Source organism: Haliotis rufescens, unplaced genomic scaffold, assembly GCF_023055435.1.
Source record: "Haliotis rufescens isolate VD_foot unplaced genomic scaffold, xgHalRufe1.0.p SCAF_23, whole genome shotgun sequence".
NCBI lineage: Eukaryota > Metazoa > Mollusca > Gastropoda > Lepetellida > Haliotidae > Haliotis > Haliotis rufescens.
Window position 1 is genome coordinate 11,368,186 of NW_025963924.1, and position 72,089 is coordinate 11,440,274.

General features: G+C 40.5%; 2 protein-coding genes across 3 annotated transcripts; one reads left to right on the forward strand and one right to left on the reverse strand.

Annotated features, from left to right (window-relative positions):
- The first annotated feature begins 2,006 nt into the window (after positions 1 to 2,006).
- On the forward strand, positions 2,007 to 12,639 carry LOC125383487. Its single transcript, XM_048401786.1, has 6 exons — positions 2,007 to 2,248; positions 5,490 to 5,888; positions 7,148 to 7,245; positions 8,343 to 8,533; positions 10,612 to 10,729; positions 11,668 to 12,639. The coding sequence occupies exons 1-6, from the start codon at positions 2,134 to 2,136 to the stop codon at positions 11,809 to 11,811; spliced, it is 1,065 nt and encodes a 354-aa protein (XP_048257743.1). The 5' UTR covers positions 2,007 to 2,133; the 3' UTR covers positions 11,812 to 12,639.
- Positions 12,640 to 19,379: 6,740 nt separating this feature from the next.
- Positions 19,380 to 53,888, reverse strand: LOC124133073 (serine protease 30-like). 2 transcript variants are annotated; one of them, XM_046497299.2, is made up of 8 exons: positions 53,708 to 53,888; positions 34,095 to 34,247; positions 29,249 to 29,398; positions 27,220 to 27,397; positions 25,633 to 25,732; positions 23,751 to 24,024; positions 22,324 to 22,457; positions 19,380 to 20,423 (listed from the first exon to the last, which is right to left on the reverse strand). In XM_046497299.2, the coding sequence occupies exons 1-8, from the start codon at positions 53,784 to 53,786 to the stop codon at positions 20,253 to 20,255; spliced, it is 1,239 nt and encodes a 412-aa protein (XP_046353255.1). In that variant the 5' UTR covers positions 53,787 to 53,888; the 3' UTR covers positions 19,380 to 20,252. The 2 variants fall into 2 exon arrangements, with proteins under 2 accessions (XP_046353255.1, XP_046353256.1); XM_046497300.2 differs by lacking the exon at positions 53,708 to 53,888 and adding an exon at positions 49,425 to 49,607.
- Positions 53,889 to 72,089: the final 18,201 nt, after the last annotated feature.

The following is a 72,089-nucleotide window of genomic DNA, read 5'->3' on the forward strand; positions in this document are numbered from 1 at the left end:
TGACGTGTGGGAGAAAGAACGGCTCCTTGTTGAAATCAGGAGTCTGTTCCGTTTCGCGGTGGCAGTGTGATGGTTTGGGGTGGGATATGTGTCCGACAGAGGACACACCTGCAGCTGCTTACATCGACATCGTGTCCCGTCTCGTCGTGTTACCGTTCTTGCAGCGCAACCGCGGGATCTTGTTTCAACGGGACACTGTGCTGTGTGGGATATGTAGTGGCGACACATGATGGTCAATAGTGTGTTTTTCAGAGTTTAAAACACGTCATTTGATTATAATGAACATTATGACCTGTATTGCCTTAAAAGGTTTATGTAAGGTCTGGGTTGAAAATAATACTAGAATTTGTTGTCGGTGAATTAGCTTAGGACGTACAACTTAAAATAACCAAGAGAAGCATCTATTAGTAGCCTGTCTGTATTCGGTGTATCTCATCAGTGACATTTCACCACCCATGATAATTGCGACTTAAAAAGTAGTTCCGCGTTTGAAAAATCTTAAAAAATAAAAAGCACTAAAATAATTTGAGGTCACTTAATTTTTTTATCATATATATGATAATATACAATCTTAACTTAAAAAAGATATTCTTGAAAGCAACGAGATCGCTGTTGGAAGCTAAGGAATACACGCTGGTCAAGTAACCAAAATGGCGCTTTGCGAAACGACCAGTCTCGATTGACGTGTTAAATGAGAAATTTACAGTTTATAACGAAACATTTTCAAGAGAATAACAAACGGTAAGAAGCGATATTAACTCCAAATATAACCATCAGTTTGCCCTGTCAGTGTGAAACTAACGTAAAAAGGAAGTCAACAGTTTGTGTACATTATGATATGGTCGCATGTTCAATTGTCACTTATCTAAACAATGATTACCATGTTGCTAATCTACCGTGCTAACTATCTGAATTTAGAGATTACAGCGCAGTTTTGAAAGACATGAGTATGGAGAAATGACTAAGATTACATAACAGTTTTCTCGGAGAACTTGTTATCATAGAGTAATATTTACTTGCCTCTCCGGACGTGTAGTCTAAACGATTAGCAAATAACGCTTATCAAGTAAGACTTGGGAATGAAGACAGTCGGATATCAACACTGACTGATATAGACTTAGGACGGAAGATGCATGTAGTCTTAACGCTTAACACTTAGCGCGTATTAACATAAAACCTGGGAATTAATGCAGGCGTATATATATCAACTTCGACTGAGATATACTTTTAGTTCACAAATTATTAAGTAATATTCACAAAATAGGTTATTTAGCACTATCATCTAAAGCCAAAATTATTAAAATAAATAGAATAAAATGATGAGGTATTTTGGAACGATGATATAATTATACTTTCGTAATACCAGAATTCAATGAACATGTGCTTTTTTATTATTTTGAAAAACTGGTCGGTATATTTTTTTATGATCTTCAGTTTATTTTAAAAAAAAAAAATTAAAAATAAATGAGCATCTTTCTATTTTGGAAAAAAATAACTCAACTCCAAAACACTAAAGAAAGATGCTGATATCAAACTTCAATTTAAAGATGCATGTGCTTTTAAACTCGATGAATTGTTATTAAGCTGAGTTGGTGTTGGGAGCTTAAACGGCAGAAAAAAGCGGATATTAGAAGACGGAAAAATATATTCTTCGATATGAAGCATACTGCGAGGACATTTCTGGAAATTCGTTCATTTTTATCAAAGAGATTACATATACATTCAGCTGTGCGAGTTGTTGGCTATAAAAGGACATTAAAAAAAAAAATCTGCACGGGACGGTAACGATAAACACACACAATTATACAGATGACCATATCAGGTGAAAACAACAAGCGCAGTACATTACGAACAATGGCAAGACCATTTTATCATTTCTAATTGGCTGTAATCAACAGGGGCTTTATCTTAACAGCTGATAACAAGTATATAGGCATGATATATTAGTTACAGTCACCAGACTCGGTGGTGGACGTTTGCTGACACGGGGTGTTTTGTTCATAAAGGCTAGCTAGTCAGTGTCATAGGACAGTGTGGTGTGCTGACCAACGCATCTGGCACATAAACAACTGCTTGGAGACATTCTTGATCGAGCTTTGGGTTTTGATTTTGGAAAATATTGTCTTGTGCAATATGTGGAAGTTGTTTGTTATTCTCAGTGTAGTGGTGTTCCTAGGGGTGATGATGGAGACTGATGCAAAGAACACAAAAAGAAGGATGCTCCAGAAACCGGAATCTGGTGATGCAGGTATGTACAAATGAAACTGAACAAGCATATTTAGGATTGGTCATGACGGGGAGGTACACGTGCTGTTTGTTTTAATGTAGAGCTAGATAACTCTGGTCTGTCATGTTTTACACACATTATATCATTGTTGGGAAACGTTAAATCTCTGTTCTTACCTCGAAGACTCTAAATTGATCCGACAGTGGGTTATTTCCATTCAACCACGACAAAATGAGAAAATAATGTGTTATAACGGAATTGATGAGTAAATTGCATCGATTGAGGCATATGAATTTAGGGATCAATGATGATCGGTTTTATTCAGCATAGTTTCGCTTCATATTCTCAAACCATGATGGGGGCGGTCGGGTAGCCTAGTTGTTAAAGCGTTCGCTCGTCACGCCGAAGACCCGGGTTCGATTCCCCACATGGGTACAATGTGTGAAGCCCATTTCTGGTGTCCCCCGCCGCGATATTGCTGGAATATTGCTAAAAGCGGCGTAAAAACATACTCACTCACTCAAACCATTATGACATCTTTTTACCACAATACTTATCTTTGGTTTATATGGGGCAATACAATTCCCCAGCGCGGATAACCTGTAAGCATTTTTCAAATGATACACCCCAGAGAATAATACGCTCCCCTTGCAAAATTTTGTTCAAAAGTACGCTTAACTGTTACAAGAAAACTTTGATGCGAGGCATCAACACGGCGGCAAACTCTTTGTTCAAATTAAATTTACAATAAAATAATTTCCCCAAATGTTTAATCAAACAGGCATTTTAAATACAATATGAACAATATGTTTTTTTATTATTTCACTGTTTTACATCTTACGCCATGTTTTGACTACTAAGCGATTACTTCCCTCATATATATGTACCGAATTTGATTAACAATGGCTTTCAGCGGTAAATGATCGCAGTGTAGCCTATTCAGGCTGCAACCAGTTCAAGCCGCATTTCGCTTGTGATGAACCGGCGCGTAGGCACTGTCTCCCTCTTTACCGTGTAAAATATGTGCAGGCGTTTTGAACAATAGAATCAGGAACAGGCTTGAGAAGAACAAAATATTGTCTCAGGAACAAAATGGTTGAAACAGAAACTGTATCGACTATTTGTATACTTTATAAAATGATAGGAAATCTGCTGGACTATCAACCTATTTGTGTTTTATAGACAGAAAGAAAGTATTTGACATTGTAGACCGCAATTGTCTATGGTATAAACTTGTCTGTTGGAGTACAAGGTAAGATGTTGAAAGCTGTTCAAGTCCTATATCAAGATGTGAGATGTGCAGTACGCGTGAATGACTATATCACAGATTATTTTAATGTTTCCAAGGGTGTTAAGCAAGGTTGCAAATTGTCACCAACTCTATTTTCTATATATAAATGATCTAGCCACAGAGATAACGAACCTCAGATGGGGTGTACCATTGGATAACGAAATGTTATTCATTTTGTTATACGCTGAGGATATTGCGTTGTTAGCTCCAAATGACACATATCTCCAAAATATGTTAGATATTGCAAGTACTTGGTGTTTAAAATGGCGTATTAGCATTAATGATGACAAAACCCAAATTGTCCATTTTCGAAAGAAATCTGTTGTAAGATTTTGTTATCAGTTTTCGTGTGGCAATACTCACATTTCTTATGACAGCGCTTACCGTTATCTAGGATTGTGTTTAAACGAATACATGTACTTAGACATGCACAAGACCGTGATCTATGCTGGTGGAATGTCGTATGATGTTTTTACGAAGTTGTATAAATCGCTGGTTGAACCAGTTTTGTTTTATGGTGCCAGTATATGGGGCTTACATAGTGTTAAAGAAGTTGCGGTTGTGCAAAATAAGGCTGCCAGGATGCTTTTGGTTTAAATATACATGCTCCTGTTCTTGCAAGTAGAGGGGGTATGGGCTGGTGCTCAGTTTGGGTTACTCAGAATGTTTCAGATATCTTTTCAGCCTTAAATCTATGCAGCAAGAGCGCCTGCCTAATATTATTCACCGATGGTCAGGATGTTTTACCACATCTTGGTATAGTAAAATAATGAACCTTTTGAACGAGTATAATTGTTTTCACTTACTGGAAATCACTTTGGAATGATACGGGTAATGTGAATGGAAATAAGTTACGTACCTGCAGGAAATATAAGTGTACACCTTCTGTTGATTTCTATGTTAAAAATATTTTGTATAGAGACCACCGCCGTATTTTAGCCAAGTTAAGATGTGGAATTTTACCTTTGTTTGTGGAGAAAGGCAGATATTCCAAGCCTCTTATATCGCTATCGGAGAGGTTATATAAATATTGGAATTGTGATTTGGTGGAAGACGAATCATTATGACATATTTTACTACAATGCAGTTTTTATGAAGATTTACGGCATGATTTATATTGTGCAGCTGAAGAAAACAACCGAAATTTAATGTGATATGCGAAGAAGAGAAATTTATTTACTCAATGAATTCAAACGTTTTACATTATTTCTTGCCGCACCGATTTTTAAAATGTTTAAGAGACGACAGTCGTCACCATGATTATAAAATTACCTCTCTCTCTACCTATCCTTTCTTTTTCTTCGTTGTTGAATCGAGGAGTTTGTTATTGTTTCCCGTGAGACTTCTGATTCGTAGCTAAATTTCCCACCTCTCACATTATATATATATAATTATTATGAATATACTTTGTTTATATTGTGTATAGTGTCTCATAAGCCAATGTCTGGCTGGACGCACTCCATGCACCTTTTATCTTATGTGCATCGATTTTATATTGTACATGTTGTGCGTGTGACACTTTTATAAACATTTTACTACTACTACTACTACTACTACTACTACTACTACTACTACTACTACTACTACTACTACTACTACTTTGGCATAAGTTTCTTCAGGCAAAAATGTCAATCATTGTGACGCAGTAGATATGACGTAACAGTTCGTGATTGAGCAAAGCCAAACAGAAAATTGTATTCCTGCGATCTCTTTGAAATCAATTCTTTTACTCCGATACGACAACTCTCTGCGCAACATCTGGCGACACCTCTATAAAAGGATGGCCTATCTGAATAAATATGCGTGGGTATTTCAGTCAATTAGTTGTCATTTCTGTACCACCTTGATTCGACAATTTTAATCCCAACAAAAGATCAAATATGCCCTCGATATGCTAGTACACCATGATATGGCGCTCAGAAACGAGAGGGTGTGTAAAATATAATTAAATATGTGCATTTGTAATTTTAGCAGCACTTCAGTCACTAAAGAAGAACATCTCCAGTCTGTGGACAGAAATGCACAAGAAACTGGAATCACGTGTAATGGTCCACGTGCACGGAATGGGGGATGACCATGCAGAAACGCATGCAGGTCAGGATGGGACGCACGTGCATATACATCTGCATATGGACGACCATCATGGTGGTCATGACGACCATTACGAGGACGACTGTGACGAGGAGTATCACCATGGTAGCCACGAAAGTCATGAAGAAAGCGACGAAAGTCATGCTCATAACGACAGCCACGAAGGTCATGATCACCATGGTAGCCACGAAGGTCATGAAGGTCATGGTCATCATGGTAGCCACGAAGGTCACGGTCATCGTGACCATCACAGGGGATGTCGGGGAAGAAAACGAAACGGTAAGTTTTTATCATTTTGAATGGTTCATCTATAGCCATACTACTAAACGTCATCAGGTCTCGACAATGTAATACGTTAGAGTGTACCTTTTGACATCCTAACAATATGTTATGGTTTGGGGGTCGCCTCCGTGTTCTAGTGGCAGAGCATCCACTCGGAGAGCGGAAGGTCTTGGGTTCGATTCCAGGCCGCGTCATAGGACTTTAAAAGATGGTACTTGTTGTTACCCTGTCTGGTGCTCGGCTAAAAGGGTCTAAAACAAGGACTGGTCGGCTCGGAGTCACTATACTGTGTCTGAGTGGGGTATTCATGTTAAACTGCAGCATGGTATCTCAGTGAGCTAGCACTGTTAATCGGCATCAGTCCGGACTAGTACAAGCAGCCACACACACATGTAATCATGCATGTCGCTATATAAGTGCAATAATCTTGGACGCGACGTTAAACCCCATTTCACCTCACCTAAGCTTTGGGTTCATGGTATATTAGTTTTAAATCAATGATGCTTAAAACGTTCGTAAAATCCACAATAACTCACACGCTGGCCGACGATCGGACATAGGAAAAGAGACCTCTGAGGTGACGCGAAGCCGTCAGTCAACCGGGACATTCGTTACCACTCGCCTCGTTCCGTTACCTGCCGGAATATCACGAGTTGGTGTGAATGTAAACCGGGATTATATTTGACCCGTTGACATCAGAGTGACGTGATGTAAACATCCGAACTTGCAGCCGACAGCCATTAACAATTTTTTGAGACGAAAATGCCGCATAAAAAAACTATTCTGGAAGTGGTAATTGATAATGAATAGCAATATATCACTACATTGCATGGTGTAAGTATGTGACAAAAGCAGCCGTTTGCATAAAAAAGAGATCACACAAGTACAGGTACCCACAGTCATTTTGTCGGAACTATGTTTTCAAAACATTGTTGTTTTATACCACTTGAAATATATTTTGATCATATTTAGGATAAAAAAACCCTTCTAAATAAGTAACCATCATTTTATAAAACAGATGAAAATTGAACACAGTTTACATGCAACTAAAGTGCATTCTCACTTGTTCAGGCGGAGGCCTGTTTTCTGTTTGGGGACAAGTTGCCATTTCGCAGCCGAGTCTTCCTTGCCGTTCTTTTCGGGGCAAGATGGCCGATTGAACAACTAACCGTTGACAGTTATGACTGATATCTTCATTAACATATTTATCTGTAGGAAGTCCCGCACGTGTGTCTTATGACGCCTTTGTATTTCAGCCTATATATATGGTCGATGTAACATGGCTATGGGCAATGAACCTTCTAAATCCGGGCCACGCAACAATATTACTGGCGCAGTCTACTTAAGGCAAAAGGTAAGTTAACTTTATTATTCGGAGTAATACAGACACTTCATGGTCGTAGACAATTGTTACGTCAGAAGTAATACTATTGCTCTATTATGGCAGCCTGTGAAATAAAGTGAGCTATTTTTACTATTTTGTAAGTAAGCGCATAAGTGAATATTGTGAAACGCCGCATCATCAATATTCGAGGCATTCGTGGCGATTTCTTTTCCACGTGTGATAAATTTTGACTTAGTCGTGTTTACCGGTTCATAACGTTTATGAAAATGCATTTTCAATGGGCGTAGTTGTAGGTAAATGGTTTGACATTAAGGGTGTAAAAACATTTATTAATTTGCACTCTTGGTGGGACTTGTAAAGGCCTGTACTAAAATCAGCATCGGTCCCTGTCGGATCGTTACTGTGGGAGTGAGTGAGTTGGACGTATTGCCGCTTTAGACAGTATACCAATTATATCACGTCGTGTCAGCTGAATGTGGGACGAAATCCCAAAGTGACGCAGGCCTCAGACGTTTACTGCATTGATGAAGACGGTAGCTGTATGAAGGATACGAGTTATGTATCACATAGCAGTAGATTGTAAAAGCGGCGTAGTACGTAACTAAGTTTCGCATCTACAGTATCCCGACCTTGTCGCGTGCTTGTCGGACGAACCAGTTGGTTACAGTTTGTTTTTGTTGTTTAACGCACTTAACAATATTCTAGCTCTATGACAGTATCTGTAAATAATCCTGCTTGACCAGACAATCCAGTGATTGACATCATAAGCATCGATCCACGCATGACATGCATCAACCAAGTCAGCGAGCCTGACCACCCGATCCCCTTAGTCGCCTCTTACACCATAGTCGCGTTTTACGGTAAGCATGATTGCTGAAGACCTATTCTAACCCGAATCTTCATTGGTAAGCTGGTTACAGTGCGTGATCTGTCTGTCTATAATTATGTCGTCAGCGTGGATCGTTGTCATGCTGTCAACCACTGGTTTGGCTGTCACAAATAGAAAAGCTAAAAAGTCGTATAACTGAAAAACTTTTCAATGCGGCGTTTAACTTCATCAAATCGATAAGACTCTGCTGCCAACCACTGTTTGTTTTCTCCTGCAGGTTCGCGGGCCACTGGAGATACTGCTTGAACTGCGGGGATTCTACATACCAAGCGGCCATTCTGACCATTCTGTTCATATGCATGGATTCCACGTGCATGAATTTGGCGACTTTAGCGCCGGCTGTACGTCATCCGGCGGCCACTACAACCCCGACGGTGGCGATCACGGGGGTCACGATTCAGAAAAAAGGTAGGTGGCCGTTCTGCAGAATCTGCAGATGAGGGTGACCCTAGGTTTGGAACTTTGGGCATATACAATAACGAACACACCATTTTCAAGAATGTTCATGCAGTAATGTGCCTTAGTTAGCTTTGTGTTAGGGCAATGTTTTGTGAAAGCGATCTTGTTTAAATTCGAATTCATTATTTACCTCCTGTGGTCACAGAACCACCGAACTATTAATAATTTTGTTATTCGGATCTGCCCATTCAGTATTTCACAAATATGGAATGAATATAAAACGTTATGTATCGAAAACGAGAAATACTCAAATATATACTGAACCGCAAAAGAAACGTGACCCCAAGTAACATTGCAGGAAAAGTTGTCATTTAAATATCTGGGTAATTTTTGTCAAAGTTTCTAAAATTTAACATAACCTTGTCCGGAAAAATTAAATTCGATGATTAAAAAAACAAAGCAGATTACAATAAAACCGATCGCCCAAACGCATCTCGGCATCGGCCATGGTTACCCGATTCACGTGAGTTCCGTGCATATTGAAATGCACATGCGTTCCCCATTTCTTGCCCACTAAAAATCCACCCAGACCGGATAACATTCATTCGTTATTGAATTGCTATCACATGCCAAGATTGACAAGACACCAAGCCCTTGGGCGATTGCAAGCTGGACAAACCGCCCGGCAAGTAGCCAATGCATTTCAAGTCCACGTAAGGACCATATACAGGTTCCAGCAACGGTACCAGACCACCAACATTACAGATGACCGACCACGTAGTGGGAGACCAAGGGTCACCACCCGACGTCAGGATCGTCAGATTGTGCGAAAGCATCTTCAAGATCGCTTTGTTACGCCTGCGGAAACTGGTCGACAGACCATGTGGACACACCAGTCGACGATTGACGAGCAGACACCTCCACCGTCACAGGGCGCAACGAGGACCAATTCCGACACCACGTCATCGCCGGGACCGTCTTCAGTGGGCAACACAGCACCAGCATTGGCGCCACCAGCCGTGGAGAAGAGTCCTCTTCTCAGACGATAGCCGTTACTGTATCTCAACAGCAGATGGCAGAGGGAGAGTCTGGCGACGCCGTGGGAAACGTTATTCGGATGCTTGTGTTGTTGAGAGAGACTCGTGGGGTGGTCCGAGCATCATGGTGTGGGGTGGAATGGGCCTTGCACAGGGGGTCGGCCCTGTGGTCTTCCAGAACATCGGTCCAGGGAGAGGCAATGGCGTTACAGCAGCTCGGTACATTGATCAAGTCTTTAGACCACACGCCAACCTCATTTGGCACGTCGCCGCAACCACGAGTTTCAGCATGATAACGCCCGTGTCCACACTGCGAGAGCAACAAGAGACTTCCTCCAGCAGAATGGCATCAGAACCATGCAGTGCCTGCCCCTAGTCCCGATTTAAATGTCATTGAGCACCTGCGGGACGAGATTCAAAGACGGCTGAATGACGCCCGACCAAGGCCGACAACTGCAGCTGAACTGCGTCAGGCGTTCCTCAGAGTGTGGGCTCAAGTGCCTATGTCCTTCATAAACCGCCTCTTCCATTCCATGAATCGACGTTGAACGGCAGTCATCAATGCACATGGCAGATATACGAGATACTGACTTGTGATGCCATTTTCTCAGAGACTAGTGTTGTGTTTCACTTTAAGAACATTTGACACTTTAATTTCAACCTTTTGCCAAGTTTCATCTTTTTAATATGTCTCAAAATTTGTTTACAGTGTTTGGACAAATAAGGTTTCTCATATCTCTATCCATGGTGACGTTTCTTTTGCGGTTCAGTATATTCTTGGGAAAAGTTTAGCACCGTCCCTTCTTTGTTTTCAACATTTGCGACCAACCATGAAATAAAGGACCTTGATGGTGAAAAATCACATTTTGACTTCTTATTATATTTTAAAGCTACAGTGTCTTAGGACCACAAAAACAGTTTTTTTTACGACAGGTTTGCCTGTTTGTCAGGCTCGATTATTTGACATCCGTGATTAACGAGATTATTGGAAATTGGCGTTACCCAACGGGAACACACTCACTCATTCACTTCTATTGGATGCTTTTACAGACATGCCGGTGATTGGGGAAACATTTCTTGTGATGACGCAGGGGAGGTACACATGAACATGACAGATAAGTACTGCGACCTCTACGGACCCCACTCCATCATCGGCAGAGGCCTTGTGGTAGGTATAGCTCTCTGGTTAGAATATCATTGAATAATAATCAATAGGTGTAATTCCTAGGTAGAAATATCGCCAGTACCCTATCCTCAGTGTAAAAAATCTAAAGTGAAGATCGGGTGATGGACTGCATCATCGTTTCCCGAAAGCGTGGGTCGTTGCTCATGCTATCATCCATTGGTTTACCTGTCCCAGATTTGAGCTTGATCACTTTTATCTGCATAATATTGATGTAGAGGGAGTAATTCATTATTGCCTCACCCACGCCTTAAATTATGATTCGTGATGTTGTGCATGTTTAACATTATCTCACCTTTCATGCATAGAGTGAGTGAGTATGGTTGTACGCCGCTTTTAGCAATATTCCAGCAATATCACGGCGGGGGACACCAGAAATGGGCTTCACACATTGTACCCATATCGGGAATCAAACCCGGGTCTTCGGCGTGACGAGGGAACGCTTTAACCACTAGGCTACCCGACCGCCCCTTCATGTATAGAAACACACCATACGTGCCCCATGTTTATATTTTTGCTCGGAGGCGCGAGTGGCCCAGTCGCCTAAGGTTCTACAATTCGCTCTGCATAGTGACGTCCCTTAGGCCTGCCAGAATCTAATGATCCTGGTTTGATTTCCGCCTTGGTAATGGTTCTTGTTTTGTTACCAAAGTGGTAACGTTCCATTTGAAGCTGAAACGTCGTGATATAACTTATTTTAATTATATACAGTATATACAGTAAACTACGGTTATAACGAACTTAAAGGGGCTGCTTATTTTAGTTCGTTATAACCGTAGTTCGTTATAAGCATATATACAGCATAACTACAGCAAATAATCGGGACCAAAAATGTGAGTTCGTTATATCCGTCAGTTCGTTATAAGTGTGTTCGATATAACCGTAGCTGTAATTAAATTTCAACTGATTCACCTGTCTCTCAGATCCATGAGACCGCAGACCACCTTGGGCGAGCACCAATGGGCACCAAAAAGAAGGGCGGACAGACTGGATATGGAAACGCATGCTGTACAATCGCGAGGACTGGCACGCTGGACTGGGAAATGCTGCTTAAACATAAGCACTAGGAGTAGAAGACCAAGGTCCACGTTTGACAGGCCTTGGACCTAGAATAACATCCCTGAAGACATATTTGCAGCGTCAGTAGTCGTGTGTCGATGCTAATGGTAGATGTGCCAGACGGTCATTTTCGTTTAATAACTTGTAACCCTAATTCTGTTCTATACCATCTATTGAATAAATAGCTTGCTTTCCAAACATTTCCAAACTTTGCAAATAAGCCTTTTCAAAACTAAAATACCATATTTCAAAACCTTGGAATGACGATATTACCAAGTATTGAATTGTTTGGAAAGTTATTGAATTGTCTAAAGGGTTGTGGAAAGGCTTGAAGAGGCGAGCTATTTCTTGGACAACGAGCGTAAAGGTTTTCAGACCTGTAAGCTATTTCTGGACAGTTTTTCCACCTTCCCTCTAAGCTTGGAAATGTTGCTTTTCTTCCAGGGGCTTGTGAATGTATGCCTGTTTACCTTATATATACTAGTAAGTAGCATGACCAACTGCGATGACCTCTGTCAAATTCCCTTCTTCCCGAGGCAAGGGAGTTAACTGACAATAAAAGTCCAGTTGCAACGTGGAAATTGTTCAGTTAACGCCCTTGCCTCGGGAAGATGTCAAATTCCTTGGCTGGTGTAACATTACATTTATTACCAGAAGTACACTCGTGAATAGTTACAATGAACACACGAGGTGTTAGATCTATGGAAGAGCTCTCGATTCTTGTTTCCAGTGTATTTCGTGAAGGTTACGGCCTAGGTCAGCGACATTCTTTATTTCGCTTTCTATATAGTGTGCGCTTGTATGAAATCTATGAAATAAAATTGTTTTGAAGAGCCTAAGATATTTTTACCTATCAGACAACTCTCAAGACCTACAAATGTATGTGGCAGGAGGAGGAGTCACCCCACAGATGACTTACCGTGTCGGCTAACAGAGGGTATCAACCTCTTTGGTCATGTGCACAAGCTTTTGTTTGTTGTTTAACACCGCACTCAACAATATTCAAGCTATATGATGGTGGTTTCTAAATAATCGAGTCTGGACCAGACAATCCAGTGATTGATATCATGAGCATCGATCCACGCAATTGGGATACGATGACATGCCTCTTGTGACAAGCATGTTGCTTTTTACGACAAACATGGGTTGCTGAAGACCTATTCTACCCCGGTTTTTCACGGGTCATGTGCACAAGGTGTCCGTCCACGGATGTGAAAGACATATTGGATGATTTGTGGCTTAATGCTGCATTGAGACAATATTTACAACTGTTGGTATCAACCATGAGAAGGAATATGGTGCTCTCAAACCAAGGGTAATAATAGGGACCAATCTGGGATTCGAACTCGTGGTGTTTTAGGTACCTATAGTTAGTCGCATTCTGTTTTTGTAAAGTGGTTTCCATTCAAACAGTTGACATTGGACGTAAACAAGAACAGGACTATATATTTCTGTGGTACCCCGTACCCACATATATATTACAGGTATTGAAATGCCCTGGGATAGAATAGCTCCCCAACAACCTATGCTGGTCGTATGAGGCGACTAAATGGATCGGAAGGTCAGGTGACTTGGTTGATTGTGCGTCATTGTACCTTGACGTCATGGATCGCTGCTCATAATATCAATCACTAGTTTATCTGATTCAGACTCGATTATTTATAGACCTGCGTCACATAGCTGGAATGTTGCCTAGAGTGGCATGAAACAAAATTTAAAAAAATAAATATTAAAGAAACTCTAGAAAAAGCCTTCAAAAGCATTACGTATCTCTCAGAAACATAACATGCATCCTATATATATGACATATAAGTGAAGATTAAATCTCTCTATTCTCATGTATTCTCGCATCAGGTCGAACTATGCCAAGAACATTGTGAATAATTGATCGAGTGAAGATTCAGGGTTAGAACTTGTCTTCAGCAACCCATGCTTGTTGCAAGGGGTGACACGTAGGGTTGAGGTGTAATTGGGTTTAGCGTCGCGTCCAAGATTAGTGCGCTTAAATAGCGACGTGAATGCACGTGTTTGTGTGTGTATTTGTTGTTGCTTGTACTTGTCCGGACTGATGCCGATTTATAGTGCTAGCTCACTACCATGCCGCAGTTTTACATGAATACCCCGCTCAGACACAAAAATAAATTGAGTGGAAAATTGACTTTTACAGTCAGTTAACTCCCTTGCCCCGGGAATATGCCTTAAGAGAATGGTATTCACTAATATTCCAGCAATATCACGGCGGGGGACACCAGACACTTGAGTCTCAGGTTCAACGTCAGTAAAGGCCAGGCTCTTTCAAGGGAGCGTGTCCTTTGTTGATCCACTTCACTTAACGTTTATTTTAATTGATAAAAAAATGTTTTCCTATCGAAACAATAAATCTAATTATCTTCAAATGGTAAGACACATACATTGTATACAATTACTGCAATTATTTTGGAACTACATATTATTTTAAATAAACAATGCCTGGACAGCCATTGATCGAAACCCAACAAATCATTTGCATTACCTCGCACCATCTAACCTTTAACCCCAACTTAAGAAATGATAATATTCAACGTTATTTACCAGCTTAATAAAATGAAATTGAATTGCTCAAATAAAAAATACATAAAACTTGTGTTGCCATTAAACGATATAGTAAAGGATATGGGACTTTGATCGTGGTATCACTGGCGTGTCTGATCCAGACTAGATTCCTTCCGGGCCACCTTGTGCCGAGAATATTGCTGACTGCAGCGTTAAACAACATTCACTCATTGTGATTCGTTCATGGTCCAGTTCACAAAAAAGGTCACATGACATTTTTGGATTGAAACTTGGAGAATATATTAGAACGAGTAACCAAGCTGTTGTACACTATCTGACTTTATCTACAATTGGTTGACGTTAAAACTCACAACTGGAAACCTCGAAGAATACCAATATCATATCGATTTAGTAAAGATAACGTGTCCTGTCGATGACGTGTAACAATATCCTGCTTACTCCCACTACACGCGTCTAGGGTCTGTTACAGGAGCAACATCTCCAGTTAATGGAATTGACTGGTTTTTGACACTTCCGTTTATTGTGTTCACAAGACCAACATTTGTCTCGAACTCTTTGATAGTGTTCGGCAGCAAATGGGTTGATCTGAACTGGTCTCTTCGATTTTGTGGAATATGTTTACAAAGATAAACCTTACTGACGTGTTGCGACCGTGGGTTCGAATCCCAGATTCGCCCTGTAACCATTGTAACTCTCCGTGGATTGTCACTGTTAGCCTTTTGTCCGAGTTTCGCTACGATTATGATCCTCGGATCCTCCTTGCTTTCATCAGAATGGTCATCATGCAATGCAGTGATTGACGTCATGAGCGTCTACGCAATTGGGATAAGATGACATGCATCAACCAAGTCATCGAGCCTGAGCACCCGATCTCGTTAGTCGCCTCTTCACGCCTGGCAATACGTTGACTCAAGAAGAAGGTGAAATATATTCAGGTAGAATACTGTAAAGACCATTCTCGCGTTCTCGCATTCTCTCGCGATCTCCATCTTTGGAAATAAGCTAAATATGACAAAATGCGAGAATGCAAGAGTACGGAAAGGCACGGTTTGGCCCAAATCCTGCATTCGCGAACTGGTTATAAGGGGTAACGATCGACGTCACTTCGCGCTTTCCTTCCACATGTAGCTGACATGCCGGGATTAACAGGAGAGCTGTTCTGGCGTTAAACACAACTCACTCACTCACTAACTGCAGCACTAAACTACAACCATGTGATTAAAAGAGAATCTGTCCAACAGCAGCGTTAACACTACTCACTCATCACACAGTAACAGATTTCTTATATGAAATGGGATGAAAGTGAAAGACATATTCTGTTCAACATAACTTTAAGCAATATGTCTCCAACATTGTCTTTTTGATTAATACCCGCGCAACAAATTCTTCCTCAAACGCGATATATCAAATATGTTATGAACATCAATCATAATTACTTGAAAACCCAATTCCTTGTGGACGGTAATATGCTGTCTTCATTCGGATCTCTTACACGTGACGTCACGTCGTTTTATTATTGGCCTAGTTACATACACACCTCTCGCCTCCTGTCACTGATGAGATGGAGTGTGGTTCTCATTTGTCGCGGATTTTGACAAATATAGCTTTATCCGACAATCTTTACCTGATGAAGGTTGTGTAACTGATAATTATAAGTGACTTATGGTGCCCATGCATTGTCACATCAGCGTGGGTGGTAATAGCAACATACCTATTAGAATAAACATACCTCAGATATTGTTGTGCTACATCGATAGTCGTTGCATAACTGGTTAATTTGCTCGTCAAATTTTGTTAGGCGGTTATATAATTGGTTGGAAATATGGTTTTGTATCTTTGACGGAAACGACGTTTGTGTTGCGGGTATGTCAAGGTGTATTTGTCTGTGGTCAAATTAGCCGTGACAATCTTTCCAGTGAGTGAGTGAGTTGGGTTTAACGCCGCTTTTAACAGAAATACTGCTGGAATATTGCGGCGTAAAACAACAAACACTCATTGAAGATGACATATGTCAGAAATCTGACAATGGTTTCTGTGGTTTCATGGAATCGATTCCATCGTTTCAAAGGAAATTACGTATTTGACCTTTCAGAAAGTTCGTACGTCGGATGGCGGAAATAACATCGTATCCCAATCGATGCTAACGATGTCAAGCACTGGATTGTCTGGTCTGGCCCTTAGTCGGGCTAAAAGCCTTTGATCGAGGATTATGTGGACTTATTTACAAACCGCTTTCACATAGTGTGAATAGTTGAGTGTGCTTCGTTAAACAACAAACCAAACACAAACAAACATATATAAAAATAAAATCCAATCCTTCTGTGTCATTTCTGACGTTACCGGTACACAGGGGCGGTTGGGTAGCCAAGTGGATAAAGCGTTCGCTAGTCACGCCGAAGACCCGGATTCAAATCCCCACATGGGTACAATGTGTGAAGCCCATTTCTGGTGTCAAACGCCGTAATATGCTGGAATAGTGCTAAAAGCGGCGTAACACCATACTCGCTCATTCCCTCCCGGCTCACGTGGATCTTAAGAACAGACATAATTATTTATCCGCGTTATACCTTGATGCCTGTCTCTATTACAGGCTGGGCCAGGTGAGTCTTGTTTGGGAAATATTAAACGTCAACGCCAGAGAATAGTCGGCTTCGATTATCTGCCGAAACGGATTCCACTGGGAGTGAAAATAGTAGTGAAAGTTATTTGAATGGATCACTGTAAGTCAGTGATGACACCAAGTGGTCGCGAAAGGGGTACCGGTAGCACCCTCCACTCACACCATTTGCATTAAAAAGTAAGTGTTTGTTTGTTGCCTAAAGCCACACAGCGGTACCCCTGCCATAAGTGAGTGAGTGAGTGAGTATGGTTTTACGCCGCTTTTAGCAAAAATCCAGCAATATCACGGCGGGGGACACAAGAAATGGGCTTCACACATTGTACCCATGCCGGGAATCGAACCCGGGTCTTCGGCGTGACGAGCGAACGCTTTAACCACTAGGCTACCCGACCGCCCCTCCCTGCCATAAGACCGCAGTCTGTGAACCATGCCTACCAAAACCGGATGGATCTTGCACTCGTCCTGCATCCTACCCACAATCGGTGAATAACAGATTGGAACTTCTGGAGCCGTCTTGCAACTAAGTTGTTTTGCAAGCAGCGAAAGACTGATTCAACCTTTTATAGCCATGTGTATTGATTCACGGAAATCAAGAAAAGTGTGTTTTGTTGCATTGGGTGAACAATGTTAATACTTTGCATATCGGAAACAAATATATTCATATGTTCCCGTTTTAAGTGAACAATTGACTTGCCTTTACATGTGTTTGTGACGGGTGCAACCGATGAAATACTATTTTCGACATCGCACATTTCGTCTTGTCGGGAATGAACTGAACTGTTTGAACTGCACGTACAGAAAGTGCCGGGCAAAAGAAGGTAATTAAGTTTGTAATCATTTACTGTTTTAGTCAAATCCATTTTTCAAGTGTATACTTTCTTTGGCCCTGTTTATATATCAATCCTCTTTTCTCAATCGTCTTCGTCTCCTGAATCGAAAGTAAGGATTTTCTGTAAATCATTTATATAACTTTCACCATTATTTTGTATTTTAGCCCAATGGAATCTGTTTCGGCGAAAAATTGAGACTTGTTTTTCTCTGGCGTTGACGTTTAAAATTAGTATATAACATTCAACGAACAAAAAACATTATTTTGGGAACAACATTGATATGGTAGGAATGCTTGGATTTGAGGCCACACAAATCAATTTCTTGTGCCACCGGTGAGGCAGGATACGATTACTTTTTCGTGAACACCTGGTGTCATCACTATTTTATAATGAGTAATAAACACATGCTTTTAATTATGAAAATGCTTATGGTTATGAAAAGGGTTTTGTCGCTGTTATATTTTACACTTGAATATTTTTTTAAAATCTATTAGTATAAAGAAAAACAAAACAAACTTGCAATGAGCATCGTTTTAATATATCTGGCGATATGATATTCTGTTTGTATTTTGGAAAAATTAAAGTAAGGTACAGACAATTACATGCTTTCATTTTCATTTCATTTCTTATCAATATGCACCGGAAGTCTAGCCACGAACATGTACGTAACGTTCGTCCAATAAATAATTGCTAAATACCATAAGGTTTCACCCGTCTTTGACTATTGGTAGAATACTGGAATGTTCACAAATACCACATCGTATTCTGGCTCTTGACGTCAATAAATTAGCTGCTTCTTTAAAACTATATACACCATTGCAGAAAATACATACCACGATTGTCACGAATCTGTAACGACGGGTATGTTTGTAAGTAATGTTCCATAAGGAATACATATCTCACGCTGATCAGCCACTTTCAAACTCAGGGAGAGAGTGAGGTTTTTTTTTACGCCGCATGAAACAGTATTCCAGTTATATCACGGCGTGTCAGCTTAAGGTATGAGGAAACCCGAAGTGATGCAGGTCATGACGTTTACCACTTCGGTGAAACCCACGAGCACAGGTATGATGCTGACAAACCTAGAACTATAATCAGGGCGAACCGGGATTCGAACCCACGATCATAGGTTCCTGGCGTGCCTAAGGGAGGCAACTGTACACAGCGGTCCCCGTGCACAATTCACATTTACAATTTTTCATAGCAAAATTCCGAAAATGACAGACAAGATAACCTTGGTTTATATTTGTGTATAAACAATCTTGAACATAATAATATAATCTAAATATGTATAATTTCCTTGGTCATCAAATACTACATTATCCCCTTGTAAGCATGACGCGATTTTCTAGTGAGCCCAGTTGATTTTTGAACAGGAACCAAAAATATATACAAAATTATCATTTGTATAACCGTCTATATCCCCTGAAAAAAACATACTTCAGGAAGTGGAGAAAAACATACTTCAAGTAGAGGGTAAGTTTATATTTATCGAATTTACTTTTTTAATACATATTGTATATTTTATACTGCTCCATTTGATGACGAATGTCCTAATCAGAATAAACCGACGTTTCGTGAATAATGTTTATTTGAAAGCGAATCATCGGTTATTGTGAGGAATACATGGTGAGCTGGCAAAAGGCATATACCTCATACCTTAGATATCGTAGCATAAAGAAAACCAAATAAAGCTATCTATGAGATCTTATACAAATCATTTCAAAGATTTTAACGTCTTTAAAATTGTCGTAGAAACAGTTGTATCCTTCGCATATATACTGAACAAAACGTTAGGGATCCTAAATCTTTTTGAGGATATGTTCATGAAATTGTATGATCAGTCTTCACTACTGAAATCCCCCAAAATAATTCATGATCCCTAACAGTTTTTGTTCTGTATATATCACAAAGATAACGAACATATTACATGAATATATCGCCCATGCATTATCAGCTTTGAAGCATTGTCAGGTACAGTTCCAACTCAGTCATATCCGATCATCGTACATGGGTATGCATTTCTATGTTTTTTAATATCATACGATAACAAAACCAGTTAACACAAAGTATAGTTTTATACTTATAGACGTGTTGAACTTTAGCAAACATGTATTATGCTCATGTCACTTAAAAATAATTAAAAATTGAAAAATATAACGGCATTGCCAAATTAAACTCTCCCATCTGGCACTGAACTCAAGTATTCTGTCAAGTGATTTCCACGACAGTCCTACGTTTATATAATTTATATATATTTCGTTTGTAAAAATATTTTAACTCTGTGATGTTATTTTGCTGTAATGTGACTTTGTGTCCCATAGATGCCAACGAATCATTTGTAGAATATCCCAAACTCAAGCCGTTCTGAATTCTTCACGGAGACTTTCTTCAGTATCTATGGTGTGGTCTCCATGAACGCTGACACCCATGGCATTGGTGTCTTTCACCCACTGTTTTCTTCCATGACATTCTGGATCCAGTCGTGGTAGGCGTTGATACGCGTGAAGACGCTGGGGTAACCGCTGACGTCACAGTTCTGCGTCCCCCAGGAGACGACCCCGGTCAGGTAGAACTTGCCATGGTACCGACAGGACAGAGGACCGCCAGAATCACCCTGTAAAACGGACATAATTCTAAACTGATATCGCCCTCGCATAAATCGATATGAATTGAGCATATGTTTTATTCCCTTTCAAAAGACCTTTGAGACTAAAAGAAACGGATTATCCTTCGGCATAATCGTGCTGCCAACATTCACAGCGTTTGTTGATGTTTGCGATCATTCTCAATGGCTTAACGAAAAGAGTAGCATAAGCTGTTAAGACATTTTATCCTTTAATCATTAAAGTGATATCATGTTTGCTTCATCACTTTGATTTCTATAAATATATTTTTCTTTTCATAGGATTCATACACTCCGGCGAAGTGGTTTAACAAGGACACAAAGGGCAGAGAAACAATTCTCTATTTTGGAAAGTAAAGGCGTTTGAAACGAACGGTTGCAACACAAATGACATGAATGGATGGAGAAGCGGTTAAGGTGAGAAGCAGTAGTCTTGTAAGTGTCACAGAGAAACGCTGCAGCTCATTTCCAGATCCAGCGACATGGTCTAAACGGCCCCAAAAGATCATCTATCAGGAACAGTTTCATGTTGAAATACTGAAAACTGCTACCAACGAGTACGCGACACGATCAATAAACGGCTCTCTTTCATTGAGAGCCGCTTTAAGGTCATCATTCATTTACTAAGCCTACGGGGCAGTTTTAACGCTTCCTTCAAAATACAGTTAGAAATATTTCTAAGATCTCAGGGTATTTTTTCATCCCATTGAATAATTGAGTTATATACTTCAATCACATGTTCTTCATGACAACAACCGAGATATTTACCAAGAGAGAGAGAGAGAGAGAGAGAGAGAGAGAGAGAGAGAGAGAGAGTGAGAGAGAGAGAGATAGGGAAGGAGAGGGAATGTTGATTGCTGAGACCCCTAAGCGGCAAGTATTTGGGAATACGTGGTTGGGTGCAGATCATACCCTTAACACTGGCGAGAGAGAGAGAGAGAGAGACAGAGAGAGAGAGAGAGAGAGAGAGAGAGAGAGAGAGAGAGAGAGAGAGAGAGAGAGAGAGAGAGAGAGATATACAGGGGATCGAAGAGGGGTATAGATGAAAGATAGGGAAAGGGGCGACACGGCAAGGACACAATACTTTTCTAAAACAGTCATAATTTAACACATTCGTTCTCTTGTTCCCAAAGCGTTTATGAATACTAAACATGATAATACAATTGCTAATATCAAAATGTAATACTTATATTCTTATATATATTACGACAGTACCAGAAACCCGATTTATCGAAGAAACATTTATTTACTTATGACATCATATGATAAATAGAGATTACTACACAGTGTAAGATACCATTTATCTTTTAGCGAGTTGATTCAAAAAGGTACATGCATCTAACGAACGAAAGCGAGCTGGATACTTTTTTGAAACAACGAGTTATAAGATGAATGGTGTCTGACAGGCACGAGTGCAGTAATCTGTTTCTTACACATCCTAAAATCGCACCTTCTTAGCATCGAATCGATACATATTTTGTATGTTCTCGTGATCACTGTGGCTCATTAATACATAACACAACGGTCATTTGTGACGGCATCCGGTATTGCTTACTACCCATACCTTTTGTGACCCTCCACAATAAACGTTTCCGCCGTATCTGTGGATTATCAAGGCGATGATGATAATGCAAACTTAACAAGACCAAAGAACATTTATCAACACACTAAAACATTTTCGACACAGACGTAGGTGAATTCGACCGGAGCACCAGCAACTTGTCAATGAATGACGATCAGAAAAGTAGTCCCTCATAATTTGACCTTAGGTCATCACCATAGAGTAGCCAATCACGGACCTGGAATTCGATCTCACACAAAGGTGTCACACCGGTTTATCTCAAATGGGTATGTAAGAAGCTTGTTCCTGTGTAATGTGTATGCGTCGTACCTGACATGGACCGTGCACACCGTCTCCAAAGCAGATCATATCATCATCCAGCTGTGTGTGCCACATCTCGCCACAATCTCGATGTCCAACGAGATCTGCATGGACCTGTCTCATCACCATGTCTCTGGATTCATCTGGGCATGGACAAAAATTACGTGTCAACACTTCTGAAGGTTCTGCAAGATCGATGAAACACATACATCTTAATTCACATGTACATGTTGAAATGTAATCTAACTTTCAGCACTGAAGCCTTTTCTAGAAAGCGATGCTAGCGCCAAGGTTGTCATTTACTTTAACATATAGGTAAGGCTGTGACGGGGTTCCAGTCGTCTGAAGCACCGCAATTCGTTGTGCAGAGTTGCGACCCTTGGACACGCCAGATCATGGGTTCGTGTGTTCGCCCCGATTGTGTTTCTAGGTTTGTCAGCACCATACCCGTGCTCGTGGGTTTCACCAAATTATACGTCTACGAAGTGCTGCACTTCGGGCTTTCCTCCCACACCAAGCTGACACGACGAGATGTAACTAGAATACTGTTCAAACCGCGATAAACCCAACTCACTCACTCACTTAAGGTACGGGAGTGCATTGTCGAACTGACTTTCTGGCTGCAAAATAGCTATCGGTTAACGGGAACATACAAGTAACTATGTGATACTATTCCTAGTTGAGTGTCAACATATAGTGTATATTAGTTGAAATGTGGGTTCAATATATGTAGGAATAACTGACAACCAATTGTATATTTGTGAAAGAATAATTGATACTTGAGACGTGGCATTCTTATTTTGTGACGTGTTGGTCTTGTTGGTATCGTCCTTCAAGACCCAATTACTCACTTTGAAGACGCACCTGGTGACAATAACTATGGCATATTCCGGGAAAACAATGAATGTTTTGTAAGAACCTAGAGTATCCTGACTACTTAAAATTCAGTTTAAGCTCGCGAGGCCACGAATAGTATTCATTTGGTAGACCAGCTGGTACTAACGTTATATGAAGTGCTTTAAGGCACAAAAGTTATTTCGTGCATAAGGAAGGCAATCAATGTTGAGTGAGATAGGGTGAACGCCCCGCTTTGAACAGTATTCCAGTTATATCGTGTCAGCATGAAGTGTGAAGAAAGCCCAAAGTGATGCAGCTCTCAGCAGTTTACCATTTTGTTGAAACCCATGAGTGCGTGTATGGTACTGACAAACCTAGAAACATAATCGGGGCGAACTGGGATTCGAACCATCGTTTGTAGGTTTCTGGCGTGTCAAAGAAACGCATCATTGCGGCGCTTTAGTCGACTAGACCATCCGTGTCCCCTACAGTATCTGTAGAAAGCTCGTTAGAACAGATAGCATCATGACACAAAATCAACCATACAGAACAAGCAATGCCGATATACAAAAGACAAATAAAATCCTCCTGTGCCGTACCATTTGTATATCCCCACCCGGTGACCCAACAATCGCCTCTCCTCTCAATTCTCCCCATAGTCAGGTACGGGTCTGCACCGGAACCAGCACTCGGACCGGAACCGGAATGGTTCTCATCCGGGTCCCCAACATCCGGTTGCGCGAGACATATGGGCATGGTATCGGTAATGTCGCTGAGCTTTACCAAGGCGATGTCGTGCTTGTAGCGGACGTACTGGGTGGTGCTGTTGTCGTCGGTGGAGTTACTGCTGGGGTTAAACTGATATTGTGGGTACTGGAAAAAGACATGTGTTACGTTTTTAGTTGACGCTATATCACAAGACATGTTCCAGAACAAGGGATCGTGCCATCGGTATGACAGGACATGCTTACACCTGGTATCATTACTGATTTTCAGTCATCCAGTTATATAATTTGCATCGTTATTTTGTCTTTTACTTCCAGTGGAATCTGTTTCGGCGGATATCGAGTCTGGTTAGTATCTGTCCTTGATGTTTCATATTTAGCTAACATCGATCTATTATGTCCGATAATCAAGAAGAATATTATGTTATTTAAAGGCATTTAGAAGTTACGGCTATCAAATGGCAAATTCATGATCTGTATGTCCGAGAAACCCAATGATATATATAAGCATGACGTTATCAACAATACTGGTAAGAACAAAATCGATAAGAACAAAATCGACATAACCAGAACACTTTACTAGAACAGACTGTTCCTCATCAAATTGTTACCAGATGCTTAAAATATTGACACACATTGTGTGTATACACGATATCAACATGCTACATGCAACTCTCTTGGTACATGTTTGATTTCCTTCAAAGTGATCACAACCAGATTTCGGGTCCGATTATTCGCTGTACATGGTTGAGTCCTTGGCGTACTATAAAACTACAATAGTAGGTTCGAATCGTCCTAATAACGTTTCTTGGTTTGTCAGCATCGTGTTCGTGGGTTTCATAACAGTTGTAAACGTCTGAGACCTGCATGACTTGAGGATTTCCTCCCACACACGGTGATGTAACTGATCGTGAAACATTGTTCAACGCGGCGTTAAACCCACATCTTAATACATTACATTATGTGCAGAGTAATCAGATTATGGTAACGCAGCTGAACGCTCTTACAGAACTATCACTCACTTCAGTGTTAACTGTATAATATAGGATGACGTATACAAAGAACGTTTCCTTAAACACTTCATTCAATTTGTTAATTCTAACACTATCAGTTAGAAGAAGAGCGACCTGTATTATTTTACCATTGCATTTTTAGACTCGGGAGGGGCTATTGGAGGTGGATTCGTGTAGAGAGTCTTCGTAACATGTAATGCGTTATTGTGATAAGTATGAGGAGAAATGTATTGCCAAAAAAAGACAAAATAGTCAGTCAAAGGTGCACATGTTTAGAACGGAAACCGGATTCCTTCGTGAAAAGGAAACGCACGAGTGAGTGAATATTAGCAATATTCCAGCAACATAAATTGCATCGGAAACCAGAAAAGGGCTTCACTATATATAACCTATGTTGGCAATCGAAACCGGGTCTTCGGCATGACGAGCGAACGCTTTAAGCTCTAAGCTACCCCACCGCACAGATGATGCATTTCCCATGCAATTACACAGTGCTAGTTGCAAAGTATGTCTCTGTCTTATATCCACTGTGAAAACATGAAAAACCCGTTTTGACATCAATGGATGTTCAGTATGGAGATTACTCAGTGTTGCCATTCTTGTAACACTGATTATATAGTCGTGGGATGAAACAACACCGAGCACTGTGACAGTTATCCCCTAGCCTGCTGAGTGTATGTTAAATCATCCGACTGACGGAAAATCAATACGATGCGAAATCCGAACTTAACACCGTTGCTTACCACAAAAATGTTGGCAATAGGAAGATCTGCCTCGCCTTCATCTATGCGTAACAGATGATATTCTCCAATTCTAACACGCCACATGTTTGGGGACAAAAATCTGAAACCATAAAATATATAGTTAATTGCGCGGTGTTTTCGGTTGAACTTAACTGCCAGGCAAAATAAATTATATATTTGAAAATTGGACTTGTGAGAAAAAATTACACACGTTATCGACACGTTACTTGGCTCAAAACACCGACTACAAACACAACTATGATATTCCTACCAGTTACATGACCATCGAATACCCATTTGATGCCTGAAAATGATTTCATTTTTAAACCTGCGATTAAACTGTGGGTTCTAAATTATATTAATGTGAGAATACTGATTTTTGGTATCCAACCGAACTAAGTTTCACCATCTTCCCGAGACAAGAGAGTTAACTGACTATAAAAGTCCAGTTTCCACCCTTGCCGAACTAGGCTGGTATTATGGAGTTACATTTTGTCTGGACAAACGAGTCTGTGTATAGTCCAATCAAAATCGCGCAACGGAATCGAAATCCGGATCGTAAACTGTCCTGCAGATTTCGTTCGATTGCAGGATTTGTGAAGCATGTGCACCGCCAACTCGTTGCCAACAGATATTTTCCAAATCTTTTCAATTTTTTAATCAAGGTGCTCACGTGATTTGATGCACTTCGCGATGTAAGACCCGTTTGATCACAATATAGATACTGATTATCGATCAGATCGTCTTGACTGGGCGCCGCCATTTTGTTTGAAGCAAATGCAAGTGATACGAGAGGTGCCATCTAATTGGTCCTTAGGAGAGGCTTTGAGGGGACATAACTCGAAATAGGCCACTGGTGACGCTACGATCGAGCCCAGGAATTCAAGCCTAGTTCGGCAAGGGTGGAAACTGGACTTGTATACTCAGTTAACTCTCTTGCCTCGGGAAGATGTAGTTTCCCCAACGCATGAATTATCCAGAGTTAACTAAAAAAGAAATGTTTGGGTCGGGACATTAACCTCTTACCCCCTCCTCTCACCTCTCCCCACACCCCACCTCACTGTGTTGCAAAACGAACGTATTTCTTAAACGTCTTTCTTATAAGTAGCAGAATCTCTGCACTTGTACGTAATCAAAACTAACAAGTCGTTAATTTTATAGTGCCAAATCAGTAAATTCTCTTTGGTGTCAGTGATATCACTTGATTATCTGGTTTGTCTACAGGACGCCGTTGCACGGCGATCTTTTCATATAGTTTTCACCTCTATTTTGCCTTTTACGCCCTGAGGAATCTGTTTCGGAGTATAATCCAGACTGGTTATTCTCAGGTGTTTTATCTCTAGGTTTATTGACAGCCATGGGCATCCTTCTCGCGATCACCTTGTGTCGTTATTGTCGTTGTTTTGAGCTTTTGGCTGGTTGTTTGTTTATTGTTTAACGCCGCACTCAGCAATATTCCAGCTATGTTTTAGCTTTTGGACATCCATACATTTAACATGACAAAATATCGTAAACTTTCTTCCACCGGGTGCACAAAATACATTCACATGTTTACTTAGAGAAATAAGTATATTCATTGTCACTCACTGTCTGAAGCAGTGAGCAGCCGTGACAACCCATTGTTGACCAATCAGAGCACCGCCACACACGTGACCTCCCAGTGCAGACCTCAAGGCCACCAGCCAAGGCCACGCTCCCGGCTCGGCGACACTTCCGCCAACGATTCTCTTCCGGCGATGCATCGGGTTTGTCCGACCGCATTCCGCTGTAAACATCAAATGTTTGTAAATGACCTTCAATATTTTGTGTAATATTTTGCGAAAATTTAAATTCGAGCAAAATAATTGTAAAAAAAAATCATGGCGATGCAACTTCGGAGCTTTAATCATATTGTCAGTAACCTGTCAATGCGGACAAACGGACTATGGTCTTGTAACAGCGTCCATTATTACTGTGTATGGAGCGCTTCCGTTCTGGTTGGGATTGAATTGGTTTGTTCCAATTCCGTTTCTACTGTTTCAGCAACAGCAACACCATGCCATGCACTAACGTAACCAACTCTGAAATACATTCCACAGGTTCGTCTTCTCGTTGGCCAATGTTTCGGCATGCGGTTCGACATCAGTCATTGTATGCATCCTTGTGACCGGGCGCCAGTACCGTTATTTGTCGCTTGTTCACTTATTCTCTCAGTCATCCCACACATAATCTCTCTGTATATCACACATAATCTCTCTGTATATCACACATAATCTATCTGTATATCACACATAATCTCTCTGTATATCACACTTAATCTCTTTGCAAACTACACGTATTCTTTCTGAATGTCACACGTATTCACTCTGTATACATGTATCACACAAATTCTCTCTGTATATCACACTTTTTCACTCTGTATCTAACAATTATTCACTCTGTATCTCAATTATTTTCTCTGTAAATTGCACTTTTTCTCTTTGTTGATCACACTTTTTCCCTCTGCATCTCACACTTATACAATCTGTATATCACACATATTCCCTTTGTATATCACAATTATTTTCTCTTCATTACACACTAATTCACTCTGTATAACACACTTATTTATTCTCTCTGCATCTCACACTAATTCTTACCGTATCTCACAATTATTCTGTCTGTACATCACACTTATTCTCTCTGTAATGTGCACTTGTTCTCTCTGTATACCCCTTCTTTCTGTATATCACACTTATTCATTCTGTATAACGCGATTATTTATTCTCCCTGCATCTCACACTAATTCTCTCCGTATGTCACAATTATTCTCTCTGTAATGTGCACTTGTTCTCTCTGTATACCCCTTCTTTCTGTATATCACACTTATTCATTCTGTATAACGCGATTATTTATTCTCTCTGCATCTCACACTAATTCTCTCCGTATCTCACAATTATTCTCTCTGTAATTTGCACTTGTTCTCTCTGTACATCACACCCCTTCTTCCTGTATATCACACTTATTCTCTTAATTTCAAACTAATTCACTCTGTATAGCACGATTATTTATTCTCCCTGCATCTCACACTAATTCTCTCCGTATGTCACAATTATTCTCTCTGTAATGTGTACTTGTTCTCTCTGTATACCCCTTCTTTCTGTATATCACACTTATTCATTCTGTATAACGCGATTATTTATTCTCTCTGCATCTCACACTAATTCTCTCCGTATCTCACAATTATTCTGTCTGTACATCACACTTATTCTCTCTGTACATCACACCCCTTCTTCCTGTATATCACACTTATTCTCTTCATATCACACTAATTCACTCTGTATAGCACGATTATTTATTCTCCCTGCATCTCACACTAATTCTCTCCGTATGTAACAATTATTCTCTCTGTAATGTGTACTTGTTCTCTCTGTATACCCCTTCTTTCTGTATATCACACTTATTCATTCTGTATAACGCGATTATTTATTCTCTCTGCATCTCACACTAATTCTCTCCGTATCTCACAATTATTCTCTCTTCATGTCACACTTATATCACAATTATTCTCTCTGTTCACTTTACTTATTCTGTGTAATTCACTCTTATTCTTCCAGTACACCACACGTATTCTCTCAGTAAATCACCCTGCTCTTACCATTCTGCCCAGTGTTCAGCACAAATCCTCCAGTAGACTCCCCAGTGTCTAGCGACATCATTTTCGCTGTCGTTGTCGTTGTTGTAGGAACTGTTGTTGTCATTACCGTCGTTGATGTTGGCGTAGTAGTGTCATTGCTTGAATCGGCATCTGAAGAAACATCACAAATGTGATCACTTTCGTGACGATGATCAAAGTTATAGCGCGGATTACACAAGGATTAGTTCTAATCCACCAAAATGAAACGTGAGCAGGCAAAGGTAAAAACTAAATAACTATGGTATTTCTTGTCTTAAGGAAGATAAGGGGTATTTGTCACCCTGTCTTAACGTTCAATGTTGACTGTTCTGTTATGTCATGTTTTATAAAAGTGGCTTTCAGTCCGTGTTAATCTTCAGTATTCAGTACTGGTATTGGCCGCTTTCACTACAGAACAACTAAAATAATCCTTAATTTGGGAGACTATATCTGTTTCAAGTTTCAAGTTTAGCTGGCAGAATTTTAGATGATCCTTCTTCCTTTTCGTCGTGCGGACGTCGTTTACTTGTTCCCAGATCTAAAATGGCTCTCATTCCTGATAGGATTTCTTTGAGGAAACCGTTTTCTGTTGTACATCATCAGTTTTTAAAATTTCCATTTTTAACGTGTGCTGCTTAACTTAATTGTCTTTATAACGAGTTTTTGTCCTTATTTACAATCTATTTTACATTACTGGAGTAAAAAGAATTCCCTAACGGGTAGTAAACAATTTTTAATAGGAATGAGAGTTAACGGTTAATACTATACGTGAATGTCACTATATATTAGAGGTCAGCGAGCACCATATCCAGCTTCATTAAAACATAGTCTACCCTTGTTATAACGCCAGGAAGATTTGGGCGTTATAACAAGGGATACCATTCCAGCTAGGATCTTGGCGTGATTCCAATAATTGACAATGTTCGCAGGGGTTACACGATCCCAGCGTTTATTCACGTAGAGGATGACATCACTCAGCAGGGGCGGTCGAGTATTCCTAGTGGTTAAAGCGCTCGCCCATCACGCCGAAGATCCAGGTTCGATTCCCCACATGGGTACAATGTGTGAAGCCCATTTCACGTGTCCCCCGCCGTGATATTGCGGGAATATTGCTAAAAGCTGCGTAAAACCATACCCGCTCACTATCACTCAGCAGAACAACGGGAGCTTGTTGATTGGCAATACACTCATCCTTTGTTTGAAGGACTGGATCACAGAGAGAGAAATTATTTATTTAAGTTTCACTTTCTGTACAGTAGCACGTGATCCCGCACGATCATACTTAGACCTGTTCTCTCACAAACCCACGCACACACGCACAATTACGTATACAGTTTAAACTTATTTTACTCAAATTATCTTGACAAGGATTGGTAAACAGACCTAACTGGCTTATGTAAATACCGCTCCCTGTTACATAATTATATTTATGTTAACATCAAAACTTAAAGGTCAAGAAACATTACATCTTATATAATAAGAAGCCACTTATGTTGCCAAGACTACAGTGAGTGAGTGAGGTTCCAGCAATATCGCGGCGGTGGACACCAGAAAAGGGCTTCGCACATTGTACCCATGTCGGGAATTGAACCCGAGTCTTCGGCGTGACGAGCGAACGCTTTAACAACTGGGCTACCCGATCGCCCCGCCAGCACTATGCGTGTAAGCTTAACATACATTTATACTTAAAGTGCAAAATTGCACTATTTTCTATAAAATCATGGACAGACATAAGTATAATTTTTATACATATGTCCATACATAGTTAAAGCAGTATTTCAAAGTTTATAGATATTGCCTTGCGTATTTAAGAGGTGCATGAACGTTTCGACTGATGAAGAGTTCACTTTGTTAAAAGATGGGATCATGTCATTCGACTTCATTTCAGTGAACAGTCTACAACGTAAGTCAGTGGACATAACGCATTCTTTGAGGAAATGTAGTCTATAAAATTCTGTTCACAGCAGCGTTAAACCCAACTTACTCACACACGCACTATGTCCACTAGAATGTAATACCAGGTCTGAATGGCACCGGGTGCACGTGTGGCCCAGTCTCCTAAGGAGTTACAACAGCTGTGCAGATTCCTTTAGGCGTGCAAGAAACCTATGATGGTTGGTTTGAATCCCATATTCGCCCCGATTATGTTTCTGCGTTTGACAGCACCAAACCTACATGTGCTCGTGGATTTCACCAAAGCGGTTAACGTCTGGGACATCCATCACTTCTGGCGCAATGCGTTGGGCAGAGTTGCATCTCTTCGGTACGCCAGTAATTTATAATTGTGGGTTCGATTCCCGATTCACCCTGACGCTGGTTCTGGGTTTGTCAGCACCAAAGCTGCATGTGGTCTTGGTTTTCACTAAAGTAGGACTTACTATCTCCTACGTAGGACTTAGTGTGGCCTAGAATTACTATCTCCTACGTAGGACTTACTATCTTCTACGTAGGACTTAGTATCTCCTACGTAGGACTAACTATCTTCTACGTAGGACTTAGTATCTCACACGATGTCCCATGATACGGAAGCGTAGTAGGGCATCGGTGAAATTTATTTTGTCTACGTATCTCCTACGTAGGACTTAGTATCTCCTACGTAGGACTTACTATCTTCTACGTAGGAGATAGGAAGTCCTACGTAGGAGATACTAAGTCCTACGTAGGAGATACGTAGACAAAAAAATAATTTCACCGATGCCCTACTACGCTTCCGTATCATGGGACATCGTGTGAGTTATCGTCAGTAACTGTCTTAACGAATGACGCCTACTCAACCTCATGACACACATGATGTCATACCGGGTGCCACCCATCATAGATTTAATCCATTTACATGGACAAGTAAATCAGTCATTGTCCTGATCAATTGTACACAGTATGTTAAATTTGTATGTGGAAATATAGCAACTAACCCGATCTCCTTCTTTGTCAGAATGATCAAATCATCAGGTTACTTAACGTTCACTCGCACTGGAAACACTAATTAGGGACAAAGGTGAGATAACCCCATTAAAGCAATCGGAATTTTCGCCCAAGGTAACAATCTTGTAATCCAATTTGAAATGAATCATTTTCAATTATAGTCATATTTTTGACAGCTATTATCATTATCAGTTACATTGAGCTGGAAAAGGATTCAATTGGACAAACGTTTTATCATTAAGCCGATGACGTCATCGTTAGGCGCCGATGCTGCGTTGGGCCAAGGGGCCGGAGTGATGATGATGAAGGGTCGGTGCTATGTCTAACTACTGGACTGGATCTGTATGCTGGTGTGTCTTAACAATGACGGATTCTGCATGCAGCGTTAAGACATGGAAACGGTGGTCACTGAGTCATGTTCGTAAGTGGATGCGTCACCAGGAAGAGTGTGTGAGTATGGTTTTACGCCGCTTTTAGCAATATTCCAGCAATATCACGACACCAGAAATGGGCTTCACACATTGTACCCATGTCGGAAATCGAACCCGGGTCTTCGGCGTGACGAGCGAACGCTTTAACTACTAGGCTACCCGACCACCCCGTCACCAGGAAGAAGACCAACTCTGTGATAAGGCTACTTTGGTATGCTTGCTCGAATAGCTACAATGTTTGGCTGTTGGTGGGTCTGCTGATTTGAAGAGAGTGTGACTGAAAAGTGAGATAAGCGTGGATTTTCAAAATTTTATTATTTAACGTATCTGATAATAGGGTATGGACATTATCTTGCAGTTCTTCTTCAAATGTAGAGACATTTTTTTCAAAGGGAAAGGGTTTTGTCACTCGTTCCTTCATAGTATTTTGTTTGTTTGTTGTTTAATGCCGCAATATTCCAGCTATATGACGGCGGTCTCTAAATAATCAAGTCTGGACCAGACAATCCAGTGATTGACATCATGAGCATCGATCCACGCAGTTGGGATACGATGACATTGATCAACCAAGTCAACGAGCCTGACCACCCGATCCGCTTGGTCGCTTCTTAAGACAAGCGTAGTCGCATTCTATGGCAAGTATGGGTTCCTGGAGACGTATTCTACCGCGGATCTTTACGGGTATCCTTTATAGTGTTAATGTGTTTGGTATAACTCCGCCTTGAAAAGTATATCACGTGTCAGCTTAATGTGGGAGGAAAGTCCGACGTAACGCTGGTTTATACCACTGAAACACAAAACCATGGGTAGGATGCTAATATAACCAGGAATCAGAACCTGGTGGAGTCTGGTCTTCGAAGAACACAAGCATCCTGTAATGCCTAAGGGACGCAACTCTGCACACGGAACAAATGCGCTTAATACGACATCACAGAAATGGGCCAAGTCAAACTTGTCAATCTTTACATGTACATCTATTTTATTGTTTGTGTTTCGGTCTATCCATCGCACAGGGTCACAAACAGTCTAAATTAACCGGGGCAAATTTCCGACTGGGAATAGTTTGACCGTAGCCCTGGCAAAATGTATTTAGATACTCGTATAAAACGATCTGGTCATGTATACACTGAACTTGACTGAAGTTGTATCTTTATGCAAACATATAAAGTCCGAAGGAATGCAAACATTAGTCACTTATAGTGTATAACCATGGAGTTCTTGACAAATGTTGTCATCAAACAATATATCAGGTGATTAACCACGGGTCCGGGTAGTCCTGTGGGTATCCGGGTCCTTCTCGGTACCCACCCGACCCCAGTACCCGAATGACCCGTCCCAGCCCTAGTTGTGACGTAACAAGCAATTAACAAAATTTGAATTACGTCATTGTATTATTTCAATCGATTTCAATGAGTTTTTATTTTTTATTAATAGTTTCTATCTTGAGACGCGTAATGATAAAACATTTACCGTACCTTGTAAGGGCGGAACGCAGCATTTATAGTCCAAGTTCGGACAGAGCGGCACCCCCCATCGGTGTTGGTAGTACCGCGTACAGTTCGCTTCGCACGATCCTCTGAAATGCCGACACAGCTCCAAGGAGGCAAGGAATTCGTAGTCTAGCAAAGCTGTAGGGAACAAAATAATGACTGTATAGGTACAACAATAAAGGTAAGGTATACTGAACACGTTTAGAAACGCAACATTCACATTGAAGTTTTTATTTAATATTTTGAAGTGTTTTCTTGTTTTGAAATGTTACCGTGTTTGGTTGCAGTGACGAATGTGATGTGTGACGTCAAGGCATGTCTTTACATGTACAATGTTTTTGGAACCGCCCCCGGGACCGCGAAAGATCGTTGGTTCGATCCATGGGTGCGTCATACCAAAATGCGTATTACTAAAAAGATGGTACTTGTTGTTACCATGCCTGACGCTCGGCGTTTAGGGCATAAAACAAGGCCTGGTCGGCTCGGGGTCAGGGTGATGTGTCTGAGTAGGGTATCAATGTTAAACTGCGGCGTGGTATATATAGTTCTTCGTCTGAAAAAAAAGGCATCAGACCAACACACACACACACAAGTGCATGCACGTCGCGATACAAGATACACCTCACATTATTTTGGAAACGAAACATCTACAAATAATAACAAGTCGCCATAAACAGCACTATTCCATTATAGACTAATATTTTTTTCCAGAAATAAAGTTATCTTATTTAAAAGTATATATCTACAAAATAAAATGAAAAATATAAATGGAGCCCAGAACAATGTTTAATTTCAGGCTCTAGGCTTGCTTAATAATTCTAGTCTTGGGTTCATTTATATTTTAAATTTATTCTCCATAGTGCTACAACATTTAAGAGATATAACTGAAACACTTTATCATGGTAGACATGTGGAGGACATTTCCAAATTTGACGCATCAGTGACAATAATGATGACCTATTCGCTGTACCTGTACCATATGTTTGCAGGTAAACAATTGACTTGCCTTTGCGTGTGTTTTTTTGTGACGAGTGCCACAGGTGGGGCAGGATACGATCACCTTCACGCGAACACCTGGGATCATCACTATTTGAAAGTGATTTATAACACATGTTCATGATATACCCGGAATCCTACAATGGCAATGTTGGAAATGTTTTTTATCGCTTTATGTATCCCAATCACAATGATGAAACTTCACCATTTCGTTTTCCCGAAAAAGCAAATAACATCTGAAAAAACTATGTATACATCGTAATTTGGAAATATACGAGGAATAATATCTAAGAGAATCCCTGGCATTTCAGCTATAAAAATTAAATGACCATGACCACAGTTACTGAACGCGCGGATAGCAAACTCGCTCAAACTTTGCCAATTGTACACGTCATCATGCCGTCCACGGTGGAACATCCTGGCATGTGCCATGGTTCATTGATCGGGGGAGGGGGGGGGGGGGGGGGGGGGGGGGGGGGAGGGGAGGGGGGCTCGATTCCCAACATGGGTACAATGTGCGAAGCCCCCGCCGTGATATTGCTGGAATATTGCTTAAAGCGGCGTTAAACCATACTCACTCACTCATTGATCGGGTAAACGAAGGAAAATGCCTCCAAAAGTGTTCATGACAGGAAATGAAAAATTGGGCGAATAGGCATGATTGCAGCTGGCCAATCACAGAATGCAGTCGCTAGATACTTTGGTAACTCCCAAAGTGTGATATCCCGACTGATGTAACGATATAGGCAAACGGGTAGGGTTTCGATTAGGGTGGTAGAGTAAGGCCTAGCAAGACAACTCCCTCCAGGCAGGGTCGATATGTACGCATCACTGCGTTGAGGAACAGATACATTTCTGCACCAGAACTGAGGGACAACTGCTGCCACAGGGATCCGACTTTCTACGTCAACGACAAGAAACAGGTTGACGACTTCTGGTCTGAAATCAAGACGTCCTTCCAGGGGAATGCGTCTGGTTGTGACACACAAGCGCCACAGACAACAGTAGGCACTTCAGGGAGGTCAACAACAATATTGGAGATACACCATGTTTTCTGATGAACGCTTTACAGATGGTAGACAACGTGTTTGGAGACGTTTGAGAGAAGTACTATCAGGCAGTGGTCCAGGAGCGCGATAGGTACAGTGGTGGCATCATCGTGGTCTGGGACGACATCACGTACGACAACAGGACGGATGTGATGATGGTGCAAGGGAACATGACCGGTCAACGTTCTGTGGATCAAATGTTACCACGTCCAGTGGTCACCCCATTTGCCCAGTGCGATGTCAGAACTTTGAGTTCCAAGAAGACAACTCACGTCGTCACATAGCCCGTGTTGCAGTCGGCTGTGTGCAACCGACCTCAGTGTCACCAGAATTTGTAACAGCTCGGGCAACCCTTACAAGAAGAATGTCGAAGATACCACGGGAGACAATCCAGCGGTTGATACCCAGCATGTCCAAAAGATGTCGCGCCTGTTTCGATGCTCACGGAGCCATTCGTCACGAATCTCACGGAGCATGGATCAGATATTGACGTTACAAGGAAGATTGAATTCCACAACTTCATTTCTTTACATATCTTATCTGAGTAACTTTGGAGGTTCCCTTTATATTGTTAGTAGGAAAGTGACAGCCTTTAAACCCTGTTTGTCTGTATTATTGAAGATAAACACGTTTGTCCTGCGTAACTCAACAACGCAGAAGCCATCAGAAGCAATCCAACAAATTTACGTTGGTGATAATGTTTCCCTGACTGAAAGTCTATTACATTTAGCGTTACATGCACTATAGAAATACATCCGAAACCGCTCATCCAGATTGATACTTGGAATCTAAATGAGAATCCGTCTATCGATTGTTATACATTTAGATTATCACATAAAATACTAATCCTTTAGAACCTTTTTATTTTGCTACCGTGTTTTTAAATGGAGGATTGTCATATCCGTTTTTACTCCTTTGGGTTAAATCCTGAGCGTAGTGCGAGACAGCAGCCTTTTAATTAACAATTGATGATAAAGTGTCATTCAGTTCCTAAGCGTGACTACATTTCAAATCAATCCTTTACTTAAATAGACATTAAACATAACTGAAATAATACACAGTGGTTGTAAATACACTTTGCACATCGCGGAGTACTGGTCGCTGATTAATATGCCTTACCTTACTTTTAAACGAACACTTGGTATTATCACTAATTGTCAGTGATTCAAAAACTCATGCTCTTGATGTAGTCGGAAACGTTTAATGGACTCTACTTTTAGCAGATATTTATCATTATCATGGAAAGGGTTTTGCCGCTTTTATTTTGTACCATCTGATTAAAACTGTCCATACCCAATGAATAGCCGGTGCTACGAGCGAACGCATGGTAAATTAACCCACAGCCGCTGTCCCCATTTTCCCCATCTAACAGACAGACAGACAGATAATTTATTTGTTTCTCACCTCGTTACATTAATAATACATTGGAAATAAACTCTTTAAAAATATCTTAGTAAAAACAGCATATAAAGTAACGAGCCACTCCCTAAGTTATGAGAGACTGACATAGGTAAAAAAATGTATATTTTTCACATATATTACACCCGATAAAAAAGACTGCACAAAAAGAGACTAGTCTATAGTACTACTCGGTGTAGAGCATCCGATCTGGTTGTTAAAATATTCTTGCAGGTCTTGGCAGTTGTAAAAATCAATTCTGGGCTGGACAGCATAAAACCTAATTTCCGGAAATCACTAACATGTAGCCTGTAATCATGAAATCGTTTATTACACAATACAATCCTCTCCTTAAAAAATAAAACAATTAATTTTCCCAATGCTGATTAAAGCTGACTGGAGCTGGTTAGACTTGCTTTTATATAAATCTAGATTGTTTTTGTTTTCATAAAATTCCAAGTCATGTTTGCTGGCTGGATCACCATTTTGAATATAACCTGAACAACGAACTTAAATCCGATCGCAACACCAAAAAACTTTTTCATAATTTTTTTACATATCTAATAGATTTCTGACTACACTTAACATAAGAAGCCATGTTGAAATTCCACCTTTATTTATCAACCAAGTATGTCAGAATATAAAGCGTTGAAAAAATAAATGTTATCCCTGCCTTTGTCATATATTCATTAAGACTCATTACGATATTGATAAACGTCAGTGTCGTTGTATACCCCCTGATGGTGTGTGTGTGACGTTCCCGACAGGGCGTTACAAACAGCACCAATCTGTCCACGACAGAATAATTTTCCTTCGAGTAGAACCATCGGACCCCTGGTGATAGAGAAACCATTCCTTCCAATGACTGGATGAAGAATGTTCCCTTTATAGCCGCACCAAGCGCTCATCCTGACGAGAATACTCCCTAGAGGGCTATTTTAAGTAATACACAACAGAGACACACTTCACTTCCGCAGGAAATCCGTTCTGATAGCAGGGGCATTGGAAATGTATTCATAAAGAGATAGAGTTGACTGAGGTCAAACCAATCTAGATTCTGAAGTATTTGGCTGGGGCGGTACAGCGGTCACGTAGACACAGTCCATCATCACTGACATGAACCAACTGACCCACAGCTGATGTTTACGTGCTGACGTAACGGTACATTTTAGACGGACTTTAAGAGATGTTATTATAAGAAGGTCAAACCAATCGACTTACTGGAGTAATTGGCTTGCGCGATACAGTGGTCACGTAGGTACCGCCCATCTTCACAGACATAAAGTAATTGACCCAAATCTGGTACTTTCGTGTAGAAATGAGTGAGTGAGTGAGTTGGGTTTATCGCCGCTTTGAACATTATTACCGTTATATCACGGTATGTCAGCTTAATGTGGGAGGAAAGCCTGACGTGATGCAGGTTTGAGACTTTTGCGACTTTGGTGAAACCCATGAGCAAATGCAGGTAAGATGCTGACAAACCTAGAAACATAATCGGGGTGAACCGGGATTCGAACCCACAATCATAAATTCCTGGCGAACCCAAGAGACGCAACTCTGCACAGCGCATTGTGGTACCTTAGGAGACTAGGTTATCTTTGTCCGCCATTACGTTATGGACGCAACGGGGCGGTGGGTTATCCTTGTGGTTAAAGCGTTCGCTCGTCACGTCGATGTCCGTGGTTCGATTCCCAACATGGGTACAATGAGTGAAGCCCTTTTCTGGTGTCCCCGCCGTGATATTGCTGACATGTTGCAAAAAGCGGCGTAAAACCATACTCACTCACTCACCCTAGACGCATCAGCAGGGGATGCAATTTATTAGAAGGTAAAAAATAATATTCAGCCTGATATTTATGTAAAGTCCTATAAACGCAAAAGTTTATGTAGAGAATATTGGGTGTATTTATATGTCGATAGAATAAGGGGATAATGTTGGCTTTACTTCCTATGTTGCAAGTGATCTTTGTAGTGAGTGAGTATGGTTTTACACCGCTTTTAGCAATATTCCAGCAATATCACGGTGGGGGACACCAGAATTGGGCTTCACACTTTGTACCCCTTTTTGGAATCGAACCCGGGTCAAATGTATGCTGTCTACACCAAGTTAGGCGTGCCTGACGGTGACGTGGAAGCAACGTTGGGAGTATCGCCTCCTCAACCCGGGAATTGTCCGAGCTGTCGATTCCGTTGATGCACCAGCACAATGTGGTTATATATATAGACCCGTGAAGATCCGGGGTAAAATAGGTCTTCAGCAACCGATGCATGCTTGCCGTACAAGGCGACTATGCTTATCGTAAGAGGCGACTAACGGGATCAGTTGGTCAGGCTCGCTGACTTGGTTGATGCATGTCATCGTGTCCCAATTGCGTGGATCGATGCTCATGATGTCAATCACTGGATTCTCTGGCCCAGACTCTATTATTTACCGACCGCTGTCATATAGTTGGAATATTGCTGAGTGCGGCGTTAAACAACAAACAACAACAACTATTACTCATCACTAGGTTCACCTCTAAGAACCGAGGATGTCGTTACTGGTTTCTGAAATGCTGAAAGGCATATATGCATTTCAAGAGGCGTTCGTTAATGGTAAGATCTGACTTCATAATGCGTGTTGGCATTATCTTCAGACACGAGCGGATCTGCTGCGCAATGTAGAAAAAGAAATCCTATAAATTTCAAGGATTCCTTTTTACAACAACAGAATAATTGACTTCGTTTCCTTAAAAACACGACTTGCAGGTTGCGAAAGATGTTTGCGAGGGTGGAAATTCTTTCGGAATACACATAGTGTGATACAAACTCGGACAGATGGAAAGTAGATTTTGTGTTCTATAACGGTTGACCTGTGTTTTTACCTTCTCTTGTTTTTGTATTTGATTATAAATCTGCTCTCATTTTTTGAGACTGTAACATGAAGCTGTTACTGAGACAGGGATAGCGTGGGATCATTTGAAACGTGAAAACCTTGAAAACAAGGGTGTAATTTATTTACGTGCAGATGGCACTGACCGATTGTGTTACATGTATGCAATTGGATTATCTGGCTGTCTCGTATTTCACTAAACAGTCCATGTAACCATGATACTGTTAACATGGAATATGCGTATTGATCAGCAGTTATCTTCGTGATAAGCATCTTCATCCTCCATGTGTAAACTACATGCACGCTGATGTAATAGATACAGCGGCAGAACATCGATGAAAGATATGACAATTTGTATTTAGAGTTACAATTGACTTTAACGCATTCGCCAAGACATCGTCAAGCAATTAACGTTTTAAGATAAGAGACCGTTCGAATTTAATGATATTATTATATTATTATCCGATACATCAGCTTCTGAAAGGTATATGTGTCTGAATTTTCTGATGCGGCGTGAAAGCAACTCACTTATTTGTTAGAATCCCGGTTCGGCCCGATTATGTTTCTATGTTTGTCAGCACCATCCCCGTGCTTGTGGGTTTCACCAAAGTCGTAGATGTCTGAGAACTGCATTAAACTGACACGCTGTGATAGAACTGAGCGTTAAACCCAACTTACTCACTCACTCAATCGTCTTGATGAGCGCACACAACCTCTGTAACACTGTCCTGCTCAGTGATGCGAGTTTGATCTTGTTTAGGCACTCTGTCAGAAACAGTGGTCAGTTATTTGATTGCTAGGACGGACGGTGTCTAGTGGTAACGCTGATCGCCCAGTTCGATCCCCCACATGGGTACAATGTATGAAGTCCTCTTAAGGAATCCCCATTTGTGATACTACTAGAATACAGCTAAAAGCGGTGTTAAATCATACTCACTCACTCACTCATTCATGTGTACGAGCGATTTCATATAACAAACTAAAACATAAAAAATGAACAGTTTGACAGCTGTAACGAGCAACCAGTCAAACTAAAATCTTTGTTACGACGGGGAGTATGGGTATTTTTAACTCGAATTCTGTGAGTGGTCTAGAAATAAAGAGTTACCATGCAATTCTAACAATATCTACAAGAAATATGACCTCATTTTCACACAAAGCACAAGTGACAAAGTCTAGACCGTGGCTATAAATACCACCAAATGCTCAACCCCTTTTAAGAATGAGTGAAAATTGATGGCTAAAGATAAGATAATTGATGAATAAAGTCCCCAAATATAACTACCTTAAACTGATAAAATCCTTTTGCAACATTGAACTGAAAGAAAGCCTATGTTTTAAAGCACCAGGGATACACCAAAGAGCAGCAGTTGTTTGTAGTTATTGAGGGTGTGATCGCTATAAAGGAAGTGGTTAGTTCGCGGATTATCACGGAGAGAAGGGAGGGGTTGTGAGTCTACATCCTGAGAACAACGCAACGATTGACACACTGGACGCTGAAATCATCAGTATCTGACAATATTTACACAGATGAAAAGTTACAATCACAGAGGAGATATAACAGCTATATATAGCGCCGGGGGCACAACCTACGCCACAATGCTAGCTGTCTTTCATTCATACTTTCCCTCCCCTATCTAAGTATAACGTTATCGCAGGGCTCCCCTCATGTAGGGGTCAGCGGCGCTACTACGGATATGGAGTAGAAGGCTATTAAATGACTCGTCTTCATATTCCTGACTACCGTAACGAACACACCATCTGGGATAGTCGCTTTGCTAAAGATAGTATTTACCCAATGACTTTAAGGCACTTTGCTCAGAAGATATTTTCTGAAATATTTCTTTGACATGTGTGAGTGAGTGCAGATTGTTTTACGTGGCTCTTAGCAATATTTCAGCAATATCACATCGTAGGGGGGCGGGGGCACAAAAGGTTTTCATATAGAATGGGGAATCGAACCTCGACGGTCGGCGTGACGAGTGACGCCTTAACCTTTGGGCTACTCCACCTCCTAATTTTTCTTATGTATAGATGATGTATATTTAAGTGTATAAAATGGCTTTACGGCGATTTTCAATATCAACAAGTACAAGACAATAAGATGGGGCTTCACTCATTGTGACCCATTCTTCGGCGAAACGAGCGAACACTTTAAACAACTAGGCTATCTTCCAGGCAAAGACCAAGGTGATGAATGTTGGTGATGGACGTTGAAGGGGTTGGTGTTAGTCCTGCATATTTTTTATCAAGATGCCGATCCAATACCTGTTGCGATTTCCACACATTTAGTAAGGCTTTCGTCGGGAACAATGCATATAACAGGATATTACCCATGTTTTGATCACGAGACACTGGTCGTGATATCCACATATTTCTTAGGTGGCATGGGTGGCCCATTCGTCTAAGGCGCCGCGATTTGCTGTGCAGAATTGCGTCCCTTGGGCACGCCAGAAACCTATGATTGTGGGTTCGAATCCCGGTTCGCCCCGATTATGTTTCTAGGTTTGTCAGCACCATACCCGTGCTCGTGGGTTTCACTGAAGTGGTAAACGTCTAAGACCTGCATCACTTCGGGCTTTCCTCCCACATTAAGCTGACACGCCGCGATGTAACTGGAATACTGTTAAAAGCGGCGTTAAACCCAACTCACTCACTCACTCACTCACATATTTCTTACTCCATTCGTCAGACAAAACACAGATTCAAGGAACGCACGAGTAGGTCAAGTAGGTCTTGCAGAATACAGACTAACTGTCTATCTACTACAATACAGCTTGTAAAATACTTATCAACGCTCCATATATTTCATATATCCCAAAACCTTTGTAATTGAAATAATTTCACATATGCCATTTATCTAACTTCAATAAAAACGACAAAACCATTTCATAATCATAAGAAATATCTACTAAAAGTCCATTGTACGATTCCGAATATATTATGAGCAAGTAGTTATTAATCACTATCAAATACATGTAGTTATAATTCCAGGTATTCGGAAAAAAATTACTCAATAAAATTAACTGTAATTAAAATGCTAAAAGAAATTTTACCTTTTTCGCTGTATTATATTTTTATTTAGTTTTGCTCCTTATAACTTCAAGCTTAAATAATCACCAACAAACAAAATATCACCAACACATCTTTCCGGTATCCGTTATCAAAATATTAATTATGTTTTGTTAATGATACCAGGTGTCGTATCCTGCCTCGCTGGTGGTAAATGTCTGAGATGCCGCCGATACCTAATGAAATATTGAAGGGACAGTGTGTTCTCCTCGGTAGACACCAGTCCTGGTTCACTTCCTGTGTTAGGATGAAGCAGTGGGATCAGGTGAAACGGTGATCAAAGAACTGTTGCCGTGAATCAGTCACACAACACGAGTACATAATCGATTTCGTTGTCTTTATAACAATGTCACATTGTGAACAAAAACAAATGTGTGTCGTCAGAAACTTTAAACAGGACACGATTTTAATAAATTAATGTATAAAAAAAATAAGCTGGAAAAGAAAGTATAGGTTGTCTATTTGTAATTTTCCTAAATACAGCGATAACTAGTGGAAAGTTGGTATTAGGAATATGACTGCCAAGGAACAGGTACCAAAAAGCACCTCACCCGAACGCGCCAGCTTTGACGGCGATCCTGTGGTGACAAAAAAAAAATGGTGAAACAGGTTTCCCGCCTATGGCATAAATTGCACGTGCATGTTATCTGTATAAATGCTTTCGTCTGCAGTGTATAACCACACGTGATGAAAGCACACAAAAGAAATGCCATGACTGTCACAGGAGCAGAGAGAGAGAGAGAGCCATCGGTATGGCCGAAATGGGGGCAACACAGGTCCAAATTGCCAGAAGGTTTGGTTGTACACCATTGACAGTAGCCAGGCTGATTCAACATTACAGGCAAACAGGGAGGACACGGGACAGGCCTAGAACCGGACGACCCCGAGTGACAACACCACTGGAAGACCGTCAGATAGGGCTCATTCACCTATGAAACAGATTCGTAACGGCGACGGCGACGGCAGCAACAGCGTTGGGACATCCCATTAGCCAACGTACAGTACTACGACGACTTTGTGCTGCTGAAATCCGAGCGTATCGTCCTTTCCGAGGAATGCTACTGACTGCTCAACATCGACGCCTGAGACTGCGATGGGCGAGGCAGGTTCGATGGTACAGGTACTGATGAAACTGATGAAAGTCGGTTGTTTCGAAAGACGGCAGAGAACGAGTTTATCGAGGCAGAGGGGAACGTTTGGCCCCGGCGTGTATTCGAGAGGTCCATCCATTCGGCGGGGAAGGTGTAATGGTGTGGGGCGGTATTTGTGGAGATCAGAAGACTGATTTGGTGATTATACAGGGAAACCTGAACGCTGTGCAGTACACAGACCACGTATTGCAGCCAGTTGTGCTTCCGTTCTTACAAAACCAACAGCAGGGGACATTGTTTCAACACGACAATGCCAGGCCCCATACTGCAAGACTGACTCGGAACTTTCTAAACCAGCAGAACGTTGACGTTTTGCCCTGGCCTGCCCACTCACCCGAGTTGAATCCTACTGAACATCTGTGGGACCATCTTGACAGACAGATTAGAGCACGCCACCAGCCTCCCGTTAACAGACAAGAATTGCAGCAGGCCCTGAGAGACGAGTGGCAACGGATTCCAGTCCACGTCATCAGGAGACTGACGTCATTGATAAGGCGGCGTATCATAGCTTGCATTGAGGCAGCTGGAGGTCATACACGTTATTGAAGGCAACTGTGTCGACAATGAACTTGTAGTGTGTCTGACAATTTTTTGGTGACATTTCAGACATCTTTTGAAAATGAAATTCTTACCCCACCATTGTTTACCTTGAGCTTACATTACCTGTGATTGCACAATTTCATTCTAACCGTGGTTGATCAATCATTTGTTACCCCTCCCTAGATTATATTATAATTCACAACAAAACCTCTTCTTGTTTTTTTTTATCGATCATGGAACTGGACCTATACTTTCTTTTGCCGCCCATTTTATATATATATCAATAGATATTGGTGCTTAACCTTTTACAATGTGTATAAACCTATTGAACAATAAGGCTTCTTGATAATGGGTAACTCTTTGCTGCATTACACGTTATAAAATATAAAAGTGCCTTCAATAATATTCGCTCCAACTCGACCTTCCACCTCAAATTACAGTTGTGGTTTGAAGTATGGTTTTAGTAGTATTCCACACATTGTACCCATGTGGAGAAACGACCCCGGGCATTTGGCGTGACGAGCGATCGCTTCAACCATTAGGCTACCCCATCTAAGCTCGTTCTTTAGTCGTAAACAGCGAGGTTTATACAAATGGCAAGTACACGAAACCAGATTATCAAGACCATCTGAGAATCATATGACATATATATATATATATATTCTCATTTTTTCTTGAGTCATAACATAATGCATATTATGCGTCAATGGACACACGTCTTCAATTATGCATACTGAAACCATGTTCACAAGTACACATGATCAGAATCACAAAGCCAACTATGTGCCTCAACTTTGCGTTACGGATGAAACTGCCCTTCCCAGTGTCTTTCAAATTAACAAGGCCTTCAAAGACTTCCACAAACACTTCTTTAGGCCTTTTCATCCTTACAAGTGCTCACGGGGTTCTCTCGTTCCTTGTCCCAGAACAGCTGACACTATGAATATCACGCGACAATTGACACAAAAACACGCATTCCCTCTTTACCGTTAGTTTAATTGATGTGTTGTGATTCGTGCGTATAAGGATCAAATCAACTTAACGTGACTTTTATTTGTATCCGCATCCAATTTCAGCATATCATGTTTCCACCAACAACTCTCCGTGGCCAAAATAGTTCATTAAAGTCCGACTATATCAGAGCCATGATCCCTCGCCTCTTAACTGAATGTGTGAGTGAGTTGGGTTTACCGCCACCTTAAACAGTATGTAAATGCTATCACCGCGTGGACTTATAAAACTTGAGGAAAGCCCGAATAATGCAGGTTTGACAAACCAATCAAGTTGTATATGGGATCGAAAGCCACGTTATAGAATCCTAGCACGCCTAAGGGCCGTAACTCTGCATTGCGAATTGCAGAACATTACACGAATGGGGCACCAGGATCACCATCCTTCGCTGTCCCGAAGAAACCTCCACACATAATACCCTGACACGTACGTCCTTCCTCTACCACGCAATTCATATCCTAATAGTTGAATCCTCTCTCCTTTTTCAATAAATGTGATTTCAGTGCTTGTCAAGACACAACTGAAGTGACAGATTCATTTAGTTATGTTGTGTGAATACTAACCGAATGATAAATATTTCCCACACCCTAATGCCACCAATGCAGAGAGGATTAAAATGCACTTATATTGCATCACATTGATAAAAAAATGATATATTTTTCATACAAAGGTTTTAACCCATAGAAAAGCAAATGATTAACTACCTGGGGCACTTACAAATGTTTAATTAAATCTTTAAATTTGGCCAAAATTGCATTTATATTCAGAGCATACACTATTTTGATCTTCTGTTATAACATAAACAAAGTACTCCTAGGAGAGCTTGAGATCAGATGTTAAGGATGGTTATATTTTTTCACATACATGAAAAATGAGAGACCTGCTGTAATAGATTGAAGGAATGCTATTTCTAAGATGACCTGTAACAGATCATGTTTCAGATGGTTATTGTGTAACAAGCATTAAACATGGAAAAAATGAAACTATATCGAGACTAAACAGCTACATTTCAGCAAAATATGTAACATATAGCCTCAAACTGACAATTTGGACAGGAGTGATTGAGTCCTGTGCCAATCTTGGAATCTGCCACCAATCATATGTAGAAATAAAAGTTACCAAAAGTTACCAAAAAAATCACATCAGTGTGTATTTGTCTTTCCTTGCACGCATATGTGTGCATAAAGATAATTTTGTGACATGCAAACCTTTGCCCATCGTCACGTAAAATAGTATTTGAGTATTTGTCATTGAGTATATGTAATTTCTAAGATATCTACAGTTATCGTTAAGATACTATATTGTCTGCTTGGTGTCCACATATAGTCATCATTAGAAAATCAAGTAAAGCATCAAAAGGAATATTTTTTGACTTGATACAAACATATTAAAAACATCGAACTGTTGGCGGCTATAACCTTGGGATATAAATCAAGAGTAGTATAGAGCATGGCACTGATATTACTGCTGTCGACTTCCTAAAAATATTGAAGAAAAGCGACAAAAAACATTTCCCATTTACAAGAAATCGCTACTGAAAGTAGAGCCCATTGCACAATTCCGACAATATCATAAGCAGGTGTTTATAAATCACATCACTATTAACTAGTGGTGACACCGGATGTTCGCGAAAAGGTGAACGTATGCTGCCCCACCGGTAGCATGAGTCACAAACACAAGCAAAGGCAAGTCAATTGTCCACTTGAATACACACGGAAGCATGGTACAAGTCAAAACAGGAAATTTAGAAATATCATCATGCCTACCATAAACATTTCAAAGGCTTCACTGAGGTCTGGTCTTGTTGTAACTGATCAAACAACGTTTGAGAAAGAGTTGTACTGTGGTTCGACTTGGAGGGAAAGTTGACAATTGGAAAGATAATCCCGCTTGTCATACAGTTTGGGTTAGAATATTCAATATATGGCATACAGAAACACCTTGAAAACGGGAATGTGCATGTAAATTGACAAGGGAAATCTTATGGAATAACGTACTATCTTCACGGGCTTCACGAAATTGCATTTATGCAGATAGAAGGCACCGCTGGGGATCCAGTGGCACATTGTTGCCTTCTCCATTTCAAGCAACAACCCACCTTACTCGTAATTACATTATAAGGTTGCGTTTGTGTTTTGTGTATTCGTTGTTTGTATCCTTATCCTGGCGATACACGGAATCTTTTTTTGCTTCTTTTCTTCTTTAACGCCGCTCCAGGCAATATTCCAGCTATGTGACGTCGGTCTGTAAACAATCGAGCCTGGACCAGACAATCCAGTGATTGACAGCATGATCAAGGATCTAGTCAACTTGGATACAGACAGCAATAAGACAATTTGTCTTAGTAACATGCCACCGGCCCATAAAACTTAAATATAGAATGATAAATCACGCACGCTGGAGTATTGGACATTTATACAACAATTTAAAGGTACATGTATTAGGTTTTTCATTTATTGTAGACTGTTGAGCTAATGCGGATATGGTGACTAGCATAAACAAACAGAGCGAGCTGAAGACCAACGCAAATCCGGATCTTCACGATGAATACACGTAGTCAAAAAAGATCTGCTTCAAACAATTGTTATATTTATCCAAGGCCCAAATGAAATAAGTTGTTCCTGTTTCTCCATGTACCTAGTTTTCAATGCGATTTGATTTCTCCCATGGGAAACTTGAAGTTTTAAGAACATGTACAAGACGGCTTGTGGTCATGTATTTAATCGAAATGATCAGAGAACGTGGTTGGTTCTTGTATGGAAGACACAGAGTCTGAAAAACCGTTATTGTTTCCTCTGTTAGAACGATAATCAAATCAGGAGGTTCAAATTGACATAGCAATGGAAACATTTAATTTATTATCTCTGCTCCTGACACGATGATTTTTTAAATATATTCTTAAGTTGCTGTCTTGCACTGAACATTTGCGCTTGTAGAAAATATTTGAAAGTTACATTCCCTAGATAACATGAAATGTTTTAATGAATTCTAGAAACTTCTATGTACTGTTATATTTCAATGAAATATGTCAATACGTGTCTATAAATCAACAATATAACACACACAGTCCGGACTGATGCCGATTTATAGTGCTAGCTCACTGAGATACCATGCTGCAGGTCTCGTCAACATGAAAAAGAATGTAACATTTCAAAACAATTTAAATCAAATCCATACAACGCACCAAGAATATGGCGCATATACGACTAAAACAACTTTAACTGACCTGGATCAAAGTCAGGTTGGCTCCTGACGAGTCCCGTCAACACGCAGAACAAAAGCAAGCGCTTGTTACAATCCATGTCGTGTCGCGATGTCCTCTGACGGGAATTGACATGTACTTCCAGTTCAATACACTGGTTAAATATTCATAACTGCTTTTAGCTAATCACTTATTAGCCAGCTAGCCTCCAAGGAGCCGCTGAGTCAGCTTAAGGGTCCCTCGTTGGTTGGACACGAGTGGTACGAGTAGTAATGGTAATCTGTTGCTTCAGGCGGTGGGAAAACTCATCACAACCATGCCATCAGGGTATTGTTTTACGAATGGTGGAGTATACCGTTTCTCCGTTAATATTCTTTCCATGTACAAATTAAGGACTTCAACACAACTGTACATTAAACCTAAGAGGCCCCACAGCAACAAGGCCACTTGAGTATTTGAACATATATTTGTTGCACGTTTTGTTGAATGCTGCTTTCAAAGACAATATTTAGTGACATCTGTTTGTTACAAATCAGAATGATACTATCAGACAGGAATTAATACAATTACGATGAGAAATACCATTTTTTACAATGAAGTTATGCCAAAGTTCATTGTCTAATTCTGAACCATTCCTTAATGATCCACCATTTCCGGAAAACATCGATATATGAAAGGTTGTACGTATTATGTCGATATCAATTATGTTTTAAAAATTTGAGAGTACATGTAGCGTATAAATTCAAATGCAAATTTAAATTTAAATTGGTCCATTGGGGAGTGAGGGGTTAGAGGTCAGGGCGGTCACTCGTACCCACCTGGGAATAATGCATGACGTTCATTCCGGTGTCAACAGACGTGATAAGACTGTTATATTGCACACAAAAAACGGCGTGAAATCAAACTTATTTGATAATGTTAACCAACTGAAAAGACCCGCGTAGATCCGGGTAAGTCTTGGTCTTCAGCAACCCATGCTTATCGTAAGAGGCGACTAACGGGATGCTCGCTGTCATGGTTGCATGTCATCGTATCGCAATGTTGCGTAGATCGATGCTCATGATGTCAGTCACTGGATTGTTTGTTCCAGACTCGATTATTTACAGACCGCCGTCGGGTAGCTGGGATATTGCTGAGTGCGGTGTTAAACAACAAACAAACAAACAAATAAACAAACAGATCTAGCGATCGCCGCCGTCGGGTAGCTTGGATATTGCTGAGTGCGGTGTTAAACAACAAAACAAACTGAAAAACTACTGTTTGGCACTTTCAGTCGATAAACACCGCTCTGGTAATTTACTAAGAAGAGAAATGTATCCCTATTAACATGGACTATTCGGACCGTACTATACCTCGCATACATTGTACAAAGCCATGTCTGGTTACGGCGTAAATATTTCAGGAATGTTTCCGAAAATCAGTATGATGTTATTTAAATTTCTGAAAAAAAACTCCCATCAATCACGCAATAGCACAATCTAATATATTTAATGATAATCTTAGACAACCGTTATTTCCTTTTAAAGGTTGATTGCAATAAGTTATTGTTAGTTTGTGTGACACGTAGAGGCGATTGTCTTTTAAAGGACAGGTATTTCCTCTTTTCTGTTACCGGATGGCAACACTGTTTGACAAGTCATAGCGTTGTGTCTCCCCGACGGAAATGCGTGTGGGTGATCTCACCAAATCATTGTCACCAATGCAACAAAATAGATGTTCAATGTAAGTGTAGGGATAGAGAAACCAGTAGCAGTCAAGAACCAATTATCTCTCGTAGCGTTCCGTGACTGTTACAAATCTATCATTTATGTAACTGCCTACATCCATCGGTTTCAACACGCAGAGGAAGACAGGAGGAATAGTGCCCATTAATGGGTATTGTTGAAGCTTTCGAAACACCTGACAACGTTTGTGAGAAATTGTGTGACACACACGACTGGAATAGCAATCATCATCTCGATAAAATGTGTCCTAGTTGACATATGACTTGTATTCTTTTGATGGTTACAGTGAGTGAGTGATTATGGTTTTACGCCGCTTTTAGCTATATTCCAGCAATATCACGGCGGTGGACACCAGAAATGGGCTTCGCACATTGTACCCATGTCGGGAATCGAACCCGGGTCTTCGGCGTGACGAGCGAACGCTTTAACCACTAGGCTACCCGATCGCCCCCGATGGCAAAAGAAAAAGGGGATGGGAAGTGCATTATATATACAAACGTGTTACCGACGTTATGTACAATATTTCGCAAACACCAGGTGTCTTCATTGTGAGTGTTGGTGTCAATGCATTTACCGTTCCCAGTTTGTTTTTAACCTCTAGGCTACCCGACCGCCCCGGCATGTTATAGAAATAAGGTCAAACAATATATCCCAAATAGGAAGCTATCGATAGATATGTGTTATCACTGATAGATTCTACAGATAATCATTTGCATATATATTTCCACTTTCAGATTTAGACACTCCGTCGGTGTATTTTGAAGTACATCAACGTTGTATTAAGACCTGCATCGCTTCGGGCTTTCCTTCCACATTAAGTTCACACGCCCTGATCCCCACGACTGTTCAAAGCGGTGTTAAACCCAACTAGCTCAACGTTGTACAACATGCAACTTTGGCGTATATCGATGATCTGATATCGTTCAATAACAATCAAATAACCGATTCCCTTCCACTGATTTACCCACCTGAACTAGAAATAGAGGTGACCAGTGAGACCGCCTCATCTATTTCATATTTAGATCTTTGCATTTATAAAGATTCAGATTGACAAAACACTTTCTACAAGACTGCATGACAAGAGGGATGACTTCAACTTTCCAACAGTCAACTTTCCCTTCATGTCGAGCAATATTCCAGCAGCTCCTGCCTTTGGTATTTACATTTCGCAACGTTTAAGATACAATCGAGCATGCTCTTTCTACCAAGATTACAAAGAGTGTCATACGACTCTTGCTCGGAAGTTGTTTGACCAAGGTTACAACAATCAAGGCCTGAGTCAATCTTTCAAAACGTTTTATGGTAGACACGTGTAGGACATTTCCAAATTTGACGCATCAGTGACAAAAATGATGTAATTCCCTATTTTTACTTATACCATATGTTCCCATGCTTTTTCAGGTGAACAATAAACTTGCCTTTGCATGTGTTTGTGACGGGTGGCACCGGTGGGGCAGGATATGCTCACATTTTCGCGAACACCTGGTATCATTACTATTTGATGGTGATTCATAAACACATGCTCATGATATTGTCGGAATTGTACCATCGGTTTTGTACAATTGTACAGATTTCTAATGGATATGGAAAGGGTTCTGTCGCTTTATTAGACATGAAATAAGCCAGACCCTGAATTGATGATCAGCTCGGTACTCTGCGTGATAATAATGCCTTGCACGGCATGAACCTTAATATGAACATGCATGTAGTGTTGTATTGATGATTATTTTTTAGAGCGCAGTCCATATATCCGTTCGACCAGGGTTGGCGTTCAAGGTACGGAAGGGCACACGCTCTCATAATAAGTTATTCTGAAACCCTTTGAATAGATGTAGGGATTCCACCGTTAGAAACGCGATGAAATGAAACATCACGAAACCAGTGTGACAAAGAACAAACGCAAGATATCTTTCTCGCTATCGAAGGCAATTTAACCTTTGTGAATGACACAGCGGAATGGTGCCTTTCCGAGGTAATCCTTAAAATTCCTGTTTTGGTGAAATCTGGACGTATCAGATAATATTTTCTGGATTAGCATATGGGTTTTTCTTGAATTGGAATACGGCATATTGCAATCGATAGACGAAGAAAGGGTCGTAGACTTTTTAATGGCAAAGAATTGTTATGTGAAATATTTTTTGTATTGAAAGTCGTGGTATTTGTTTTGATAAACCCACGGTTATCGATAAATTTCCTCAAATTAATATGCTGATAGTTTCTGATATTGAAATGAAGGCTGTTAATGATTTCTTTAATTCATTGACAAAAAGGCATTTATAGTTTCAAGAAAAATGTGCTTATCGTTTTTCTATTGTCAAGATATGAGAATCAACTTTAAAAGACAGCATGTAAGTTAAACGCCTTTACCGAAAATCACTTCAAAATGCAAACAACTTTATTAATGCATATTTCCTATTCGTGAACGTCTGAAGTCTTACACAACGTTCTCATTATGAAGCACAACTAAAACATGCGACGTAAGCCGATATTGCCCACGGTTGCTCATAATCACATGTACGACTCCAATATCACTTGTAATCAAATCACTGAGTGCAACCATGCACAGACAATGAATGTACTCACGGTTCGCTGAAATAATAGCCGAGATGACAGTGATGATGATGATGGAGTATGACATGGATGCTGCTGACAGGTCTTTCATTGTCGATGAAGTCGTGCAGATTCTTGTCACTGAATGTTGTTAAGAAGCTGCCTACCTGACAAGACGCTGCTGACTATTGAGCAACAGGCCCCTCGTCAGACTGCCTTTACCAACACCCCTCCGTCCCTCCCATCACCCACGCGCTCCCTCCCCGCCCCCTCCCTGACGCGCACGTGACCAATCATTTGTCTGTCTTCTTTATCCTGTAACGCGAGCCGCCATCATTGGTTCTATATTAGAAGCGTCGTTTGAGGACCTCGCAGACATCCATCAGTCATCCAGTTGTCTGCCAGATAGGATGTTGGAGAAGTATACACAGAAGAAGATAAATCAGTAGCTGATCAACGATGCTTTTTAAGCATTTGATTCTAAAAATTCCATATTCTCAAGAAACATTGTGTACATTGTTATTTGGAACATACACTACATTAAATTGTGGTGGAGCTGTTTATTTATAGTTGTGTTGCAAGGGAATATTTCAATAAGAGTGAGTGAGTGAGTAGCAATATCACGGCGGGGGACACCAGAAATGGGTTTCACACATTGTACCCATGTTTCAATAAGAAATAAGAAAATAGTTTGATTTTCGATATTACAGTACAAAATGTGTTGTAATTGAACCTGTCGCGCTGTATATATGAGCTGTCATTTTCAATTTTCAATCAAAGTGATCATGACTCGGAATATTTACGCTTATATTCATGGAAGTTTAACATACCTTCTTTTATCATATAATGTGTGACTTTCTCGGCAGGATAAAGCCAACGAATATACACTGAATCTATTGGGGTTATTTACGGATAAATTTATAAATATAAAGGTCAAGTAGGTAGTACTTTCAGTGTTTACAAACATCGTGTCGCTCGTGTCTGTCGGCTATAGAGTCAGAATTGAGTATCGAGAATCTAGACAAATAACATGGGTAATTGTTATCGTTATCCAAATAATAGTCTAAGATACGAAAATCAGTATCTAGCTGGGGCGTAATTGAGGACGTTTACAAACGTAGACAACATTGGATATAAACGGAGTAATTTAGCGAGGACGGTAGACACATCAATTGCGCGTGGAGACCTCTGCGCCATTGGTGTCTTTTCCCCAATTTAATATTGTTGGATTTGGCCAAAATATGTTCGAAATATTACTTTGTCTTCTGTTGTCGATGTGTGGGATATCTGACTGCATTTACGTAACGTTATGACAATATAATATGACCAGGCTTACTCTAAACTAAGATGACGTCTCACAGACTAAAGCAGCTTACATGGCAATAACTCCAGCGGGCAGACATGTGGCTTGCGCTGAAAGATTATTGATGCAGGTCTTAGACGTTTACCACTTCGGTGAAACCCACGAGCACGGGTATGGTGCTGACAAACCTAGAAACATAATCGGGGCGAACCGGGATTCGAACCCACAATCATAGGTTTCTGTCGTGCCCTAGGGACGCAACTCTGCACAGCAAATCGCGGCGCCTTAGACGACTGGGCCACCATGACAAAAAGGGGAAAATAGTGATGAAAATATATATGAAGGGATCACTGAAGATCAGTGATGACACCAGATGTTCGTGGAAAGGGTAAGCACGACCTGCTCTGCACACGCTATTCAAACAGTTGTCATTCAAATAGTATATGCTAGTAAGTAATGAAATGTGAGAAGGTCACAGCGTCAGGGTGCTGGTTCAACCGGTACTAGGCGGTTGACAAAACGCAACTATGATAACCGTACCAAACACATCAGTATTCTTGTTTGTTTCACTATAAGCCACCATCAAACTTGGGTGTATACTTTCTTTTGCACGGCATTGAATGAGCCCCTTAATGCCGAGCGCCAGACAGGGTAACAACAAGTACCATCTTTTAACGTATTTTGGTATGACGCGGCTGGGAATCGAACCCCGGACCTTCCTCTCTCCGGGGGACGCTCTACCATTAGTCCACGGGGGCGGTCACCTTTAATAATAAGAGAAATTGCTGTGTTATATACAAACCTTTTATAAGTATAATTATGTATTATAATTTGAGTTGAATGTTTGCATTATTCCAGCTTTTACCTGCTAATATTCATGTGGGCTTCATACATTGTATAAGGTGGTGTTCGTCGTCATACTATAGAACCACTAGACCACACCACTGCCCAATGTAATGGACTTTCAAGGAATACATTTCCTGTTTTGCCCTTTATTGAGTGCTCGAAAATTGTTTAAACAAGGAACGGTATTTGCCAGCGGAAGGGAATCCAACATCAACCTTGATACACATTCAGTGCAATCACTTACAACACTACGCTGCTGTGGCAGGTAATACCGACTATGAAGGCCCTACTCAGATGGTCGTTGCGTCATGACTACAGATGGACATGTCAGAAACACTACCAGCATCCCCCTGGCAAGTCTGCCATGACAACGATGAACTTTAACAAGCAATAATGACACACATTTCCTGTACGTAAGACGACGATCATGTTTCTGACGGTAAAGTTAATAACAAATAATATATCCCGTAGGTAGTATTCTTTTTGGCATGATTTGCAGGAAGTTCTGCATGAAATCAATGCGTCATGATCCTTAGGTGAAAATTAACGTGACACATATTGCCAACAAAATAGTAAACACGCAAAGCAACTTGAAATGGCCTGCAATCAGAAGAGACAACTATTGCAGCTAAATGAAACTCTAAGCTGAAAATTAACAATTTTGTTATATGAAATGTCAACACCCAGTGACAATGTATCTGTGGTCATATCACTTTCCACAAGGCGCCGATTCCACAGAAAGTGTTCTAACTTAGATTCTTACTAATTGAATCTGATGTTGATCAGGGTGCTTCTTTGATCGATTACTGTTCATTATCGTAACAATTATCCTGCCTGGTCGATGTACGGGACTCGGCAGTCCAGCTGATTGATAGCGGCGACGCCTAGGTTAGCTTCCTTGACGAAAACGAAAAGGGGGATAACTCTCATGTGACAGTGACACATTGCTGGGGCACATATGTGAACTTAAGTGAAATGTCTTTCATTTAAATATACCGTTAACGTGTTCCAGTAGATGATAATTCATTGTTACATTTTAGATATATCATACCAACTTCTTCTACAGTCTCAAGGAGAGAACCGTTTACGTGATGTAGTGGATTGAGCGTCAGCCCGGAGAGCGGAAGGTCGGTGGTTCGATCCCTGCGCGTTATACCAAAATACTATAAACGATGCTACTTGCTGTTTGTAGCAGTATGCGGGGTATAAATAATTATCAAACTTAACATATAATTAATACAGTATCCCTTTCGCTAAGCCGAATGGGACGGTTGTTTTCAAATTTGGTTGTGAGAAAATAAAAGCTACTTATCAAGATAGGTATTCATAGCTAGTCCAGAAGACATCCGGGTTTCAATCCAACGTTTTCAGACTGCATAAAACAGTCTTACAATGAATCTTGCCAGATGGTTCTGTCGAATGTGTTTGTATGAATGTTGACCGCGCCCGGAGAGTGGAACGTCGGTGGTTCGATCCCCGACCGCAACATACCAAAAAGACGTTAAAAGATGCTACTTGTTATTTCCCTGCTTGGCGCTCGGCATTAAGGGATAAAACAAGAACTGGTCGTCCGGGAGTCAGTATACTGAGTGACGTATTCAAACTGTCGCATGGTGCCTATGTGGGCGGGAACTATAAAATCGGCATTAGTAACGGCTAATACAAGCAGCAACACAAACAAACTCGCATACACACACACGTGCGTGCACAACGCTATATAAGTGCAATAATTTTGAACTTGACAAAGCGACAAAACTCTTTCTATATTCTGAAGAAATCTCTGCTGAAAGGAGAGTCGATAATGCGATTCCGACTGTATCATATGAAAGGGTGATGATACCAGTTGTTCGAGAAAAGGTAAGCCTGTCCTGCCCCACCGCTGGTACTCGTCACAAACACATGCAAAGGCAATTCAATTGTTCACCTAAAAAATATGGCAAGTAATAAAAGGGAATTTGGAAATTTCCTACACGTGTCTACCATAACACGTTTTGAAAGATTGACTGAGGCATTCAGTGTTGTAAGCTTGATCGAACAACCTTTCAGCAAGAGTTGTATGACGACCTTTGAAATCTGGGTAGGAAAGAGCATGCTCGACTGTACCTCAAAAGTGGTGAAATGTCAACACCAAAGACTGGAGTTGCTGTAATATTGCTCGACACAAAGGGGAAGTTGACTCCTGGAAAGTTGGAAAGTCATCCATCTTGTCATACAGTCCTACATTTGTTACTGTGAAATCCCATTCCACCTCACCTTAAGAAGAATGTGTCAATGTTTCAAACTGCTATTACCTGTTGTGTCTATGAGTTGTGTCCGCTTAGTAGTGGCATGGAAATCCGTGAATCCCCCTGATAATGACTCTTGGGTGGTCTGCATTACCAAATTGGTCCAACTTGACGTTTACTTGTGGTTCCCCATCCCCTGAGCCGACACGCAACTTGCAACATATCAAAAGGAAGAGTAAATATCATTTGGGCGCCTCATAATACCAACTTTGAGGTGATGAGTGATTGGGGACATATTGTTCTCAGCCGCAGTAACAGGTCCATACCACATTAGCCTTCTGGAGACATTGTGCCTGGAAAGAGACATTGTGAAGCGGGGAATGGCCGAGTAACTCTCCATTCCTGCGGGGCCCTGCTCCCTTATTTTTAAGGAATGGAGAGTTAGAGGATATTCCCCTTCTTAAAACTCATCCCTACTTTTACACTTTATGCACATTGTCAATACATGCTGAGGGGAATAATAGGAAATGTGGAGCCCAAAGATATAGATATAAACATACAAATACTACTGTTATGCGTCGACTAGGACTACAATGTAAGTTAAAGTTTTCATTACTCCTGAAGAGCCGTTGAACGGCGAAAGATAGATCTTGTGTGGATAAAGGAGTTTTGACAAGCACGAATATATATATATACCTGATTTGTTTTTTTCTCGTCAAAGGTTTACCTAATTGCTATAAATATGCATATTATTTTGAGCTTTTGAGCATTATGCAAAATTATGAAAATATTTAATAGTTAATTTCACACCATACCGTCATGTGCCGCCGTAGATGAGGTTGACAATTATATGTTCACAAATCAAACAATGCGGGTTCGAACCCCGCTGGCGACACATGTTTTCGGAAAAGTATGAAATTATTCACTTGTCAAAAAATGTAGAATAGATACGTCTATTCCGAGTGGAAATTAATTCAAATGTTGGTTCAAGATAAAGTTTAATTGACAAACAACTCTCCATTCCTGTAAAATAATGGAACGTTCAAACAATAGAATGACGTCACAGATGTGTTTTAAGTTGGTTGGTAGTGTGATCGATGATCAGCTGGGATTCACTCCCTGTACTAGATGGTATCAAAGAGCGCCATATGACCCTTGCCTAAAAACTGTTTGATTAGGATAACAACATTGCAGGCCTTACAAAAAGTTTAACTATCATCTAGATGAATTTATATCAATATGTTGTAAATTGTACTTCGTTCGTGTACAACCGTTGGTCGTCTTTGAGAATTAATAAAGTAAAGTGAAGCGAATATGTGACCAACGATCCACACTGTCGGGGTACGATGACACACCGAGCCTAACCAGCCGATCCATTTGATCACCTCTTACGACCAGCATAGGTTGCTGCAGCTGGTGACCGACTCTGACCCAGAATCCCCATTCAGTTATAGATGTCCCGCAAACTGATACTTCTTTATTATAGGTGACTAACCATGAGTGAGTGAGTGAGTTTGGTTTTACGCCGCTTTTAGCAATATTCCAGCAATATCACGGCGGGGGACACCAGAAATGGGCTTCACACATTGTACCCATGTCGGGAATGTGACCAACCCTGAGGTGAGGGACCTTATGGGTGACTTCTCATCATATTTCAAAAACAGATCGTAGGAACTCAAAAATACAACAGACAAGCTTCAGTTTATATTTTAACAAAGATACATGGCATGAAACATTTGAACTCATTTTCTGCCAAGTCCTATTTTCAGACTTATAACTGTTTATGTAATAATTGAAGTTTTTAGATATAATGTCTGATTGGTTAAACGTAGACATGTATGCTGAAATGTTTTGAAATAATGTTTATATTACATTACGAACTAACGATAGATAAATAAGTTTTGTACATAATTTTGTACAGTCCGCACACATGGCCATTATTTTTCGGAAGTAAGTTGACGTCAAACGTCCTGCTTTATGACGTCACAGCACAATTGTTTCCTAGCACCCACAAGGTCCCCTCTCTTCTGGTGCGTCACATATAATGTTATATGTTTTTTTTAAAAAAAACATTGTTTTGAATACAGCTTTCAGCTATTTTGTCCCCAATGTTTAAAAGTTAAAGACTTTCTTTTCAATTTAGATTACATTGGATATTCCAACCAGGCCTGGGCTTCATACTATAAAATCACATTGCATTAACTTGTTGGCGTTAACTAATTAGATGTGTCACGCGGTGGTCTCCCTGGTAGATTTCAACTCTTATATATGTCAGCGTCATCTGTAATCTCATTACCCATGATTCTTCACCGACGTTGGTTTAGTGCAAACCATTTCACAAACTGACAAGCTCAAAGTAGAAAATCCGCACATTAGTTGAACGTTGGGGCAACTGGCCATGGCATGTAACCAATCTTTGTTTCCACCATTTTGCTGCAAATGTGTCATCATCATCATCATCATCATCATCATCATCATCATCATCTTCATCATCATCTTCATTTAGTAATAAAACAGGCTTTTTTCGAAAATATCCTGTTTTATTACTTAACTGTACAGGCGATAGGATATAACGGAATAATTGAACAAGACTTTGTTTTGTTGGGAGACAAGTGAACTTCCTATTGCACTAAAATACACCTCGTTGATTTGCACCTCCAACTGTCTAGTGCATGACAAAGATGGGTTGTGTATTCTTGTGCCGCTATAGTAACCTAAACGCGTATGCTATTGATACCTATAGACGACGGGAGTGGTGGTCAACATGGCGACTTGTCATACAGACGACCGATCTCGATTCCGCCCATGCTTTGTGTATTTGATCATCATTTATCAATTTCCCACTAATTACTCACTCACCCATTTCCTCATTTGTAACATTTAACACCGATCCAAACAACCAACAACCAGTACACGAATAAACAACCCGACCAAAAAACATCTGCTCATTTTGCTATCATAACCACCAACAACCATCCGACCAACAAACCAACCATATCGCCCACCCACCTAGCCAAACAACCAGTCTATCATACCCCTCGCTCTTACTCACTTCCTTGTATCCACAAACTCACATTTTTATGATTTTCATAGAACTATATGTGTACAAAGGATAACATGCTTCAAACTCGTATTATCCAGATGTTGGTCAAGAGCCTCGTATGTTCTTTCGAAGAGGATGGTCTTGGGAGTAGAACGGAAGCTCTTGAAATCCTCAGATCTGATTACAAGCAGTTGCAACTAGTTTCATAGAATAGAGTCAGCTCTGGTGATGGTTCTGTTTCAGAAGCTGTGTATGTTTTGTTTGTTTGTTTGTTGTTAAGTCGCCGCTTACGACAAGCATAGTCGCCTTTTACGCATGCATGGGTTGCTGAAGACCTATTCTACCGATCTTCACGTTTAAATTGTGAATGTTGTACACTTTGTGAAGGTTCCTGCATATGTATTCTTTTGATATTGTAAGTTGTCACATCATGTCATACCATCGATGGTACTCATGCCTCATACACTAGGCATATGGTATACTCTTTGTAGGTAAATCGATGTAAACTGCAAATTGTGTGCTTACTGGCAACATTGGTGAGGGTTGCGGGGGCTTAACGTCGTTGTCATTTGCAACGCGACAAGCAAACATCTGTGTGTTTCATTGAAGTGACACGTTACATGTCATTTTGACTGGCGTTTAATGGTGATATATACATTTATATAAATATTTGGCGTGATAAATGTATGTACAGTTACTTTGATATCGCCTTATTGCTGTCCTCCTAAGGTAAATGCTAACAAATACATTTTTTCCAAGATCAATAAAAGCGACAAAACAACTTTCAATAACCCTAATAATAAAAGTGATAAAACCCTTTACATATTCATAAGTAATCTCTGCCAAAAGCAGAGTCGATAAAATACGATTCCGGCTATATCATGAACATGTGTTTATGAATCATTAAGTTTGTTTATTATAGCTGGTTTTAAATTGATGTGGCGGAAATTTGCGTAGAAAATCTAACGTGAATGAGCGGTGTAACATTGCATATTATGTGTCAGTTCCTCAATAGTGAACTGAAACGCGTCAACGACGATATGTTAGTTGTTTAACGCCGCACTCAGCAACATTCCAGCTATATGACAGCGGTCTGTAAATCATCGAAAATTGACCAGACAATCCAGTGATTGACAACATGTGCATCGATCTACGTAATTGAAAAACGATGACATGCATCAACCAAATCAACGAGCCTGTCCACCCGATCCCGTTAGACGCCTCCAACAAGCATGGGTTGCTGAAGACCCATTCTAACCCGGATGCTTTGGACTAGTGATGATGCCTGGCATTTGGGAAAAGGTGGCACCCGTCACAAACAGAAACAAAGGCAAGTCAATTGTTTACCTGACAAAACACGAGAACATATGGTACAGCTCAAAATATGACAAAGCGTCAAACAAGAAACCTACAATCGCCTATGTTTTTGGCAGACGTTTTATTATGAATATGTAAAGTCATCTCTTTTAACGGAATTTTATCCCGTTTCATTAACTCCATTTTGTTCTTCACGTGTAATTACTTGATAGTTACAATGCCACTTAAAAGAGGAAATTCTTGTTTTAACTTCGTATCATCATGATCTTGGGCAGAAATGACGTAATGGCTGTGTGTTAATGGTATGATACGTACGTATCTAATCAAATAAAGGATCGTGTCGATGTCACAGTGTTGGCATTAATCGTGAAGAAGATACAGGGATACAATTAAGTGAAATGACCTTTAGAACAATCAGCCTCAAGACAATTACGACGGTATCACTTTCATCTTGTTAATGGAACCGTATCAATGACATGTAATTTGGGTTTACGTCACTGATGGATGAGATCGCCGCCATAACATGATGTACGGATCCAAAATGTATTCGTACAGGCAATGTAGCAATTGTAATTGTTTTAATGTTGTCTTACGCAGTCAGCGGCATTAATTATTGGCGACCGGCTTGTAAATCATCTGGGTCAAGCAAACCAGTGGGTGATAGCATAAGCACCGATTGACGGTCACTCATTCCAGCTACCCGTTCAACCCATGGTGCCCAGAACCTATTCTGCCACTCCACTCCAACGCCACACTTTTACTGGGTCAGCGGTCATACGCAATGCGTGTCATTTATATGTATATAATTTTTTACTTTGGAGGTTACACGATATACGGCTTTACTATTGGACGAGAGGTCGGTCAAATGCCCGCAAAATTGACGTTCATAAGTGTATGAACGACACAATTTGACGTTCATACGTTTTTTCACGAGACCGTGTTCTTGAAATGACGGAAACACTGACGGACTACTTCCACATTCCTGGAGAAACCCCTGGGAATTCCTAGGCACGAAAACATACAAAAGCGTTCTTTCTGATCATTTAGAACCTTTATTCTTGGTCTCAGCGTTTCAGTATACATTGAGAAATGTCAGAGAGCGTGACTTCATGATTGTTCACGAATATGCTCGCTGCGGCCTATCCTAATGAACAAACGAAGAAATGCACATCTAAACAATCGAAGTATCGACTCAATCCGTGCCTAGGCTGACACTGACCGTCTCCAGCAATCTATGAATTTACCTTAGTGTCTGTTTGACGCATCTTTATTGATCACCTTTCAATGATCGATGGTGATGTATTTGATACGGGTATTACAGTTGTGTTTTGAACGTAACATTTCCAGTGATTCGGCGACTGTTCAACCTTGTTATGTTTTGATAACGTTTGAATTTTTTGGACATCCAGTTTTAAAGCGTATACTTTCTTTTGCCCGTCAGGTTAGTTTTTCTAGCTGTGATCATGGTTATTCATAGGAGGATGAATTAACAAAACGGTCTACGTTCAGGTATTTGCAGGACCTATACAGCAATGTACAACATTTCAATATGTATTCCTGTATTATTGTGCCTGCATTCACTGGATCTGGGTTCGAAGATATTTGTATATTGTACACAGGTCACGATTCACACAAAGTTAAACCACGTTGGTCGCGGACAAGAAATAGTTGGGTGACCGGCAGCTTGACTTCTGAGAGTCTCCATATTGCTTCGATGCTGCTCCACATGGAATATTAAACGGCAATGCCAGAGAATTATCAGCTTCCAGGGACACAAATTCCATTGAGCGTAAATGGGAAAATAGCGCTGGAAAATTACATTAATTGATCACTGAAAATCAGTGATGAAACAGGTATTCCCGTGAAGGGTAAACATGTCCCACGGGAACTCGATGATAGCGTGTATATTATGATATAGTAGTATTGGTACAGGAAAAAACACATCCCTCTACACAAATAGACTACAATTTGTATAGAGGGGTGGGATTTTGTCTGTACAAATATATTTTATCGGCACTCACACAATATGCAAAAGAAAGTATGTGTTTGTAACACAGTTCACCTCACCTCTTTTCTGTAACATGCACAAAGATTTACTGTATGGCAGCAATATGTTTTCTTTCCATGGATAGGTTGAAGGATACACACTCGAAATGTTATTCAAAAGGAGCAAATGTCCCCCCAGTGGGCATGACTGAGATTACGTTGTTTGCAGTCGTATGTCTGCCAAAGGACACAATTAGAAGTTTTCTGTCACACGAGCCTTGTAATCTTGTTTGTGTGTCTTCAAATAACATAGCCAGATGGATTGGAAATAATGGACTTTCTCTGCGCATCAAGCACATTTCATGTAATTTGTATGACAGTGGATTGTTAATGCTTGGAGCGTCGTGGTTACAGGTGACATATATACAGGTTTGTTGGCAAATATGTAGTGGAAAAACATAACAATGGTCATGCATGTCGAAATGTAAAACTCTAAGACCTACATCTCTTTTGTATTGTTCTTCTTAAATGGCACTTTCAGTCTAACAACGAGAGCGACAAATCCAGAACAATCGCAACCAATCATCAGAAAACGCAGAAAATCTTGAGAATGCTAAAACAAATCACGTCCAAAGTATATTCTCGCGAGAGCGTGACACGCGATATAAGACCTGGGGGGGGGGGGGGGGAGGGGGTCTCGTTGGTGTGGGATGGAGAATTATGGAGGCCAATTGTGTAATTGTAGTATTTTTATTTATCGGACATTATATATCTGGCATGTGGACCGGTAGTTTTAACAGGACCACAAGAAATTTCTTCACTGTTCTCGTTTGACCTCAGTGGTCAAGGCCTCGGGCTTCTCTTGTGGTTGAATCGTTTGTGCGGGCTACCGATAACCCGGTCAGATTGCCCAAAATGTGTGATTGTTGCTGTCTAAAACTGCTGTGATATTAGTAAAACATTACATAATTTACTCTTAATATAATACTAGTCAATTGGACCAAGTTGCGCTATCATTTATGTATTAAGAAATAAATTGCAAGTAATTCCGTGACATTTGATTGGTATTTCCACAGAAAACGAAAACAAACATTTTCCGTGGCATTTGACTGGCATTTCTATTGAAAATTATGTTTGAAATGTTGTAAAATTGTGCCGAAAAAAAAATAAATTTGTTATTGATTTAAAAAAATGATACGTCTAAGATGCTCATCAATAGTTGCGAAAATGTTTTTTTTCTAAATATGTTTTGAGTGAGTGAGTGAATTAAAATAAAACGTCGCATCGGCATTATTTCAGCGATTTAGCAACGAGACCAAGTTTATATATTCACAAGTGAGTCATTTATGCAAAGTTATATTTAAAAACAGTTTTCATCAAGAAAAAATTCGAAAGTAGAAAGTAGAAACAATGTAGAAGTATTCTTTGAGTGCTGACTAAGCGCCAGTACAGTTCAATTTTTGGATATCGTATCGCTAGCTTATGATTTTCACAAATGAAAATCAAACATTTGATAAAATCAATTGAGCGGTACAGTTTCTCGTGTGACCTCAGTGGTCGAGGCCGCGGGCTTCTATAGTGGTTGAAACGTTGGTTGGTACCAATATCCCGGTCCGACTGCCCACAAATTGTAATCGCTGATGTCTAAAACTCCTGGAATATGAAAAAAATACATACTTCAATCTCAAAATCAGACACCAAGACCAAGTTGTGTTATCTTTTATGTATTAACAAATAAATTGCAAGTTGCACATTTGATTGTTTTTTTCATTAAACGAAAACAACATTTTCCTTGGGATTGGCATTTTTATGAAAAATACAAAAACAAAAAACAATTAAGCCACGCCTGCTAACGGCCTACGGTTTCCTGACTGGTTGATAATAGAATGGTGGTAATGTTTGTGGTCATTATTGCGCCGGACGATGTCGCTGATTTCGTATTAAAGTATTAAATAAGCAATATGTGAAGTTATTATTGTTGAGATTGTATTATGTTTCAATTCTTAACGTGATGAAATACTGTCTGTCTTTACCCGACTGAAATAACGTGACCGTTTAATGTTAAACAACTGTGAGTCCTCCTCGATGGCACAAGGGTTTTCCGTGCAATCCACATGGACATTTACCCACAGGATATTTCCCTGCATGCACATTTACCCACAGGATAAATCCCCAGATGGACATTTACCAACAGAATAAATCCCAACATGGACATTTACCGAAAGGGCATTTTCTTACATGCACATTTACCCACAGGATATTTCCCTACATGCACATTTACCCACAGGATATTTCCCTACATGCACATTTACCAACAGGATAAATCCCCACATGGACATTTACCGACAGGACATTTCCCTACGTGCACATTTACCAACAGGATAATTCTCCACCGGACATTTCCCAACGCCCCACACTTTTTGGTAAGTATAAATAAGAGGAAATTTGTTGGGTGTAGAGGATACTGGAAAAGAATATCTCATGTTATCTGACTGTAGATCTTAAATTGTTTTCTTAAAAAAGACCGGATGTGACCACTGGGTGTCACTGCTGTCACGTGTGTATGTGGATTCCTGACTCGCCATTGTCAACAAGTGTCAGGATCTAGGGTGGGATGTTTGACTTGGAACAATCTACCATCAAGGCATCAGCACACGTCTTTGGTGTACATCTGAGATTACAGGGGTGCTTCTATCACCTGACCCAGTGTACATGGAGAAAAATGCAGAACTCAGGACAATCTGCATTGTCGCTGAAGATGTGAACATTCGCAACTGTACCTGGTGGCTCACATCAAAGAACTTGTTCCAGAGGAGCTAGATGAGTTGGTCGCCCACTTTGACTTCACTTGCGGCATGGGTTCTCTCCAGTGCATTCGACCCCCTCTCTCTGGGGTTTGACGTCGCGTCCAAGATTATTGCACTTATAGCGACGTGCATGTACGTGTGTGTGTGTTTTTGTGGCTGCCTGTACTAGTCCGGACTGATGCCGATTTATAGTGCTAGCTCACTGAGATACTATGCCGCAGTTGAAAATGAATACCCCACTCAGACACAGTATACTGACTCCGAGCCGACCAGTCCTTGTTTTATCCCCTTAATGCCAAGCGCCAGACAGGGTAACAACAAGTACCATCTTTTAACGTCTTTTGGTATGACGCGGTCGGGGATCGAACCCCGGACCTTCCGCTCTCCGGGCGGACGCTCGACCACTACACCACGGAGGCGGTCGTGGAAGGCAATGGACATCTACAGTCGGCTGCTGCTCAAGACATCACAGTACCCCATCAAGACGATGAAGGTCGATCCCCACCAAGCGAGTCAAGCGTACCGCAAGAGATCACCAACAGCGACTGAAAAGCATCTGCCAGTCCTACGACGATGGAAGGAAGTCAATCAACCAGTTCATAATTCTTTCTCAGATCAGACTTGGTTTGTTTTTCAAATTGTCAATAAAACTGTGATGAACATTATACACAATGTATGTTATTTGTTGTTTTATATTGTTTTTATGTTCAATGTGTGTGTGTGTGTGTGTGTGTGTGTGGGGGGGGGGGGGGGGGGGGGGGATCTATGTGGGGTATTGTCCGAGAGGGGAATTGTCCATGTGGGGTATTGTCCGAGAGGGAGGTTTTCCATGTGGGGTATTGTGCGAGTGGGGAATTGTCCGTGTGGGGAAATGTTGTGATGAACATGTTATTTGACAAGAATATACAAATATCCTCTAAATAGGAAAAAGGAAGTATACCGAGTTGGGTTTTTAAGTAATTGAAAATTGAAAGAACTGTTGTTAAATTTGATTAAGTCTATTTATCTGTCTCTCATTCCGGCAACAGTTTGTAAAAGTTAATCTGTGGCTGGGTAATTGTGAGTAGATATCGATAAAGACCAAAGGGAAGAAATGAATTAGCAGCCACATAACCCCTACCATGTTTGAAATGTAAACTTGTGCCAACAAAATTCAGATTTATTGATTTTAAAAGATAAGATGTATAAAATACCTATGAGCAGTTGCGAATTATGCGAACTTTATTTTGAAATTTAAAAAAATATCAAATCAAATTATATCTTAATAATTTAAACCATGTAGAAGTATACTTTGAGTGCCAACTAACCGCCAGTGCAGGTCGGTATTATTATATAACTCATATATTTTCAACTGAAAATCAAAGATATGATAAATTCCACTGAGGAAACATAGTTTCATTTGGTCCGCAGTTATCATTTATTACATATATCAAACGCTGGAGATTATTTCACAAATTTCATAAATTTGCAATATGACTGCCACGGTTCTGCGCATAGAATATTGGAAGTAATTATCGATTACACATACAGTGAAAGAAAAAGTTATAACCATTATTGAATTTATCATAAAAATCATAATGATATGACACAATTTCTCTATTTCAGGCATTCTGTATGTGTAGAAATATCACCCTTGACTGTAATTAAAAACAAAATGATATATTTAAATAACACCTATGCGGTGGTCATCTGATGACTGTCTTTCTAAAAAAAATGGAACTGACCATAGACAAGTTGTCTGTTTATAAAATTGCTTTTCATATTCCTCAAAGCAGCAAGCTGTGTTTTGTTTTGATAAAGTGGGATCTCCTGTATTTAAGGTTCTGACAGGTACACGAGTACTCGAATAAAGATCGGGTTTATATGGACTCGGGCAATCTCATTAAAATAAGATCCGCCTGAAGACCTGAGGTCGCATCATGTGAGCTTTTCAATCGGCCAGCCAGGTTTCTAAATTCTCGGTTTGAGTGAGCGAGCTGTATCTCGAAAACAAATGTAATCGGGGAGTTCAGAATAATAACACAAAAATGTGTAATATCAAGGTTGAAGTTGTGTTCTGCGTGGGTTTTCTTTTGTTAAGATCGAAACTTCCGATTTGAAGTGATAAAGAAATGATGCAGTGGAGAGAGAGAATTTATTGATGTAAACTTCTTTATTAAGAGGAACACAGCGTTTCGGAGTATTGGCTTCCACCTTTGTTATCACACACACACACACACACACACACACACACACACACACACACACACACACACACACACACACACACGTGCATGCAAGTCGCTATATAAGTGCAATAAACTTGGGCCCATTTCACCTCACATCACCTCACACAGAGTGGTATCGTACAAGAGTAATTTATATATAAAATATCAGGTGTTAATGAGACAGGGACTCGACTACCCGACCATGGCATATTGTCTGGAAGAATCCTTACTACCACGAAAGGGAAACATAACGTCTAGTGTTTTTCATATTACCTTTCTACCCGTCAGAATCTTACCAAGTAAGTATGTTTACACTATTCTGGTAATATCACGGCGGGGAACACGAGACTTGGGCTTTAAACATGGTATCAATGTGGGGAATCAAACCCCCTTTTCCGGCTTTACGAACGAACGCTTTAACCACTAGGCTACCCCACCACCCCGAATCCAACCTATAGTACTTGAGTGACGATTGCATTGGAGGTTCAAGTTAGCTATTTACGTATAGCTTATTGTAATTGTTCGTTATAAAATCCAGCGTTCAGTTTGGCCAGTCACAGTTTTGTAAATACCCATTCAAGACGAATGGACATCATGAGGTCATACGGTTTGATGTGACGTCACTTACTTATCACGTCACGTCACACAAATATATTTCTCCGAAAAAAAAGAGATTGGAGACGAACCTACCGGAAATGTTAAAAGTACGGAATACTTTGTTATAATGGTATGAGAATTATCAGACATAATCAAATGGTTGACAAGTCATGTTTTTTTCTTACTCTTGCAAGTTGTTTACGTCTGGCATATTCAAAAACATTAGAATGGCTAAAATTAGCGCAAAAATGTCATTTGTTTCCAATTTCAATTTAAAATCAAAGATGAACTCTTTCACCATATATGTGTGCTGTTTGGGGGTTAAACACCTGCTCGTATTCAAATACGGAGAAAATATGTGTGTATCTTAAAATCCTGACTGAAAAATAGTCTGTCCAAAAAAAGTCCACCCCGTCAAGTCGTCTAAGGCGCCGCAATTCGCTGTGCAGAGTTTCCTACACCGTGGGTTCGAATCCCGGTTCACCTCGATTATGTTTTAGGTTTGTAAGCACCATACTCGTGCTCGTGGATGTCACGAAGGTGGTAAACATCTGAGGCCTATATCACTTAGGGCTTTCCTCCCACATTAAGCTGACACGCCGTGACATAACTGGAAAACTGTTCAAAGCGGCGTTAAACCAAACTCACTCACTCGTAAGATAAAAAGAAAGTGTGAATACACCAAGCCATCCTCAGACATGTATGTGCATACAATACTCAAGCCAAATCTACCACTTCGCTCCCACTATCCGACATCTGGTCGTAAATAATAACTGAGGTTCACTCCTTCATAATGTGCCACAAGAGTCCGAGGCTGATTGGGCACCGGCCTCCACATGTGCACATTACAGAACATCGAACATACTGACATATCCCTTGTTACAAAACCATTTGTATGAGAGGAATTGTGAAGAATGAGTCTTAGGGACAGGGTTTCTTACCACGCTTTTCGGTAATGCCAAGAATTAACCAGCCAATCGCCCTCAGTGACCAATCTGACCTCCCACGAGATCCGCCCGCTGCTGACATTACAGATTATGCTTTTCCGCTTCCACGGCCAAGATGATTTAACTGTGTCTTCGATGTTGGATGAAATGGGGACATATATCGTGTTACGAAATGCGACTAAACGGAAATCAATGTGGGGTCTAAAGATATTTCCAAGTTTAGAAACCATCAAATAAAGGATTTTGTGACGTGACAATCGATCTTTACAGTCTGAAGCAACGTTGAGAAACGTTCTCATCATGGTATGTCGAAGACATTACTCTAAATGAATGTTACAATATTAGTCAACTGTTGTCCCTCGCAAAACCAAAATCACTCACATTATAGATACAAACTGTAAAGACTGGACCTGTAAGAACGCTAATTGGTGTTGTGTGCGTGCTTGCGAGCGTGGATATAAGACGGTTAAAAAAGCCAATGTGTCATATTATAGGTTTCGCGGCAGGATTGGTCATGAGTCAACAAATCACTCTCCTACCCAGAGTTCCTTGCGGCCAGCCTCGTATCTCTGTCACCGGCCAGCGACATCCGACGACACTGTCCATTCGCCACGTAACATATGTTCTTCACCTGTTTCATAAAAGTGTACACATTTATATAAACACATATCATGGAATGGCTAACATTCATTGAGAAAATATCCGAAAAAGGGGAGAACTATTTTCATTTGCGTATTTATCCTGGTAGTACATTGGTTGTACAAGTGCTGTCGTCGAAGACCCATCGCGAGCTAGCGATACGGTCACTTTGATGTATACAGATATATTGTCATGCTCCTCACTGTTGTAGTAAGATGTCTATATAATTATGTAAAACCATATGCAAAGCGCACCGAAAGACAGGCATTTGGCCAGTCTGCTCTGATTTCAGAAAAAGCACGTTTGTTTACCAGGAAGTTCACGTGATAGCATTGGGCAGAGATGCAATACTAATTCATCACTGCAATGGAGTGTGGTATCGGATGAAAACGGTATTCTTTAGGGTCATGTAAGGATAAATCTGCAAATATTACAGATCAGGTACTACTTTCAGTGTTTTCAAACAAATATGGCGTCGCCTTTGTCTATCGGTCATCT

Excerpts from the sequence above, each read along its gene's own strand:
- LOC125383487 (XM_048401786.1), top strand. The coding sequence starts at position 2,134 with ATGTGGAAGTTGTTTGTTATTCTCAGTGTAGTGGTGTTCCTAGGGGTG. Across the intron at positions 2,249-5,489 it reads ACCGGAATCTGGTGATGCAG|CAGCACTTCAGTCACTAAAG; the intron begins GTATGTACAAAT and ends TTGTAATTTTAG. Across the intron at positions 10,730-11,667 it reads TCATCGGCAGAGGCCTTGTG|ATCCATGAGACCGCAGACCA; the intron begins GTAGGTATAGCT and ends CCTGTCTCTCAG.
- LOC124133073 (XM_046497299.2), bottom strand. The coding sequence starts at position 53,786 with ATGAAAGACCTGTCAGCAGCATCCATGTCATACTCCATCATCATCATC. Across the intron at positions 27,398-29,248 it reads GCTGAACACTGGGCAGAATG|CGGAATGCGGTCGGACAAAC; the intron begins GTAAGAGCAGGG and ends TGATGTTTACAG. Across the intron at positions 22,458-23,750 it reads CGGGTGGGGATATACAAATG|ATGAATCCAGAGACATGGTG; the intron begins GTACGGCACAGG and ends GTCCATGCCCAG.